Genomic DNA, 72,089 nt, shown 5'->3' on the forward strand with positions numbered 1-72,089 from the left:
ATTTCCATCCAGTTGTTTCCTTGTCCTCTTCTATGGTTTTAGTTGTAATTTCACCTACAATCTTTGAAATCTCTTCTACGGTATCTGTTGTGTCTGCACTCTTTTCCATTTTTACAGAAGTCTCCAATGTGCTTACTTCTGTTTCTGGAGTGATTACTTGTATTGTCTCTTCATGGATTGTTACTGTTAATTCAGGTTCAGGAGAAAGTTCTTCAACTTCACCTTTTTCTACTTCAGTTTTTATTTCAGAGGTGGATAAATCATATTCTAGTGAAGGAGTAATTATATCTTTTCCAGGGCTTACTACAGTTGTAATTGTTTTCTCTACCATTGCTATCTTTTTCCTGTGCTTTTTAACTTTGCCCTTTGCTTTCACGCTTTCTTCTGTAGGTGACTCTTTATCAGCATCGATGAACTCTGTTATAATTTCCTTTGTTTCAACTTTTAGATCTTTGTCAACATCTTCAGCTTCTGCTGTTTCTTCATAAGCCACTGATTGTTCTGCCTCACTGTATACTTTCTCCACAACAACTCTTGCTGTCTCAGTTGTCATTATTTCTGTGAAGGAGGAGATAGTCTCTGTTGGTAGAAGAACAGTCTCTATGGGTTCTGATGACTCTACAGAAGAAGTCCCTGTTTCTAACTCACTTTTTTCAACTTCTTTGGTTACTGAAATTGTTTTTGTAAGAACACTATCATATAGATCAGATTTGTGTAAGAGTGGAACTTGGAAAGAAGTTAATTGTATTTTCCAACTTGGATCTTTTTCTTTTTGCACAGTTTCCTCCTTGCCATCTTCCATTATACTCTCCACTGTAGTCTCTGTTGTTTCAATACTTTCCCCTGTTTTTGTTTTCTCTTCAATCAAATCCTGTGCTTCGATTTTAGTGGTGACAACCTCTGAATACACTTTCGTCGTTTTTATCTCACTGTCCATTTCTGGAGATTTTCCTTTTGAATCCCCTTCTGAAATTACTTCAGATGTACTAAATAATGGTATTTTGGGAAGTTTGAATATGGGCAGGCTCGATCCAGATGATTCCAATTCTGCATCTGAAGATTTTACTTCACTCTCAGATACTGAAATCTCTACTCTTGTCACTGCTGTGTCTACACTATCTTCAGTCACTGCTGTAGAAGTGTCATGCTCTTTTATATCAGATTCAGAAGTGACAGTGTCTGTTATCAATTTTTCTGTTGATACAATTTCTGTTTGTGGAGTTGTATCGCTGGACTCATGTACAGTAGATTCTATTTGTACTTCCTTAGCACTAAATAGTGGAATTTTGAATGTGGGTAATTTCCATCCAGCTGTATCCTTGTCCTCTTCTATGGTTGTAGTTGTAATTTCACCTACAATCTTTGAACTCTCTTCTACGGTATCTGATGTGTCTGCACTCTTTTCCATTTTTACAGAAGTCTCCAATGTGCTTACTTCTGTTTCTGGAGTGATTACTTGTATTGTCTCTTCATGGATTGTTACTGTCATTTCAGGTTCAGGAGAAAGTTCTTCAACTTCACCTTTTTCTACTTCAGTTTTTATTAATATTTCAGTTGACACAATTTCGTTTTGTGGAGTTGTGTCTTTGGACTCATGTACAGCAGACTCTATCTCAACTTCCTTTGCACTAAATAGTGGATATTTGAATGTGGGTATTTTACATCCAGTTATTTCCTTGCCCTCTTGTTTTTCTTTAAATTTTTTAACATCAGTGAATTCTGTTATTATTTCATTTGTGTCAACTTCTGTAACTACTGCTTTTTCTTTATGATCATTTTCTTTTTTATTTCTTTCATCATTTACGCTCTGTAATGTAAGTCCCGTAGTTGTTTTTTCTGTCATGGATGATAACGTTACCATTGGCATTTTTAATATACATTTAGTTTCTTCCATTGATGGAAGCTGCACTGCTGGTAATTTTTTATTCAAACTTAAATCCTTTTTTTCTTCTACATTCCCTTCACTTTCCATTTTGAAACTCTTAATCTTTGAAATTTTTCCATCTTCCCTTTCATGTAATTTTGTTGTATCACTTTTATGTATAGCTGTTTTATCTACCAACAGTTCTGGCACTACATCCATTGTTTCTGAAACAGTTACTACACTACTCATTTCTGTAGTTAATTTATTTTCTGGCTTATTAAGATCAGGCATATCTGCTCGTGAATGTTTGGTGAAAGAGTGAGAAAACTCCACCTTAGGAAGCTTTACTTTTGGAAGATTCATTTTTATTACACCTACCTTAAAATCACTTGTTTTATTATCTTTAGTTTTGGAACATTCAATCTGTGTTTCTATTGGTATTTGCACTTCTTTATTAGGCTGCATACTGCTTGTTTCTTTTCTTGCATAGTCTTCTAGCATTGTTTTTTCATTACTTTCTTTTTTTACAACTCCATCTGAGCCTTCTCTACCATCTACCATATTTGATACATCTATTTTTTTATCTGAATGTTGCATATCGTATTTTGCTTGGCTTGCATCAAATAGAGCTGGTCTTTCTTCATACTGTTCTACAAATGAAGTTTTTATGTCACTGGTACTTTTTATATCATTATCCCCTGTCTCCTGAATCTCTGTGTAGTTTGTTCTAGTGTAAAATGCAATATTAGTAGGTTGTATACTCATTTTAGACTTCTCTTTTCTACTAAAATTAGGCATTTTGATAGGGGGAATTTTAAATTTCCAACCAGAGGAAATATTTTCATCTTTCTTAGCTGAATTGCATGTGGAGTTCATGTCTAAGGTTGCCTCATCAAGAATAGTATATCCACTTACGTCTAAAGGTAAGGTGGGCGATTTCTGATTTTTCTGGTCAAAATTTGTATCACTACTATCATTTTGTTCAATGGGTTTAAACCCAAGTTTTTGAAATTGATAGCAGGGGAATTCAATTGTCTGCTCTATCCCAGAAACACTTGTTGAAAATATTTTGGTATCAGAATATTCTTTTGTATAGATTTCATCAGTAATTGTTTTCATTGATGCATCTTCAATATTCTTAGACTCAAGTATTTCATCTTCTGCAGGCTTCAAAATTTGACTACTCAGGTCCACATTTTCTTTTTTCTTGCTGGGGGTTCCTATGAATTCAATTTTGGGCATTTTGATTTTGGCAACGTAGGCCCTACCTTCTATTACTTCAGACTGTATTTTGTAAGTCTTAATGGTACTCTCTCCCTCATCCTGTGAATCACCAATAATAATGTCATCAGATTGTGTTGTTGCAGAGCTATCACTGTCTTCCTTTTTGGTATTTATGTCTTCATAACTTTCTGATTGGGAAACTTTTTTGGATTTCTTACGAGATTTTTTAGATTTCATTTTCTTTTGTCTTTCTTCCCTCTTAACAGTCTTTCCCTCTAGGTCTTGGTCCTCATGTTTTAATTCAGCAACTACTTCGGATAGTTTGGGTTCCTTGTCTTCAGTTTTGGAAACCTTTTGTGTTTTTTTGCCATCAACCACCTCTCGGTCTAATGTTTGAAATGCTACATGTGGCAATTTGAAGGAACTTTTTTGCTGATCTACTATTGGGTCTCCTTGACCATTTGCATCTTTAACTTTTTTCTTTTTTTTGCTTTTTACCACTTTTAAATCATTGTCAATATTAGGCTGTTGGATTACTGCTTGCAGGTTTTCCTTGTCTGTTTCATCACGACTTAACTTACTCCTAACATTAAATAAAGGAAGTTTAAAAGATGGCAGTTTGAATGGACTACCATGCTTTTCTATGTCACTCTCCTCTGAAGTTAACTCTGTTTTTCTCTCAGCCAACTTTTCATCTACCTCTAAAATGTTCTGTTTTGGAGACATTGCTATTTCAATGCATGAAGTATCAACTTCAGTCATAGGCTTAAGGTTTAGGTCCTCCTCTGGAATATTACTTGGCTGTTTCTGTTCATTGAGCTCATGATCTGATTTTATTCTTGGCCCAGTCAACCCGAAAGAAGGTAATTTAAAAGTGGGCAATTGCAAATGAACATCCAACTTTTCTGTGTTTTCTCTCATCTCAGTATTTGATTTCGATACTGGATCTTCTGCATTTCCAATAGGTTCATCTGAACTGTGATCACTTGTTGAAATATCTTTTAACTTTTTGTCAGATATGCCCAATGCTGGAATTTTAATTGATGGCATCTGAATTTTCCATCTTTTTATATCTCTGTCTCCTTTATTTTCATATCTTAAAGTATCCATAGATGAAATCTGCAAAATGTCTTCCTCATCTACACTTTCAGTTGTTTTTGAAAACAATATGGTTTCAGTTTCTTCAACTTTTTCATCATCTAGCTTTGCCAAACCTAGTTTTGGTATATGTAAATGAGGAAATACGATCTTATTTGTATCCTCTTGGACACTTGTTATTTCAGGTACAATTGCATCTGACACATCACGCTGGTCTGAATTTAAATCATCTAGTGTTTTGACTCCTTGATATTTTTGATCATTTTTATTAAAATCATGATATTGTGAATATTGCACATTTGTGGACACCGTATAGTGTCCCTTGTGTCCCTTAAATTTTGGAAGTGATATGCCAACTTTTGGTAACTTGTGTTTTGTTTTACTGTCTATAGTTTGTTTGTCCTCAACATTTAATTCAGCAATGTCTGTATCTTTGATACCTACATTTTTTATCTCAAAACCTTCCTCTCTCATGTGCAGACGGTTTTCTTTTACGTCTGTACTTTCAATTACTTTTTTGGTAAGTGAACCAAAGGATGGCATTTTAAATTTGGGCATTCTTGGCAAATTTTCTCTGTTTTCACTCTCAGCATTCACAGTTTTTGTCTTATATTCCATTGACCGATGCATTTTTTCTTTGTCAGGCCCTTCTGTCTCAGTCATCTCCTCCACATATAAAATCTGCTCTGAGGGTATAAAGTCTGTGGTGGATTGACCTACTTCTGGTTTTGGAAAGGCACTTACTGAACCACTCGGCAGTTTAATTTCAACATCAAATGACTTGAAACGATTCTGTTTTATGTCTAACGTTGCTGTTTCATCTGACGGAATTAATTTTCCATCTACATTAATTTTTCCCTCCACCTTGGGAGCTGACACTTCTGTTCTAGTTTTGCCAATATCAACTTCCTGAGATTCTATACCCATTGATGTATCTATATTTGCATAGTTTTCTGAAGATATTGGAGCACCAAATTCTACTAAAGAATCAATAATTTTTATGCTTGTTACATCAGTCCCGCTAGCATCAGTAATTACATTAAACTGATCAACACTTTCAGATCTGACTGATTTTCTGTGTAGTCTTGGTAGTTTAGGCATTTTTATAATAGGCATTTGCAATTTCCATCCAGACACCTCCGGCTGTTGCTCTGGAAGCTTTTCTTCAACTGAAGACTCTATGACCTTGATACCAAATTCATCCTGTTGTGAGACACCAAATGACTGCCCTTGAAAAATGGGAAATTGTAATTTAAACTCCGAGTTCCCGGGCAAAGCACCCAAATCATAACTGTCATAAATGTCTTTTGAGCTTGTGTGATCTGATGACTTAATATGTGTCTTACTTGAAACATCAGCATTTTCAGATCTTTCCAAAACAGTAAAATCAACACTTACTTTTTCTGATTCAGACACCCTGACCTCTGTAGTATTGACATCCGTGTAATGTTCAGTGCCAACCGGCATGGTGGCATAAGAATCCTCAACGGTCGCTGCTTGTTTTTCAGGAGGCAGGTTTTCCAATCTTGTCTTCTTTATTTTTTTCTTTCTCTGTTTATACCCTGGTGTTTTCTCCTTGGTGGGACTTGAAGCATCATCTGAAATATTAAGCCGACCTTGACTTGTGTTTTCTGAGTGTTCTGGAAATTGTTCAATCTTTATTTCTTTTGTGGTCAATTCAGTTGTTGATATTTCAGTTGTAACGGACGTCATGAGGTTTTGCACTGATGTTCTCTTATCTCTCATTGGGATTGGTGATACCTTGCATGGTGATGGTAGATTTTTACCTTTTACAATTATAACTTCAACTTCGGGAAACATGCCTTTCCCTTCATACCCCACAGTCTTCCCTGCCTCTCTACTTGAAGCCGAGATTGTGGACTGCAGTGATAAGTCTTTCTTCATCTGTGCTTTTTGAATGTCATGATAGTCTACTTTGACATTCATACTGCTGTCTAAGCTTCTCTTCTCTTTTGCTCTTCGGTGTGGTTCTTTAATGTTTGTCACATCTGTATTCTGTTTTCCAATTATCTTCTTAGGACTGTGAATATCCATACCTGCAAACTCCTGTTGATATTGCCTTTTCTTCTCCTGGGCTATAAAGATTTCGTCATCTTCCAAGGCAGCGTCTGTCACTTTTGAATACACATCTGGAGTTTCGTCCTCATTAGTTTCTGACGTGCTACGAGACCGTCTGTGACCTAGAAACCTGGTGTTTGTAAGCGACTGAAATTTTGGCCAGGAGAGTCTGTCTTTCTTTGAACGTTTCTTCTTATGCTCTCTCTTTTTTACTGTTTGATCTCCTTCTGTTTTCACAGATACTGCCATAGTGTCATCTTCATCCTGTAAGGGGGAAAACAATGTATTCATATCTGCCATCATGTTATCAAATATTTTTGATGACACAAGAGAAGTAGATAAACATTTTAGTTTATGTATTGCAGTACCTTATTAATGCCTGTAGTTGTCACTGTAGCTTCTTAGGTTTAGAACACAGAAGACAACTGAATCATAGGGTACCAATGGCAAAGCCAATATTAAATTAAATATACTGAAAAACAGTATGCAGTCATCTAGTTGACGGTCACTATGACGACATCCATAATGATGTTGACACAGTTAAAATGTCAACATCATAAATGTCAACACCCAGACAATGTTGACATGGACAGAATGTCGACATATGATATGTTGACATGGTGAAAATGTCGTCCTCAGCATTAGGGTTAGGTTTAACGTTAGGGTTAGTGTTAGACTTATCACAAGAAGACATTGTCTACATTAGGACCATGTTGACATTGCATCAATGTTGACATGATCAATGCCGACATGATGGCATGATCTCCCTTTTATGACATTATGACCATGTCGGTATTCTTGTGTCAACATTATGTATGTCAACAAGGTCAATGTCGACATCATAATATACCAAACCTTGAAAAACATATTATGACACAACTTTACTGTAGATTGTTTCACCCCAGTGTGATGCTACATACAACATTCAGCATCTAAAAATAATATTTTCTCAGCATATATTATTTTTCGGAAGATAAGTAAATTCATAACTGATCTTCATATGAGAGGTATGTGCACACACAAATATAGGATCTTTTATGCAGAAAAAAGCTTAATAAAAAAATTACTGTTATTTAGTAATGAAGCCACATATACCATTATAATCACAGTAGGCTTGATTCAGAGGTGGACGCTAATCCCGTCTTGAAGGTATCTTTGTACAAAGAAGTTATGCTAATGCCGCTGCCACTATAATGTGTACAGAGACGACCCACAGGCTGCATCTTCTGGGGTCTATTTACTAAGCAGTGTTAGGAGACAGAGTGAAAAGTGATAAGAAAGTGATAAGGTGCCAGCCAATCAGCTCCCAACTGTCACCTCACAGGCTGTGTTTGAGAAATGACAGTTGGGAGCTCATTGGCTGGCACCTTATCATTTTTCATTCTGTCTCCTAACACTGCTTAGTAAATAGACCCCTTAATCTGTTACTTGCATACAAAGAGGCACCAGCTGGCTCGCATCAGATGCACATTGAATTTCTGGGTAACGTAATGTCTGCACAGTATGTCCGTCAGAAATAAATCTGCATGGAATGGACGCCGTCGCTGGCTGTGGCATGTTCACACAACGCTCGCTAAAGAAAAATACAGTACACTACTCCTCTAGGAGCTTCAGTCGGGCAGCGCGCCTCACGCCATATGGCGAATAGACGCTAGATGTATGAGGACACATCCGTATGTGCTGAAAACCCATAACCAGGCTGTAATGGGGTGTTCTCATGTAGGCAAAGGTCATAGAGCGTGTGCTGACACACCTGTAGGCTATTATGCATAATTCCACCTGTTTCAAAAGCATATGATTGGCACCTAGTAAAGGCTGCTGTATGTGAGGCATGATAACAATGAATAGCAGCAAACCCAATACACAAACTAGGGGCAAGTATACCGCAAAGGTGCGTAATACTCTGCATACAGGCGAAAATACGTATTTATTTTTTTATACACGCAATGATAAATGGAAGATATATGCTCAACTCTGCACCAGGCCCAGTATGGCAATATACGTAATTATGCACGTCATGTGATCAAATTAAAAGTAAATAAAATAACATAAAACCATTAATCCTCTCCCAACTGAACACTACCCTCCAGTGCCATAGGATAAATTCATCTCTGCTTTTATATAGAAAACATATTTTACCTGTAACTGTTTTTCTTTCTTGACTTGCACAATGGATTGCATTTTCTCTCTGTCCTCTTTTCCAAGTTTACGTTTCAATAGGAACTGTACTTTGTATGGCTCAGAGTGCTCCAAAATCTTTAATGCATCTTCATAGGTGATGTTGTCAAAATATATTGTAGCACTTAGTATTTGATCACCTGCAAGTCAATAATTTTCAGTGCATTAGTTTGACATAATAAATAAATAATTATACACCTCCCTCCCCCACCTTGTTCATCCTTCATACAGTATACAGCTCTTAGACAATGGATTTTCCACACTACTCTATAGCTCTACATGGCTGCATGTTATCTTCATACATTTGAAGGGGCTGACTTTTTTGCATTTGGCATTGATACCATGCCTTTATAAGGTAGGACTTACTAGTTAATATCCATTTGATCTCTCCTTAAGCATTTGGTTCTCTTCAAAGGGACAGCTGCTTGGTTGGAAGGTATGCTGCTTGGTTGGAAGGGACAGCTGCTTGGTTGGAAGAGATAGCTGCTTGGTTGGAAGGGATAGCTGCTTGGTTAGATGGAACAGCTGTTTGGTTGGAAGGGACAGCTGCTTGGTTGGAAGTGACAGCTGCTTGGTTGGAAGGGACAGCTGTTTGGTTGGAAGAGATAGCTGTTTGGTTGGAAGGGATAACTGCTTGGTTGAAAATGATAGCTGCTTGGTTGGATGGGACAGCTGCATGGTTGGAAGGGATAGCTGCTTGATTAGAAGGGAAAGCTGCTGCTTGGGTGGGACAGCTGCTTGGTTGGAAGGGACAGCTGCTTGGTTGGAAGGAATAGCTGCTTAGTTTGAAGGGACAGCTACTTGGATGGAATAGACAGCTGCTTGGTTGGAAGGGATAGCTGCTGGTTGGATGCGACATCTGCTTGGTTGGAAGGGACAGCTGCTTGATTGGTAGGGACAGCTGCTTGGTTGGAAGGGTCAGCTGCTTGGTTGGAAGGAATATATGCTTGGTTTGAAGGGTCAGCCACTTGGTTTGTAGGGATAGCTGCTTTGGCTCTTTAATTTAGAGTGTTGCAGCTTCGTCAATTTACGCCTACAACTCTACTATACAGATATTTGATACTCCAAGTCTTGGCTGCCCCGTACTTTTAGTAGACTACACTGACTCTATTCTTTCCCCCCACCCTTCCCACATCTTCATCTGCATAATTCTTGCAGGTTTACTTTCCATTTGTCCCCTACTAGATGTTGACTTTCCACACCCATGTAGTGGAACTAAGTACTCTCCCCTTTGCTAGTGGTATTACCTCTATCAGTAATAGTCCGTTTACTAGTGTACTTGTTCATGCCACGCATTTTACTGAGACTTCTATTTTAAAACCAATAAAGACTTTTTGTAATTAATCTTAAGAAGTGAAACACAGTTACCTTCTTTAATGCAGAATATATTTGAATATGGAGATTCTTTTAAAACCTGCGAAACGGATATTCCTTTTTCCCCTCCACCAGCTATAGCGAACCCTTTATCACAGGCGTCCACCTCGGTGCTTAACGTCACCTCCATAGGTTCCTAAAAAATAAATACATTGAATGTACTGAAGTGTGCACTAATGTGTATAATTTGTATATGTTATGCATAACACTGAGGGCCTGATTCAGAGCCGGACGCTCTGAACGAGCGCCCGCTCTGAATCAGGGCGTTTTTTTTTTTCAATAGTGCGGCCTCTTGGACGCTCGCATAGCTGTGGGTTACCACCCACAGCTTAAGCGAGCGTCCATGATGATGGTCGCGATGGTCAAGACCATCGCGAAAATCGGGCTTGCGACGAGAAACTGCAGTAGGGTCTCGCTGCCGCAAGCCCTGGAGTGCTTTTGGCTATCAGAGCCAAAAGCACTCCCACTGACATCACTAGTGATGGCAGTGGGGCCGGCTCCAGACGGTAGGCGTTCCCATGGGAACGCCTCCGTCTGGGCAGCCACGCCCCAGCACACCCACCAAAGGGGGCGTGCTGTCAATCACCATAGACAGCACGCCCCCTTTGGTGCGAGACCCATAACGACGGCTTGGCCGTCGTAATTTGGGTCTCGCGCATGTGCACGACGGAGCCACCTCCGTCGTGCGCATGCGCACTTTGGCACCATCGACCCGCTTGCGAGCGCTCAGCGCTCGCAAGCAGATCTGAATCAGGCCCTGTGTCCCAACCCACAATGGGACCCCAAATTATGGGTTGTCAGCCTCGGTGCAGTTTTAAAGAGGACCCCTGATCACTCTAAGAGCTTCTATTAATCGAGCTTGCATAGAAGAAGCCCTAATTATTCTACACTATCTATCTCCTGGTGTCCTTAGAAGGGGCATGACCCCTGGTTTCAAAAAAAGTTCCTCACATTTTGCTTTTTGAGAAAGTCTTAGAAATACAAGACCTGCATAGAGAATCACACAGGGGGAGATGTAGAGAAGTTGCCCAAACCAAAAAAATCAGCTTCTGTCATTTATCAACACACAGTTAGAAGCTGATTGGTTAATTTGGGCAACTTCTACACTTTATCTCTCTCCAAAGCTTGAGACGTCTCCCATCTACACATTATAAACTATACCAATAAATATCTGAAGAAAAAAATATTACTTTGTCTTGTGCTGTTTGCTTAAGAAAACCTAGTATAGAAAACCTGAAATACAATAATTCAAGTCTTAAATATAGGACTTTTTTTCCCTAATCTTTTTTTTGTAAACTGCATATGTACATGTTTAGCACAATAAAGAAAAATTTAGAAGGTACAATATGTGTTGCTATCACAAGCAGAAAGGTAAGGAAGTGGGGAAATTTCAGCACTGGGCTGGAAGGGACCATTCAGGTTCCCATGGCAGTACCTTCCCATATCCAACAAATGACAGAATTATACTTACATCCGAGTCTGCCATTTTTGTAAAAGGATGAGAGGTCCGTATAAAGGAAGTTTTTCTTATGCTGCTTGAATACTCAGAGTCTGCATATAGGGAACTGTCCTGTACAAATACAGTACATGCCACTTAGGAAATGTTAATTAAAATAGTATTGCTTTCTTCCTTTATAATAATCAAACACCCCTTCCTTATTTCACTGTTTGCTGTGTAATAAATGATACAGTGCATCTACATTTCCATCCTCCGTGATTTCTACATCATCAGAAAAAGAACTCTCATTAAATAACCCCAATAGATTAAATGTCAAGGATTTCCTTACAGTGGGAAAGTCACAGCAATGACTTGAGTACTGGAGATAAGAAACTTAGCTTTATCTATTTTGTAATAATCATAGCACGGTATTTAAAAAAAATCAACAAACTGATACAATTCCCCTACAGTGCTACCGTTATTTACTTATTTCTTTCTTGTATTTTGACATTTTTATTTGTATGTTCTTACCTCTGGATCAATGTAGTATTCATTCACAGCATATTCATAAACTGGTGATGATCCCTGAGGTCGTGGTCTAACATTTTCTATCTCTATGTCCATAATCTGTAAGAAAGCAAAATACCAAAATTCAGCTACTGTATATAGTTGTTAAATGAGATGACAAAATCTGTAGCTTAGTTTCCCGAGGTGGAAGCATTTAGGAAGATGTGGGCAGCATGGTTACATAGTGATTATGAAAACTTTTTAGATAGACCTTCTGCAAATAATGTAAATAGAATCTAACTTTCTTATGTTTGCTGTTATCTTGCATTTCAAAAGCCTCAGCAAGTCTGATCTTCCTGTCACTGCTCCACATACCATCACCCATTCATACATCTGAAATATATTCTCACAATATATTCATCTCTCACTTCCTTAGACCTATGTCTCACCTACACCTCACCACTTTTCTAGAATCCACATATCACTACTCATCTACAAGACTTTTACCCTTGCAGCTACCCACCTATGGCACTCCCTGAGGGTTTGCCTTGGCCATCGGGGATATTGCTTGCGGGCAGTGCTTAAAGTGGTCCTAGAGAAGTGGTGGAACTCATCCCCCCTTTGCGTTTTTTTAAAGAAAAGGGACAGCACACGCCATAGGCGCACGCCGAAAAAAGGGTGTGGTCTTAAAAGGTGTAGTCTCTTCCTCACCATTGCTGCACCGGTGGTTGGATTTACCATTTATTTACCAGTATTGTGCCTTTTGGGGACCCAGGTATTATCCACCATAGGCTGCAGCTTGTCGCGCTGTTTTTATCACAAGCTTTATATATTTGTTCTTAAAAGGGGGCGTGGTCACACAATAGCATTCCCAATTCAAATTACGCCACACAGTAGCACAATCTTGATGCACCCCTGATTCACATTACACCACATAGTAGTGTTCCTTATTCATGTATGACACACAGCAGTGCCCCTTTTACACAATGCCCATATTTGTGTCCCTTATACACAGTAGTAGTGCCCCTTATACAATGCCCTTAATTAGTAGTGCCCCTTACATATAATGTCCAGAGCAGTAGTGCCCCTTATGCAATGCCCATTGTAGCGGTGCCCCTTATGCAGTGCCCACAGTGGTAGTGTCCCTTATTCAGTGCCCACAGTAGGGGTAGTGCCCCTTATGCAGTGCCCCCCATACTGGTATCCCTTATGCAGTTCCCCCAGTAGTGGTAGGGCCCCTTATGCAGTGCCCACAGTGGTAATGCTACTTATGCAGTGCCCACAGTGGTAATACCCCTTATGCAGTGCCCCCAATAGTGGCAGTGCCCTTTATGCAGTGCCCACAGTAGGAAGTAGTGCCCCTTATGCAGTGCGCCCGGTAGTGGTGCTCCTTATGCAGTTCCCCCAGTAGTGGTAGTGCCCCTTATGCAGTGCCCACAGTGGTAATGCCCCTTATGCAGTGCCCGCAGTAGTGGTAGTGTCCCTTATTCAGTGCCCTTAGTAGTGGTGCCCCCTTTTTCAGTGCCCCCATTAGTGGTTCCCCTTATTCAGTGCCTCCAGTAGTGGTGCCCCCTGTAGTAGTAATGCCCCCTATAGAATTAATGCCCCCTGTAGTAGTGCCAATAGTAATGCTCCTAGAAGTAGTGCCCCAATAGTAATGCCTCCGAGTAAATGCCCCCAGTAGTATTGCCCACAATAGTAATGCCTTCGAGTAAATGCCCCCAGTAGTAGTGGCCCCAGAAGTTATGCCCTTCATATGAAGCCGCTTACACAAAAAAATACAACAATACTTACCTTAAGCCCCGCTACCGCTTCTGCATCTGTCTGGCTGGACCGCTCCTCGGAACTATGGTAGAGACGTCATGACATCTCTCCCATAGTGCACTGCAGGAGCTGGAAGCCGGAGCTCAGGTGTGAGCTCCAGCCTCCAGCTGGCGCTGCGGGTAGGGAGTCGGGCGCCCGCTGGCAACAAAATCTCAGCGGGTGCCTGGCAAATGGAGTCTCCCTGCGGCAGCGGGCTAGGGTGGGTCAGAGGAGGCGGAACTGGTTCCGTCTCCAAATAGAAGTGACAGAACTCAGTTCCATCCCATTCGGGCCAACTTTAACCCCTGCCTGTGGGCTTCACTGATTTGTAGCCATGTCCTTTATCGCTGGAGGGTGGGCCCTATGGTAATGGCACCATTCAATATAGGAGGGTGCAGGGTGCAGCACAGCTGCATGCATGGCAGTCATCAACTGTTTTGACTGTCCCGGCGGTGGCTGCAGGCTACTGGGCCACCGCACTACTTATTTTTTTCTGTGGGGTCAAATGTGTTTATTTTTTTCTGTTGGTGCCAGTGTGTTTTATATTTTCCCTGTGGGGACCAGTGTGTGTGTTTTTTTTAGCTGTGGGGGCCAGAGTGTTTTATTTATTTCTTTACTGTGGAGGCCAGTGTGTTTTATTTATTTTTTTACTGTGGGGGCCAGTGTGTTTTATTTATTTTTTTACTGTGGGGGCCAGTGTGTTTTATTTATTAAATTTATTTTTTGACTGTGGGGGCCAGTGTGTTTTATTTATTTTTTTACTGTGGGGGCTAGTATGTTTTATTTATTTTTTTACTGTGGGGGTCAGTGTGTTTTATTTACTTTTATGGTGTAGGCCAATGTGTTTTTTTTTTCCTGTGGGGGCCAGTGTGTTTTATCTTTTCCCAATGGGGGCCAGCATATTTTTTTTTTTTACTGTGGGGCCAATGAATTTTTTTTCACTGGGAGCCAAAATCTTTATTATTTGTCTGTGGGGTCCAATGTGTTTTATATTTTTCCTGTGGGGACTAATATTGTTTTTTTCCTGTGGGGGCCAAAGTGTGTGTTTTTATGGCTGGCCACTCCTCTATGATCAGATAATCACACCCCTCCCCACAACTGGCCCTACCCCTTAGTTAGGCCTCTGTGATTGCATTCCCATGATGGGACCTTCATGCCCCAGTCTGACACTGCACTCCCTCCCACTCCCGATCAGGTAGCCTTCACCGACACTAATCCCCCTCACACTTATCCTACTACCATCTATACTACCCACTCTGGTACATCCTCGCAGTCACACCTAATCTAATCCCACCTTTACAACCAACACTAATGCACCCTCACACCTCCCCTACTCTCACCTATACTATCCACACTAATACACCCTCACACCTCCCCTACTCTCACCTATACTATCTACACTAATACACCCATACACCTGCCCTACTCTCACCTATACTATCCACACTAATAGACCCATACACCTCCCCTACTCTCACCTATACTATCTACACTAATGCACACTTACACCTGCCCTACTCTCACCTATACTATCCACACTAATGCACCCTCACACCTCCCCTACTCTCACCTATACTATCCACACTAATGCACCCTCACACCTCCCCTACTCTCACCTATACTATCCACATTAATGCACCCTCACACCTCCCCTACTCTCACCTATACTACCCACACTAATGCACCCTCACACCTCCCCTACTCTCACCTATACTACCCACACTAATGCAGCGTCACACCTACCCTACTCCCACCTATACTACCCACACTAATACACCCTCACACCTACCCTACTCCCACCTCTACTACCCACACTAATACACCCTCACACCTCCCCAACTCTCACCTAAACTACCCACACTAATGCACCCTCACACCTTCCCTACTCTCACCTATACTACCCACACTAATGCACACTCACACCTCCCCTACTCTGACCTATACTACCCACACTAATGCAACCTCCCCTACTCTCACCTATACTACCCACACTAATGCACCCTCACACCTCCCCTACTCTCACCTACACTAATGCACCCTCACACCTCCCCTACTCTCACCTATACTATCCACACTAATGCACCCTCACACCTCCCCTACTCTCACCTTTACTATCCACACTAATGCACCCTCACACCTCCCCTACTCTCACCTATACTATCCACATTAATGCACCCTAACACCTCCCCTACTCTCACCTATAATACCTACACTAATGCACCCTCACACCGCCCCTACTCTCACCTATACTACCCACACTAATGCACCCTCACACCTCCCCTACTCTCACCTATACTACCAACACTAATGCCCCCTCACACCTCCCCTACTCTCACCTATACTGCCCACACTAATGCACCCTCACACCTCCCCTACTCTCACCTATACTACCCACACTAATGCCCCCTCACACCTCCCCTACTCTCACCTATACTATCCACACTAATGCACCCTCACACCTCCCCTACTCTCACCTATACTACCCACACTAATGCACCCTCACACCTCCCCTACTCTCACCTATACTATCCACACTAATGCACCCTCACACCTCCCCTACTCTCACCTATACTACCCACAATAATACACCCTCACACCTCCCCTACTCTCAACTATACTACCTACACTAATGCACCCTCACACCTCCCCTACTCTCACCTATACTACCAATACTAATGCACCCTCACACCTCCCCTACTCTCACCTATACTACTCACACTAATGCCCCCTCACACCTCCCCTACTCTCACCTATACTATCCACACAAATGCACCCTCACACCTCCCCTACTCTCACCTATACTACCCACACTATTGCTCCCTCACACCTCCCCTACTCTCACCTATACTATCCACACTAATGCACCCTCACACCTCCCCTACTCTCACCTATACTACCCACACTAATACACCCTCACACCTCCCCTACTCTCACCTATACTACCTACACTAATGCACCCTCACACCTCCCCTACTCTCACATATACTACCTACACTAATGCACCCTCACACCTCCCCTACTCTCACCTACACTAATGCACCCTCAAACCTCCCCTACTCTCACCTATACTATCCACACTAATGCACCCTCACACCTCCCCTACTCTCACCTATACTATCCACACTAATGCACCCTCACACCTCCCCTACTCTCACCTTTACTATCCACATTAATGCACCTAACACCTCCCCTACTCTCACCTATACTACCCACACTAATGCACCCTCACACCTCCCCTACTCTCACCTATACTACCCACACTAATGCACCCTCACACCTCCCCACTCTCACCTATACTACCCACACTAATGCATCCTCACACCTCCCCTACTCTCACCTATACTACCAACACTAATGCACCCTCACCCCTCCCCTTCTCTCACCTATACTACCCACACTAATGCACCCTCACACCTCCACTACTCTCACCTATACTGTCCACATTAATGCACCCTCACACCTTCCTTAGTCTCACCTATACTATCCACATTAATGCACCCTCACACCTCCCCTACTCTCACCTATACTACCCACACTAATGCACCCTCACACCTCCCCTACTCTCACCTATACTATCCACACTAATGCACCCTCACACCTCCCCTACTCTCACCTATACTATCCACACTAATGCACCCTCACACCTCCCCTACTCTCACCTATACTACCCACACTAATGCACCCTCACACCTCCCCTACTCTCACCTATACTACCCACACTAATGCACCCTCACACCTCCCCTACTCTCACCTATACTACCCACACTAATGCCCCCTCACACCTCCCCTACTCTCACCTATACTATCCACACTAATGCACCCTCACACCTCCCCTACTCTCACCTATACTACCCACACTAATGCTCCCTCACACCTCCCCTACTCTCACCTATACTATCCACACTAATGCACCCTCACACCTCCCCTACTCTCACCTATACTACCCACACTAATACACCCTCACACCTCCCCTACTCTCACCTCTACTATCCACACTAATGCACCCTCACACCTCCCCTACTCTCACCTATACTACCCACACTAATACACCCTCACACCTCCCCTACTCTCACCTATACTACCCACACTAATGCCCCCTCACACCTCCCCTCCTCTCACCTATACTATCCACACTAATGCACCCTCACACCTCCCCTACTCTCACCTATACTACCCACACTATTGCTCCCTCACACCTCCCCTACTCTCACCTATACTATCCACATTAATACACCCTTATACCTCCCCTACTCTCACCTACACTATCCACATTAATGCACCCTCACACCTCCCTTAGTCTCACCTATACTATCCACATTAATGCACCCTCACACCTCCCCTACTCTCACCTATACTACCCACACTAATGCACTCTCACACCTCCCCACTCTCACCTATACTACCCACACTAATGCACCCTCACACCTCCCCACTCTCACCTATACTACCCACACTAATGCACCCTCACACCTCCACAACTCTCACCTATACTATCCACACTAATGCACCCTCACACCTCCCCTACTCTAACCTATACTACCCACACTAATGCCCCCTCACACCTCCCCTACTCTCACCTATACTACCCACACTAATGCACCATCACACCTCCCCTACTCTCACCTATACTACCCACACTAATGCCCCCTCACACCTCCCCTCCTCTCACCTATACTATCCACACTAATGCACCCTCACACCTCCCCTACTCTCACCTATACTACCCACACTATTGCTCCCTCACACCTCCCCTACTCTCACCTATACTATCCACACTAATGCACCCTCACACCTCCCCTACTCTCACCTATACTACCCACACTAATACACCCTCACACCTCCCCTACTCTCACCTATTCTACCTACACTAATGCACCCTCACACCTCCCCTACTCTCACCTATACTATCCACATTAATGCACCCTTACACCTCCCCTACTCTCACCTACACTATCCACATTAATGCACCCTCACACCTCCCTTAGTCTCACCTATACTACCCACACTAATACACCCTCACACCTCCCCTACTCTCACCTATACTATCCACACTAATGCACCCTCACACCTCCCCTACTCTAACCTATACTACCCACACTAATGCACCCTCACACCTCCCCTACTCTCACCTATACTATCCACACTAATGCACCCTCACACCTCCCTTATTCTCACCTATACTACCCACACTAATGCACCCTCACACCTCCCCTAGTCTCACCTATACTATCCACACTTATGCACCCTCACATCTCCCCTACTCTCACCTATACTACCCACACTAATGCACCCTCACACCTCCCCTACTCTCACCTATACTATCCACACTAATGCACCCTCACACCTCCCTTACTCTCACCTATACTACCTACACTAATGCACCCTCACACCTCCCCTACTCTCACCTATACTACCCACACTAATGCTCCCTCACACCTCCCCTACTCTCACCAATACTATCCACACTAATGCACCCTCACACCTCCCCTACTCTCACCTATACTATCCACACTAATACACCCTCACACCTCCCCTACTCTCACCTATACTACCTACACTATTGCACCCTCACACCTCCCCTACTCTCACCTATACTATCCACATTAATGCACCCTTACACCTCCCCTACTCTCACCTACACTATCCACATTAATGCACCCTCACACCTCCCTTAGTCTCACCTATACTACCCACACTAATACACCCTCACACCTCCCCTTCTCTCACCTATACTACCTACACTAATGCACCCTCACACCTCCCCTACTCTCACCTATACTACCCACACTAATGCTCCCTCACACCTCCCCTACTCTCACCTATACTATCCACACTAATGCACCCTCACACCTCCCCTACTCTCACCTATACTATCCACATTAATGCACCCTCACACCTCCCCTACTCTCACCTATACTACCCACACTAATGCACCCTCACACCTCCCCTACTCTCACCTATACTACCCACACTAATGCCCCCTCACACCTCCCCTACTCTCACCTATACTATCCACACTAATGCACCCTCACACCTCCCCTACTCTCACCTATACTACCCACACTAATGCTCCCTCACACCTCCCCTACTCTCACCTATACTATCCACACTAATGCACCCTCACACCTCCCTTACTCTCACCTATACTACCCACACTAATGCACCCTCACACCTCCCCTAGTCTCACCTATACTATCCACACTAATGCACCCTCACATCTCCCCTACTCTCACCTATACTATCCACACTAATGCACCCTCACACCTCCCCTACTCTCACCTATACTATCCACACTAATGCACCCTCACACCACCCCACTCTCACCTATAGTACCCACACTAATGCACCCTCACACCTCCCCTACTCTCACCTATTCTACCCACACTAATGCACCCTCACACCTCCCCTACTCTCACCTATACTATCCACACTAATGCACCCTCACACCTCCCCTACTCTCACCTATACTACCCACATTAATACACCCTCACACCTCCCCTACTCTCACCTATACTACCCACACTAATGCACCCTCACACCTCCCCTACTCTCACCTATACTACCCACACTAATGCACCCTCACACCTCCCCTACTCTCACCTATACTACCCACACTAATACACCCTCACACCTCCCCTACTCTCACCTATACTACCTACACTAATGCACCCTCACACCTCCCCTACTCTCACCTATACTACCCACACTAATGCACCCTCACACCTCCCCTACTCTCACCTATACTACCAACACTAATGCACCCTCACCTCTCCCCTACTCTCACCTATACTACCCACACTAATGCACCCTCACACCTCCACTACTCTCACCTATACTATCCACATTAATGCACCCTCACACCTCCCTTAGTCACCTATACTATCCACATTAATGCACCCTCACACCTCCCCTACTCTCACCTATACTACCCACACTAATGCATCCTCACACCTCCCCTAGTCTTACCTATACTATCCACACTAATGCACCCTCACACCTCCCCACTCTCACCTATACTATCCACACTAATGCGCCCTCACAGCACCCCACTCTCACCTATACTACCCACACTAATACACCCTCACACCTCCCTTACTCTCACCTATACTACCCACACTAATGCACCCTCACACCTCCCCTACTCTCACCTATACTACCCACACTAATGCTCCCTCACACCTCCCCACTCTCACCTATACTACCCACACTAATGCACCCTCTCACCTCCCCTACTCTCACCTATACTACCCACACTAATGCCCCCTCACACCTCCCCTACTCTCACCTATACTATCCACACTAATGCAGCCTCACAACTCTGTCAATCTCCACTCTGACCCGCACTCATTTCAAAATGTAACTGTGCGGTGGGTTGGTTATCTTATAACAGAAGATATTCAATCACAATTTTGCGTATTAGTATTTCATGAAATTATCATGTTTATACTAAACGTTTGAGGTTATGTCACAGAATTACTTGTTTTTTTTTAAATACTTTATTTATGAGGCGGTATAAGCTCCAATAAAATACAATAAAGAAAGAACAGGACAGTAAGATATATGAATAAACAACTGAAAACAGAAACTGATGTGGTTTGAATGATGTGGAAAAAAAACAGAGGGTTCCAGTTGTAGATCAAACAAAGCAATACAATGATGTACCCAGGTACTAAAATGAGTATACTAAAGGGAAGAGTGGGAGTCCTCATGGGAAGAAGGGAGCAAAGAGGGGGGAGAGGATTAAGGGATATAGATGTAGACAGAGTTTAAACAAAGGGGGTTGGACACAAAAAAATTAGGCCCAGGGGTCCCATGTTTTGGAAAAAGATAGGGATGTATTGTGGAGAATGCTCTACATAAGTTCCATTTTGTAAACATGCCAGATCCTGGGAAGGGTGCCAGGTAATGAGGGGCAGAAGGTTGTTTCCAGTCCGCAGTGATCTGACATGTGGCTGCTGAGAAAATGTGATGGATACGCTTGGTTTGGTGATGAGAGGCCCCAGGGATCTCAGTTGGCAAGAGATAAAACTTAGGGAAGAATGGGATAGTAATACCTATAAGAGAGGTAATCAAGTTCCCAATATCCAACCAAAATGGACGGTGCCTGGGACATTGCCACCATAAATGAAGAAATGTGCCTTCCAACATACAGTTCCTCCAAACGCAGGTGGGTATATTAGTATCCAATCTGTGAAGACGGATGGGGAACATAATAACACCTATAAAGTAGTTTATATGAGTTTTCTTTGATATGCACAGAAATAGCGCTAGAGGCTGCCAGACTAGGGGTCTCCTCCCAGATATCAGCATCTAGGTTATCCCCCAAATCCAACTCCCAGGCACAATTATGAGGGTTCCTATGATTTAAGGAAGGCATCTGCACCTGGAAATAGAGAATGGAAATGAGGCTCTTGGTGGAAGCGTGTTGGAGACGCAGCGATTCACAGGTGGTAAGAGGTCTGCCCATTAACCGTTGCTTGACAACAATATGAAAAGTGTCGTAATTGGAGGAATTGAAAAAAAAAAACGAGAAATATTGAACTTGTCATGTAATTCAGAGAAAAACTAAAAGGAAAATCCTTTAGAATCTAATTGCCTTCATCATCCAGGGTTTATACGACAAAAAGGAGAGTCCTGGGGGAACATCCGGATTATTGTATAAAGGTATGAGGGGACTAAGGCCCTCATTCAGAGCCGTACGCTCTGAGCAGAGCGCACACTCTGAATGAGGGCCGTCCTCCATAACTATGGAGCGTCCCCCTGGACGCTCGTATAGCTGTGGGTCACCACCCACAGCCTATACGAGCGTGCAGTTTGATGGCCGCGATGGTCTTGACCATCGCGACCATCGAAACTGCGAGCCGGAGCCTGCGGTTGAGGTTTTCAACCGCAAGGCCCGGAGTGATTTTGGCTCTATCAGAGCCAAAATCACTCCCACTGACATCACTAGTGATGTCAGTGGGCCGGTTTCTGACGGTAGGCGTTCCCTTGGGAACGCCCCCGTCAGGGAGGCCCGCCCCCAGCACGCCCACCAAAGGGGGCGTGCTGTCAATCAACATCGACAGCACCCCCCCTTTGATCAGACACAACGAGCGAAGGACTTTCCTTCGCTCGTCGCGTCTGGCGCATGCGCACGACAGAGCTCCCTCCGACCCACTTGCGAGCGGACAGCCGCTTGCGAGTGGGTCTGAATCAGGGCCTAAGAGAGAGAGTTATACTATAACTGCAATTGTCGAAGTCCCAAATTGCAAGAGAGTAGTGATTGCCTGGGTTTTGGAGAATTGATTTTGGTCTGTGTCATCAAGAGACCCCACAGGAGAGAGGAGGCGGAGCAATGTCCAAACATGTCAGCTTTAACCTCAGTCCATACCCTGTCTGAGGTAGGACAGTTCCCCAAGACACACTATGGAAGTCAGGCCGCTAAATAATAGCGCTTGAAGTCGGGAATGTCTAGGACCCCAATCTGATATGGTCTTTGGAGAACTCATAACCTAACTCTAGGAAGGTCTTTGGACCAAATGATCTGCTAGGTATGATGTTTCAAAAATTTAGATACCTCGTACATGGGGAAGGTTACAAACTAGGGTCTGGAATAGATATAATATTCTGCGGAGGACTAATAGGACTCAAAGTACTTTACATCTGCAATTAAAACACAAAATAGAAAATAGAATCTTGACAGCAGTGACCCAGCCAATCCAGTATATATATGGTAATCAAGGATAATTCAATGGATAGCAAATGGCTATTTCCCCTTACTTTGGATATTCGTATCTCCTCTGTTATAGACTGCCACTCACCACCGTCGTGGAATCCAGAGCAGGTCAGGGATCGGCAAATGGGGATGCAAGTGGGCAATCAACCCAGCCAGGGATATGTATCGCCGGAGCACAGCCGGCCACGGGTGACAGCCTTTCCGTTCACAGAATCTCTGATTACAAGCTGATTCCAAAATGGGATGCAGCAAAGCTGCGTATGGCAGTAGACCCCGTCACCTGAGATCAAATTAGGATCAGTCAGCGGCAGAGTGGTCAGCAGAGCAGCAGGATCCACTATGGTCTGGGATCACATGGAATCAGTCAGCGGCAAAGTATTAGGTGAAGCAGCAGGATCCACTAAGGTTTAGAATGAGTGATACACACTCCGGTGTGTTGTTCCTCCTATCAGCGGCAATCGACTGCTTGGCTCACCATCAACAGCAGTTCAAAATAGAAGGATCTGTTCCTTGACGCGTTTCTCCTCACTTAGTGAGGTTTTTTCAAAAGGCAGAATATATTGCCGCTCATAGGAGGAACAACACACCGGAGTGTGTATCACTCATTCTAAACCTTAGCGGATCCTGCTGCTTCACCTAATACTTTGCCGCTGACTGATTCCATTTGATCCCAGACCATAGTGAATCCTGCTGCTCTGCTGACCACTTTGCCGCTGACTGATCCTAATTTGATCTCAGGTGACGGGGTCTACTGCCATACGCAGCTTTGCTGCATCCCATTGTGGAATCAGCTTGTAATCAGAGATTCTGTGAATGGAAAGGCTGTCACCCGTGGCCGGCTGTGCTCCGGCGATACATATCCCTGGCTGGGTTGATTGCCCACTTGCATCCCCATTTGCCGATCCCTGACCTGCTCTGGATTCCACGACGGTGGTGAGTGGCAGTCTATAACAGAGGAGATACGAATATCCAAAGTAAGGGGAAATAGCCATTTGCTATCCATTGAATTATCCTTGATTACCAGCTTTTTTATGGAGCTATACCATTGATAAAGGAACTTATATATTTTCATCAGTGACTGTATTGTGTAGGTCATTTGGACTTTATATGGCCTCATGCCCTTACTAATGTGCGGTTACATTCTGTTTTATTGTTCTTATTGTATGGGTTAATCATTGTATGTGAACTGCAGTTCTATAGGCACATTGTTGTTATTTTAATAAATATATTATGTGAATCAATTTTTTGGTTTGTTTTGATAGAGCAGTGATCCTCGGCGCAGACACATTTTTTTTGTTTGTATAGGTTGATCTGGGGATTTTCAGGCAGTTATCTCCTTGTGTCAGCTGCCGACAATTCACTGATAATCTCTGTTGCAATAACAGCGCTACACTATTTTTCTACAGTATATATATGGGCCTGACCAACTGTCAAGGTCAATTTTAATTAGAGAGAAGGTGGGGAAAATTGGACTGAAATAAATGGAGGTATTGTTTGTTTGTGAATACCAAGGTATTTAATCTGAGAGCGGTGCCAATTAAAAGAAGAGTTGTGTGTCAGTGCAGCCCATGTATTGATGGGGAGAAAAAAATCTAGAACTTCTGTTTTCTGAGGATTTATTTTATAGCCAGAGTGTGAGCCATATTCATGAATAGTCTCAAGGAGGGAGAGAATTGGCCGGCTCCGTGATAGTCAAAAGAACATCATCAGCGTAAAGGCCTGTCTTGTTGGCATGAGCACCAATTGAGACCCGATGGATATCCAGGTTGGCAAGGATATGGCAGCCAAGGGTTCTATTATCAGTGCAACAGATACTGACTTACACAATTATGTATAGTCAGATGATTGTATCACATGAAATGATGTACTTGTTATATCTGCCATGATTGCTTTATAGCTGCTGCCTGGCATTGTGTGCCACTTGGCAGCTTTTTGATACCAGTATTCCTTGTCCTACTCAGATTACAAGCTTCTGACTTTCATCTTAATTTTTTTTTGCTATATTTTTCTTGTATTTCCATAATGCCAATTAGTCTTTTTTTAGTTTAATAATTGCTATTTTCTTTCCCTTAGCACCTCCAAAACTTTCCAATGTAACCACTTTAATTGTCAGAATTCATAAATGGATAGTGAATCACTGATAAGGCGGCTTCGATTTTCTTTTGCTGCCCTTTTAAGTTTGTAGCAATACTTGAACATCAGTGCAAACATTTAGACTGGGTGGCAGTTATACTCCAAGCAGACTTTACAATGTAATAATAATAATAGCAGCAATAATAATAACAACAATGATCATAACAACAATAATAATAATAATAGCAACAATAATAATAATAGCAACAATAATAATAATAATAATAATAATAGCAACAATAATAATAATAATTATTAACTAATAAAGGGACCCATCATATGCCTTGCATTTCCAGGCCCGGTGACAGAGGGGGTCCAGGGGTACAACTGTACCGGGCAACAAGGTCTTAGGGGGCTCTGGAGTTTACAGCTGCCTGCACTGCTGCTGCAGTGATCAGCAGGGTGCAGGCATGTACAGAGCCCCTGCTGATCACTGCAGCAGCAAGTCCAGTGGTGGGAAGGGTGGGGGGGGAGGGCTTAGGGGGTCATTCAGACCCACTCGCGAGCGGCACTACGCTCGCAAGTGGGTCGATGTTCCCCACTGCGCATGCGCACGACGGAGGGAGACCCGGGGAGCGACGGGCTTTCCATCACTCCGGGTCTCGCACCAAAGGGGGCGTGCTGTCTATGTTGATTGACAGCACGCCCCCTTTGGTGGGCGTGCCGGCCAGACGGAGGCGTTCCCATGGGAACGCCTACCGTCTGAAGCCGGCCCCACTGACATCACTAGTGATGTCAGTGGGAGTGATTTTGGCTCTGATAGAGCCAAAATCACTCTAGGGCTTGTGGCAGGGAGACCCTACCGCAGGGTCTCCGTCGCAAGTCCGATGGTCGCGATGGTCAAGACCATCGCGACCATCTTTTTGGCCGCTCGCATATGCTGTGGGTGGTCACCCACAGCTATGCGAGCGGCCAGGAGGACGCTCCATTTTCATGGAGGAGGGCCCTGATTCAGAGCGAGCGCTCTGGTCAGAGCGTCCGGCTCTGAATCAGGCCCTTAGAGAGCAGGGTGCATCTGCCACCCGGCCATCAGACATTAAATGCAGCCGCATGCTGAATATATATTATATAATATTACTTATACTTGCAGACCACTTACTTAAGTTACTACTGGCTGCTGCCGGGGCTTGGTGAAGCTCAGCACTGTGGTAGGGGCGGAGCTGTTGCCTGATGCCTCCTTGATCTCTCAGCGATCTGAGGAGTCTGATGTAAGTGGAACTGTCTCCTCAGATCACTGGCTGAGAGATAGAAGCAGTCATTAGGCAGTCCCGCCCCCACCCCAGTGCTCTGTCTCTCTCCAGTCCCGCACAGCAGCAGTCAGGACTGAGAATTTAGGAGGAATTATCAGAAGCTGCCCAGGAAGCTCGAGCAGGCAAGTGCAACCTGGGAGGGGATACAAAATGTGGGATAGGATTGGGAAGCACAGTGGGGTTGGGAGAGCACAGTGTGAGAGGGGAATGGGAGGACACAGTGGAGAGTAGTGTGAAAGGGGGATGCACTGGCGCACGCAGGGGGGGTTTCTGAGTACCCAGAAACCCCCCCTGACCAACTAATTTTTTTTATTTTCAGAGACAGAGACAGCCTTGTCTCCGTCTCTACACAATCATCCGGCCACCCTTGGAACAGCCCAGCTGCTGCCTGTTCAGCTGTCAGCGCTTCTGCGTCAGATGGCTTTCATACCACCTGATGCGGAAGCGCTGATGGCTGAATCAACAGTGGCCGAGCGGCGCGCAGCGATCACTAGGGCCGCCATCAGACTCGAGGCCCGGACGGAGAGGGAGGCCCGCTCGGCCAGCACTGCAGCCGCCGACCCCTGCGCCCGCTATGCTGCAGTGGAGAGAGAGTGAGACCCGGCGGCTGGCGTGCATGACGTCACGCTGCCCCACTGAGAGCAGAGGAGGACTCAGAACCGCCCCTTAAAAATCCTGCGTTTGCCCCTGGGATGGGATAGCATAATGTGAGAAGGGGGATGGGAGAGCACAGTGTGGGATGGGGGGGGTGAGAGCACAGTGTGGAATGGGGGATGGTAGAGCACAGTGTGAGAGGGGAGATGGAATAGCACAGTGGGGGATGGGAGAGCACACAGTGGGGGATGGGGGGGCACAGTGTGGGATGGGGATGGGAGGGCACAGAGTGGGATGGGAGATGGGAGAGCACAGTGTGAGAGGGGATGGGAGGGCACACAGTGGGGGATGGGGGCACAATGGGCCTGATTCAGAGCCGGGCGCTATTTGCGGACGCTTGTTCCAAAAAAGGGGCCGGCTATTTAAATTGAGCTCTCGCTCTTTGTGGTTTGTAGACGCCTCTATGTCTGAGCGAGCGAACAAAAAATGCGCTCGCTATTTTGTAAAGACGCCCCTTTGCCATTCGCATCACACGTCATCTCCGTGTGATTAATCGGGAACATCGAAAGGCATCTGAACTGCTCGCAGTGCTTGTGGTAGGATTTTCTTACCGCTATCACTGCGAGCAGTTCAGGCTAAAAGACAAAAAAGTGACGTGGTCGATGACGCTCCTTTACTAATTATGCACTCCCATTAAACGCCATTTTGACCTTTAGGCACGCCTGCGTTCAGATCTCCACTCCCCCGTTACCACCCACAACCGGTACATTCTGTCACTCAAATTAGCAGCCCCTCGCTGTTTTACGAGCGCACGATGTCCGACCGCAATGACTGGTTTGCGCATGCGCATTGCGTCCCATACGCATGCGCAGTTGTGTGAACATCGCTCAGAGCGAATGAGCGGCCGCTTACGAGCGGCTCTGAATCAGGCCCAGTGTGGGATGGGGGATGGGGGGGCACACAGTGTGGGATTGGGGATGGGGGGCAGCTGAGGAAAAGACACACAAGCAGAGACACTGCAGCAGGCATACATAGAACAAGGTAAGTGTGAGGCATGGAGGGAAACTGTGGGGGCTCAGAGGTTCCCCAGAAAAACCACATACCTCCCAACTGTCCCGCTTCTGGCTGGACAGTCCCGCTATTCAGGTACTGTCCTGCCTTCCCACCCGCGGGCCGCAGTGTCCCGCGGTGGGGGGAGTAGGGAGAAATCAATTTCAACGCTGCTCTGCATAACAGAGCAGCGGGTGAATAGATGCCATGCGCATGCGCACTCCATCTCTTCACTGTGCAGGGAGGGCAGGCTCAAGCAACTGGCCTGTTTCTGCCAGGGATCCTGGAATGGGGGGCCCTAAAAGAATAAACCTGAAATTTGGGAGTCACTCTAAACCTGAAATTTGGGAGTCTCATAAATGTCACGTTCTAATTCTTAATATTGTTTATCTGTATATTGTCCCAATTTGAAAGAATATATGTAATTCATATAAGTGCCTGTCCCATTGGAGTTTACAGTTTAAATTATCTAACATACAAATACACACACAGATAGATAGATAGATAGATAGATAGATAGATAGATAGATAGATAGATAGATAGATACATACATACATACATACATGCATACACACTTGTGTTCTTTTTCTTTTAGAATCCAATTAACCTACCAGTATGTTTTTGGAGTGTGGGAGGAAACCGGTGCTCCCAGAGGAAACCACGCAAAGATGAGGAGAACATACAAACTCCACACTGAAGGGCCATGTTCAGGAATTTAACATATGACCTTGATAATGCTAAACACTACACCACACCGTGAAGCCAACTTCCTGTGCTGCAAATAGTCTAGTACATTTGGTAAATATTTGGCAAATGTACATACCGTGTCATCTTCCAGATCACCATCAGGCTCTTCTGCCTTCAGGGGTCTGTGGGAATCTAGGAATTAAAGTGAATATATAGAAATTAGGTTCTATAAAAATAATATCCTAATGATAACTCTGATTAAAAACATTACATAGAGCAGAAAATAAATATGCCTGCACTCGGTTTTACCCATATTATACATGGTACCAGCTGCGTGGCAGTATTAACGTCGTATATGTATACAAAACAGAAAGACATGCGCTATCAGCATTAACATTTAAGCTTGCAGACCATCATCAAGGGACCCCAATTCCCTGCAAGATTAAATGTTTTGCTCAAAATATTAACAAAACCCCCCATGCTGTTATTTGCTAGATACACATGGATTTGCAGTACAGTATACTATTGTTAGCGCCGAGCACAAAAGTCTTTCCTGACAAAGAGCAGGATAGATCTGAAAGTGTGCAGGGTCTCATAGTCCCCTAACAGTGGTTCCGCCACAGGTTGCCTATCTCAGGTTTAGGATAAATGCCCAAATAAAAATGCTAATTTGAAGTTATAAAGAAAAATTTCCAAGAGTTATTATTTAAGGAAAAACACAGAAAATGATAACCAGTGTTGAGTAAATTTACTGACTGTCAGTAAAAGTTAAGAGTAAAAATGTGATATTACGTAAGACTAAACTATAACAACATAGCATGCTCAGCAACGTTGTCAATACCTGAACCCTTTTGTCCAAAAGATTATTCTACATTTTTTTCCATAATAATTGGCTTTGGGTCTGATTCTGCGTCATACGCAATCCACACCCAACACCAGTGTTCATGTAGTTGGGCGATTATTTGCACTTACGCCTGCGCAGTTGAAAACCAAATTTGTCTGCTGTCAATGTCCAAATGTGCCACTAGATGGCAGCAGACAATTTTACAAGGAAGAACACACCTCTACTTTTCATAAAGCTAATACACTCCTATTATTACTGTACCTGACTCACCATAAATCCAGAGGTATAATTGTTCTAGAACTGCAGCATATAGACAATTATAAACAAATGCTTTATATTTTCTTTTTTAAAAAGAGTAAAAACTAAACTAAATCAACTGAGCACCAGTAATGTATTTTGGTACTACCATAGCCATGAACTTTCTACCACCTCTTTACAGGTACACATTATATATTTACCTATGGTATTTACCTAACAAAACTATTAAGAGAAGTTTAACAGAACTTTAGTGTCTAGAGAGGTGATACTGGCGGGGCGTACCTCTCACTAGACCTCAGTTGTGTGTGCCTCCATAATCCATTGCTTAGCTCCACTCAGAGCAATTGTTTTAGTCCTATTCACAGGTGATAATCCCCTTACAATAAAATATCTCGTGGGCATGGACTTTTGGCAAGAGATGGTTCTGAAATCATCAGCCGTGAAGTGTGACATCTCTAGGCCCGTGGCCAGCTCCATGGAGGTCCATAAACATTTCACATCCAGCCAAAGGGATAAGCTCAAGTCTGCTCGTAAAGAGCCTGTAAAAAGCTACAGCCCAAAACTATGTCTATTTTATGCATTCCCATGTATTAGGGATAGGTAAGCAAAGACAATTTTGAGATTATAGTGCATTTAATACATTTACTGTAAATACAAGTGACTGTAACCATAGATCTTGTTTAGATTATATGGTGTATATTTACTAAAGTGCAGGTTTATAGAAGTGGAGTTGTTGCCCATAGCAGCCAATCAGATTCTAGCTATTATTATCTTCTAGAAGGTACTAGATAAATGATAAGTAGAATCAGATTGCTTGCTATGGGTAACATCTCCACTCCTATAAACCCACACTTTAGTAAATATACCCCTATATCCCAAGGGATGTTGCGGGGGTGTTAGTAGAAAATGGAGCTACAATGAACAGTGCATTGGACAAGATAGTGTGTGATTTCCCCAAAGCACAAAGTGTCAGCTCTTAGGACCAACATAATAGAGCAGAACAGAGCAATTGCCAGGCCCCATAGCAAAATTGGGGTAAGTCATACCCCTCTAGGCTCATTTTGAGCATGAGCGGGTAAATGTCTTTCCTGGGTGATGATAGAGGGGGCTGTTTTCATTTAATAATGCGGTTATGGTGGTGCCTGTTATAGTTAGGTGGTGTGATGGGACTATTAATTTAATGATAGAGATTGATGGTTGAAATGGGGCATTTACTAAATGTGAATACTATTAATTTATGATTGAGGCTGGTTGTGAGGCCTAAGTATTTAAAGTGGGTGCTTTTGATTTATTCATGTACTAGGGGCTTCTTAAAGATATTGAGGTCTAAAGCGTTCATGCAAGTCTTTCCATTTTTCATGTACATGCAGGGCCTCAACAACTCAAGATCCAGACAAGCATCTAGCCAGCTTATGACATGAGCCTCAACAGTAAAAAATGCAAGCACAGGTAGTAGAGAGCAGGTCTGCCAGCTGTCCTTAACCTGCATGAGCAGTCCCCACTGCAGAGACAATCAGGAGGTATGTCCCTTTTCACACTGCATTGCTTGTAAATGAGGAAGCTATGTTCATTACTGTGGGTTTATAATTTATATACCTTCATTGTACAGTACACATTACCAGTATATATCTTCGGTATCCAGCCCAAATGACCAGTATACACATTCATTGTACAGTACACATTACCAGTATACACCTTCATTGTACAGTACACATTACCAGTATACACCTTCATTGTACAGTACACATTACCAGTATACACCTTCATTGTACAGTATGCATTACCAGTATACACCTTCATTGTACAGTATGCATTACCAGTATACACCTTCATTGTACAGTACGCATTACCAGTATACACCTTCATTGTACAGTACACATTACCAGTATACACCTTCATTGTACAGTACGCATTACCAGTATACACCTTCATTGTACAGTACGCATTACCAGTATACACATTCATTGTACAGTACACATTACCAGTATACACCTTCATTGTACAGTATGCATTACCAGTATACACCTTCATTGTACAGTACGCATTACCAGTATACACATTCATTGTACAGTACACATTACCAGTATACACCTTCATTGTACAGTATGCATTACCAGTATACACCTTCATTGTACAGTACGCATTACCAGTATACACATCCATTGTACAGTACACATTACCAGTATACACATCCATTGTACAGTACACATTACCAGTATACACCTTCATTGTACAGTACGCATTACCAGTATACACATTCATTGTACAGTACGAATCACCAGTATACACATTCATTGTACAGTACGCATTACCAGTATACACCTTCATTGTACAGTACGCATTACCAGTATACACCTTTAGCATCATACTTGCCTACTTTTGAAAAACCATTTCAGGGAGATTGTGAAAGCAGCACCTATGAGCATGGCGGTAAAGTGGGCGTGTACTGCTACATCTGAGAGGCGTATATGGAAAAGGACCCTAGACTGCACACCCTGAATATATATAATGGGAGGTGCTACTTGTTAAGACTATTATTGCAGACAAAAAAAGAAAAATTATAAGTGCACAACTCCAAATTACTAATTATATACAATACATTTTGCAATAAAAAGAGGTTTTAGCACAATCATGGTCAAGGTTATGGGCCTACACACCACGTCTAGGTAACCTCTTAGGATTTGCGCTCTGGATTTTAACCTCAGTATGTTAGGACATTAAGCCTACCCTAAGAGGTTACCGTGAAGTGGTGGGTAGGCCCATAACCTTGGCCATGATTATGCTAAAACCTCTATTTATGCAAAATTTTATTGCAAAATGTATTGTATATAATTAGTAATTTGGACATCTGAGAGGCGTGTCATAAAAGTGACTTACATCCAAATGTAAATGAGCCCCAAAGCAGTTAGTAAGATCTGTTTGTTGATGAAAATACACTGATAATTTTTAGAAAATACATGTAACCATAGGGATCATTGTGCCTTATAACCAATGCAGGAAATTATACTATTGATCCCATTTGAATGTATATATCTCTAGTTTTTCTTTTTTACTGTAACAGCTTCATAATGGGGGTAAGGTGCCTATCAGGGAGATTACTACTATTTCAGGGAGTCTCCCTGACAATGAGGCAGTGGTTCCCAAACTTTTTTGAATCATGGCGCCCTTGAGTATCAGCACTGTTTTCATGGCACCCGTAAACCAAAAGTTGTTATTGAAAAATTCTGAAAAAAATGTAGTGAATTAGTAAAGTGAAGTAAATTGTGCTTCCTGTCATCCTTAGGGTCAGTTATGTGGTGGGGGACAGGTTGGCGCTTCTGTTTGTCCACATATTTACATTACATTGACCATAAAGAATTTGATTTTATGCTGGACCACCAACCTGGGGCACCCCCGCAAGTGTCCCCAGGCACCCCAGGATGCTGTGGCGCACAGTTTGGGAACTAATGCAATGAGGGATAGTTGGCAAGCATGCTTTAGCATCCAGCCCAAATGACCAGTATATAAATTCAGTATACAGCCCAAATGTGCAGTATATGCAGTCATCATATAGGTCAATGGCCATGAGATAGCCCCTCATTACAATTATATAGCCCCGGAGACCACCACGTCTCTGTGCTTTGTCCAGCACCAGTGTACATTACTCCATTCTCTTCAGAGTCTATCTAAAGTTCCAAGTAATAAGGACGCAGCTACTGTTATAGTAACAACAAACAAGCATCCTGCACTGTCTGATTAATAATGCAGATTGTGTTCTTATAGTTATTATGTAAACAGCCATGACCCAATCAGAAGGGACTAAACAGGCAGCCAAAGAGCCTCCGTAGTACCTATCATCTCAGGCCTCATTCAGATAAATGTGGGTCACCAGCACGGTACTGTACATAGCATTATTTAATTCAGCAAATAAGTGCTTTCATATCTGTTTATTACTAGTAAACAAAATACCATGTAATCTATTTACAAAACAAATACTTATCTTGGCAATAATGGTCATTTGTATTGCAGTGATAACCCTATATTTCCTTATTTTACCATTATATTTAAATATTAAAATATACTAAAAATATATTTGTAATTTCTGTGACTGCGCTAGTATGTCTGCCTACAGTGCTCCCCATTTACAACAGTTTCAGTATTTGCTTTCTCTGCCATATAATCACTGTCACTGTAATTAAGGTCCACCACTTACAGTACAAGATCTTGGAGCTGTGACCTAATTGCAGGAGATGTCATCACCGATCTATAGGGGGAATTCCGTATTTGAGGGGGCTGCCATGACAGTCAGCATGCTTGTACCAAATGCCAGGAAGTTGGGTGGTATGCCCCATTCACCATGGAATTGCCTGCTTGAGGTTGATTTCAGCAGAGGAGATGGGGTATTCCTGATGCACTAAGAATGCCTCCACTGGATGTGGCATGTGTTCACTTGGCATGGCCAAGCTCCTAAAAACACTGCCACCATGCCCAATTTGTGAGTGTGTGCCCGCTACTCGTTCTGATCAGATGGAAACTAATTTTGGGAGGTATGGAGGGGTATGATGTTACAGGGTATACTTCTACAGTACTAATAGCAGAAACATTTGCTGTGATTTCATGGCTGATTAATATTATGTTTTATGCCAGATAACACTGCACAACAATGAAAATGTTTCCGATGTGAAAATAGTTACTAATTGATTTCAGAATGCAAAGAATGAATGTGACATTTAAAACTCTCAGTTGGCTCTGAGTTCCGAGATATAGCCCATTTATGACTATATAGGGGTATTCCTAGTGAAGTGGGCAGAATGGAGAGAATCTTACCAGCAATCTGCGTTCCGCGCAGAGGGGACGGGGCCTAATGACCCAATTAAATGAATCAGTTATTTGTCCCCTCCCCTATTCAAATATATGCGATTCACGGGATTACCCACACAAGGTAACTGTGGTGCACTGAGTGACAAGCATAGTGAGCGATTCCACCAAGACATTTCAGCAATGGAACAAAGATATCAGGGTAGGTGAATCACTACTGTTGGACAGTGACAAGAGATGCCCCAGAAGAGGAGTACAAGCGACAAGCAAAGGAAAGCACCCCCATGAATAGGCCACTATATTACATAGTACTTTCGTATGCTGTATGTTTGTTTCGTATGCTGTATGTTTGTTTCGTATGCTGTATGTTTGTTTCCTATGCTGTATGTTTGTTTAGTTTTGTGTTCTTATTTGTGATTGATTGAATTAAAACAACTATTTATTTTCTATCAAGAAAATATCAGATTAATTTAAAATAGCTTTTCACTATGACTATATTACTAATGTACATACAGTATAGTGCAAGTAGTGTAGCTCAAAATATAAAGCTAGTAAAAACATTCTGACATCATTTTAGTTTTTCTTGACCTCAAATTAGTAATGAATGACTATTTTTAGAGAGGTAACAAATTAAAAGTATTAATTTGTCATACAGTGTTATTACCTACTCCCTGAGACTCCTGCATTTCGGGTGGAATCTGCCAGACTCCTGAGAGAGTCGGCCAATCACCGTCATGCTCCACACTTCCTGAGTGAAGTGGCAATCCTGGGGGATGACGTGAATTGATACTTTCTATAATGGGAGGTGACACCTGGCTGCCTAAGTTTCGGCACGTGTGGGCAACTGTAAACTTGTCCAATGTTGCAGGAACCAGGAAGATAGCATTAGGCTTGGGGCTATCGAGTGCTATGATCATATATATATACAGCCTCAAACATAAGTCACTGTAGCAGAATTTGACTTCTTTTATAAACAAACAGAAAGCTTGCTAAACCTGTCTAGTACCATTCCTTTGCATGTATTGCCAGTTAACCTACCTAGCAGCATGTGTGTATGCATTGCTGGATGCAATAGGGAGAATTTGGTAACATGGATAAAGAACGAGTTAGGAAAAAAATCTATCCAATGTAAACATTGCTGGATGAAATGGTTACCATGATATTAAGGCAGTGTTTTATGTACCATTTAATGAGGAAATGTTAGTAAATATTAATGATTAATGAAGAAAAATCATTCTTTAAACTGGCATTACTGTTTTAAAAAGTGTCTTCAAAAAAAGTAGCATATTGACATACGTTTAAATTCACAGTCCAAAGATTTAGCTAAAGTCAATCAATACTAAGTGCATCGGACCATTATCTCACCAAGGCCATCCTTGACATGTAAATCACTTTACATGTCGGAGAAATTCAGCTGTTTCCTTAAACTCATAAACAATTCAATAACGATGGCCTTGCAAAGTCCTGCCAGAAAACCTCATCAGCACTTTCACATCTGTTTGTTATCAGTACCAACTAAATTCCAGGGGGTATATTTACGAATAAGACACTTATATTTGGAATAATTATCATATTTTATTGCAGCGATTTAACATTAATTTTATTGGTAAGGCGGTTGAGTGATAGTTAGCTGCCATGGGGGAAGATTAATCAAAGCTTGGAGAGAGATACAGTACCAACCAATCAGCTTCTAACTATCATTTTACATGCTGTGTTTGAAAAATGGCATTTAGAATCTGATTGGTTAGTACTTTATCTCTCTCCAATATGTAATAAGACTTCCCCCATGGTAAGAGGTTTGCATAAGTATAAGCATTACTGATCACTGTGGAACCACAGTTCTGTTCTACTGAGTCTGTCTGGGACATACTTGCCAGGGGGGTGGCCTCAGGTGGAGAGAAGTGAGTAATCTGGAGACTCTTTGATGGATCCTTGAGGCTGGTTTACTCTCTCGGGAATCTGGGAGAGCTCCTCAAAATTTGAAAGTCTCCTGTACATTCTGTAGGCAAGGATGATGTGGGGGTTTGGCTCATACGTGGAACTGAAAGCTGGATTTGAGTTTCTAGCAATACCACTGTTACACCTAAATTCCGAGTCTGACCCGGAGTTGGAACATAGTTCCTATCCGGATCAGACCCGGAATTTAGCCGGCGCCGACCCAGGATAATTCCTAGTCGGCGCCGTTCACACCGAAGCCGGGTCTCCATAGACCCAGCTTTTCCGGTGTTGAAGTGGACGCTTGGAGATGATGTCACGGGTTACTCCCGTGTTAAACCCTGCAAGTTACCTGGGTTGGATTGCCGGGTCACTCGATCCGGCGATCCAACCTTCTCCCCTTTTACACCAAGGAGCTACGCGGGTTAACCCTGCAATAACCCGGGTTTTAGCTCCGGTGTAAAAGGGGTATTACTCTTGCTGAACAAAAAAAAAGTTGTTTTTTTTCTTTTAAAAAAATTTTTTTATAAAAATAAAAAGCAGTAATATTATATAAGTAAGTCCATAGCAATAGCTCTATTCATTAAAAAACAAAATCCCAAATGAATGAAATAATTTGTTTCATCAATAGATATTGCCTACAGTGTTTATTTGAATATGATCAGCTGAGGTAAAACACCCAAAATTGGCAGAACCGAAAATAAATAGATATTGAATAAATTGTAGAACATGAGAGATGGAATGGCAATTTATTTATTATGAGTGGGGGCGATCTTAACTTGTAAACAATATCAATCTTTAATAAACCTCAACCCAAGGATGATTTTAGGATCGCACAGAAGTGTTTTAGTTTTTTGGGCAATACTAATTAGATCAAGATGGTGCAGTTGGGAAGATCAGGAGCATTAATTGCTAAGTGCAAATTAGACAAATTACTGTTAAACCCACTTTCAAAGATGAGTTTTAGTTTTTCAGGATGATTAATCAAATGAGGCACTGGAGTAGAGAGTTAAGGTGGGTACATTTTAGACGATATGTCGCCCAATCCGGCGGATCAGGCCAACATATATCGTCCACATCGGCAAATGTGTACCCACTATACCGGAACCTGCACGATCCCACTAGGTTGGTCATCGCATCGATATATCTGCAGTACATGCTTGTCAATCTGTCAATGTGATGAATGACCCCTTACTTGTGAGTGGAGCCGGTGCCCGACATATCGGATGGTCGGGCATCAGATCGTGTAATGTGGCTGCCCAATAGCTGGCCTGACGACCATTGCATCGCTGGGTACACACATCGGTAAGTGTCTACACAGCTTAAGAGGTGCAGACCCTGCTTGGTGGGTGGGGGGGCATAGCTTCTTTCATCCCACATAAGGACTTGACTTTTCCACAGCCTCTGAGGTTGTAGAGATTAGACAGCATCCTATACTGTAGGGCATATTGCTACCTACTAGTTGCAGGTTTGGGGGGGGGCACTCTGTCACCATAAATGGATGTCATACATGGGAGATATTGTAATTTTACCAACAAAGATCAATTGCTAATGTAAACAATTATGATAATCTCCAGTCCTCATCAGGATAATAAATCCCCATAGTCCACTCTACTAGAGTTACAGTGTTTTCCCCAGGGCTTTTTTCACAGGTGCACCAAAAGGCATTTTTCGAAAAAAACAAAACACCCAACTGTCACTCCATTTCAATGTACGTGATTGACAGCCAAAGAGTTGCCGCTTCTTATGCCTCATTTAAACCCTCCCACTCACTGTCCATCCCACCCCTCATAAGATCCCTCCCACTCACTGTCCATCCCACCTCTCATTAGATCCCTCCCACTCACTGTCCATCCCACCTCTCATTAGATCCCTCCCACTCACTGTCCATCCCACCTCTCATTAGATCCCTCCCACTCACTATTATAATTAATTAGTTAATATAAGTGTTCAGTCCGTCCCCGGCCGGCTAGTTCAGGAAGCCACACGGCTGGAAAAATATACTGTGAAGAACACTGATCGAGTTGCTATCTCAGAAGTCCAATGCTAATAATTCCTTAGAGGAACATCTGCTTTGTTAAGAACACTGTTGCTTTAGCAGTTTCATTTCTACAAAGCCTTTTCGCATTGTGCCATATGATAGTTACATAACCCTTCACTCTCACATAATCTTGAAACAATCCCAATGTATTGTTTATTTTACAATTAATCCAAGCAAAGTCACTGCCAGAATGACATATGTCCCTTATCCTGGCCTATTAATGCACCACAATATATAACATCATGTAAGTAGTCCACATGTAATGTTAAATCTTAAAAAACTGCAATGCAGCATGTCTAATACCTGCAGTTGTGGTTGTTTTGTTAACGCAGGATTTGTAAGAAGGCTTCAAATGCCGTGACAATAGCAGCAGGAGCTAGTGAATGTTCTATACCCTGTACAATTGCACCCCAATGGATGGTCGCCCAGCAGTGGATAACTTTACAGACGGTTATTGAGGGCCTGATTCTCTAGGGATCACAATACTGTGTACACAAGCCAAACCGCTGCAAACTCAGCACCACATAAGGACGCCCACTTTATCATATGCACATCCGTAATACTTAGCAGAATAGAAAAAACCATTGGTACAATCGAGTATCATCGGACCCATACACACACTTGCACAAGCCCTGACCTTACTCAGGAATTGCTAACAGCCATGCACGCTATGAGACCTCACACTGCGTATGGCTTCGCAGTGACTAATTTATGTACGCCCCTGAAACGGCGTGCAAACCCGCTAGCACGCCTGCGTTCGGCCAACCCCCCCCCCCCTCATCACCCACAAACGGCACTTCCTGGCAATCACTCTGCAATGAATCTGCATCACCGCTGCAAAAGCAGTCCCCATCACAGCGGCCGGGTCGCGCATGCGCAGTGTGACAAAATCGGCAGATTGCGTGTGTATTCGCAATTGCGTATGGTACTGAATGAGTCCACAATTTTGTCTACTAGCTTTTCTTTTTATATTTTAAATTGCATTTACTGCATATTACAAATATTTATTTTTTTCCCCCATAGCATTTTAGTAGCTTCTTGGAAAAAAAATATTCAATCCATTTTACTGTAAATGGATGTGGGCACAAATCAAGGGGTCCAATAATTATGAATCCTGCCCTGTCCCCTAACTTCGGGTTATTTCCAAAGTGCATGGCATCCGCTGTGCATCTACATATGCATAATAATTAGTACGTAATACATAAATGAGGTCGATGGTCACTTTGGCAATGGTGCCGGCAGCACTATCCTGATACCGTAATAATGCTACTTAGAGTAAGTTATAATGTTCTACATAGCATTATTACTGCGTCGGTGTAGTGCTGTCGATGTAGTCACTGTCAACAAAGTGACCAACGGCTTAACTGCATCCCATTCGTACAGGCAGGGGCGGATTGGGATGGAAAACCAGCCCGGGATATTTCTGGAAGCAGTCCGATTTATGCGGCTAATTCCGAGCACTTTGGGCAAGGGGCACGATCAGTGCGAAAAGCAGTAAAAATTGAATTGCGCAACGCGATCTCCTGTCAGTTTAGACTGGAGATCAGGACCGCAATAACAATTGAATACTGCCCTTAGAGTGTCCTGGAAAATTGATGATGCCGCTGCTATTAGGTCAACTCCAGATACATTACACTAAGGTTAATGCTTAGAATATATATATATATATATATATAGATATATATATATATATATATAGAGTAAGCAACAGCGGCAGCACTCATAGGTCTTGGAAATAGATGAAACAACAGGTCAAATGAACTCCTATTTTTTCATCATGCAAAGGGCAGAGGGGACCGGCCCAGCAGGAAATGGCCCGGTGGCCCAATCCGCCCCTGCGTACAGGCCACTCCCATACCAGGCAAGTCCATGGTACGTCTGCAGCAGAGCCGTAACTAGACTTTTTTAGCATTGATGCTCTTTACCCCCCTCCCTAACAATGTTTCAATATGGACATAAGAAAAAGGGCCATAGCTTCATGGGGAAGGGCCAGGGAAGAGATAGGGGAGGCCAGGAGATGCTGGGGATAACAGAAGAGGAAGCTACAAGTGAGAATGATAATAAACAGGTAAATTGACAGGCCCAAACAGCACCCCCTGCCCTGGTCTGCAGGTATGATGAGTATTAGTATTGCATTTTGAAAGCACAACTCAAACATTGTCCTGATTGAAAGCAGACTGGGATAGAAACAGTGGCAGAGTAAGGTGTTTCTACTGGTTACACTGGGCCTGGCTCAGGGGTGGACGCTAATTATGCTAATGCTGCAGACGATGGGCTGGTGAGACGCCCACTGGGTGTGTCACTAATCCGCCACTGTGTGTATTGAGACACACCACCAGTCTTAACGGTTACATAATCAGATGCACAACCAGAGATTGCAACTACAACCAGAGATTGCAACTACCCTACAGCAGGTGCAATATCTCCATCTGAACATGGTCGTCGTGGTCAGTGACTGATTATGACCCTCCTATGTAATTTACCTCCCAGAAACCCCCAACAAAATTGCACGGTTCTGCGTACAATTTCGGCCTGTGTCTTTGGGCCTGATTCAGAGATGGGCGCACTGCCGATCTTCACCTAGTTGAGCGATTATCGTTGGTATGCACAGGCATCGCATTGTGCACGCGTCAAGTTTCATTTCCGATGTTGCTCGCTGTCAGGATTTGTTCACAAAGTGATTGACAAGCAGAGACCGTATGTGGGCGGCAATGGGGAGGTGGTGACCCAAACGCAGGTGTGTCGCAAACCGCTCTTGGGGTGTATCTCTACCTGCGACTGCTATCCCATACGCTGTCAAAATAGCTCCGACGTCTCGGTTCCCATGACCGTAGGGTTACTGAGAAGTCCGATGATCGAATGATCTGAGGGTAAGCGAGTCTTTGTACCCAGTCGCTTGTATTTGTGGAGCAGCTGGTGGGCATCTCAATGCAAATGCTGGCGGCTGCGCCCTTTGCATATTCTCGCACAGCCGCTGCGTACAGATTTGCAGCTGTGGCGGCCTTAGCGCCCATCATCGGGACAAGGGGCATTTCTAGAGAGGAGGGGGCCCGTGTGCAGTCTCCGACACGGGCCCCCTCTTCTCTGTCCGGCGGCCGGCAGCACTCTGAGCTGTGCGCGGCCAGAGCCGGAGTTATGGACTCTGGGCACTAGAGTGCGCCCAGAGTCTATAGAGTATGCAAAGGTCACCGGGAAAACGGCCACGGCGGCCATTTTCCCTGTACTGCGCAAATGACGGGAAAATGGCTGCGGAGGCCATTTTCCAATCGTTTTTACAGTGCCGGACCCCCGCGCCGACGTGGGACTCTGGAGAGGTAAGTAAAACTATGGGGGCAGGGTGTGCGGTGCGTGGCCCCCCTGGACCCAGGGGCCCGTGTGCCCCTCACGCCCTGCACCCATTATAGATACGCCCCTGATCGGGACGCATGTGCAGTCTGATTGATCTTCTGCCTACTCTCCCGGGAGTTGCGGGAGGCGCTTGATTTTTCGGGTAACCCCCCCCCGCACCTCAAAAAGAGTAGGCAGATCTCCCACATCCCGCCCTAGGGCAGGATAGGGAGATTTTCCTAGAAATGTGCGGGTCTGCAGGGAGGGGGCGGAGCTAAATGCAGCAAATCGCGCCATTGAGTCCCACCCCCTCTTCACGGACCCGCAAATCGCGGTATTTCCTTGTAAAGGGGACGGGGCCTATAGACGTATGTAGTCTGGCCCCGCCCCCAGACGCTAAGAGCAGGAGCTCCTTTCCGGCTGCTCCCGGAAAGGCTACAAGAAAAGTCGGTAAGTATGTTTAAAAGTCTCTCTGCCCATTCACTCATTAGGTGCATATTTATTTCACAGATTTTGCGGGAAATCCCCTGAAAATGGATATAATTATCTTCAGGATGTATGATCGGGGTTCCACAGCCAGTGTCGGAGATATCTACTGTGGTTCCCCCGCTTCTGATTGCAGTAGCAGCCCCCAGAGGTTTCTATGGGTGCTGCTACATAGTGAAATTTACCTTGGCCCTATTGGCTAGCCATTGTAGCCTATAGCCTATGGCCACACATGTGCAGTCGGCCACTGAGGGTCCCGCAACGCAAAATAAAGCATCAACGATCACTTCCTTCTACATCCTGGTGGTGCATCATTTTTTATGCCGCAAATAGCGGTGATTAAAAATGATAATTATTGCATCTAAAACTTGATAATTAATAAATGTATCAGTGTGAAGTCTGCTCGTTATTTACTGTAACTCTGCTTGTTTTGAATATTCTTGCCTGCTGCTTGTCCTGGCCTATGCTTTTTCTGAGTATTCCTTCTATGCTATCTGTACTGTTGTCTGTTTGTTCTGATTATCCATGTCTGCCACCTGCCTGGACCATGGTTTGTGACAGAGACAATTCTGGTAGGCACCTGCCCTGATTTTTGTTTGGCTGTCCTTTCCATTTGTATTGTAAAACCCCATTGGTAAGGATACAGAGGGTGTGGTGCAGGTGTAAGCTGGTGGCCATGCCTACCTCAGTCGACGACAAGCAGAGAGGCAAGGGTTCCCCTACCAGACAAAGGGCCTGATTCTTACCCGGTCGCAAGCGCTGTGTGCTCGCAGCCGGGTCGATGGTGGGCCAGTGCACATGCGCATGTTGGAGCCGGCTCTGTCGTGCGCATGCGCGAGACCCGGATAGCGACGGGCACTCCGTCGCTCCGGGTCTCGTACCAAAGGGGGCGTGCTGTCGATGTTGAGTGACAGCACGCCCCCTTTGGTGGGCGGGCCAGGGGGTGTGGCTGCCCAAACGGAGGCGTTCCCGTTTGGGGGCGGCCCCACTGACATCACGAGTGATGTCAGTGGGAGAGATTTCGGCTCTGCTAGAGCCAAAATCTCTCTGGGGCTTGCGGCAACAAGACCCTACCATAAGGGTCTCGTCGCAAGCCCGACCATCTTCCTGGCCGCTTGCTATAGCTGTGGGTGGTCACCCACAGCTATTCGAGCGGCCAGGAGGCCGTTCTAAAAAAAAATAGCCGGCCCTGATTCAGAGCGTCCGGCTCTGAATCAGGGCCAAAGACTGCAATCATAATTTAGGTGGGAAGTATAGGAGCAGAGCATTTGTACCTGGTGAAACGGGTCATGTTGGAGGGTAGGATACCTTCAGCTACTAATCACTGTGCAGTGTCGTTCCCTCAGCTCTCCACGGCTCCAAATGTCACTCCTCTTTTTTTTTTTCAATCAACTTTATTTTAAATTTACACTGGCTTCAACCCCTTTCCAAAATGGCAGCTGTGTGGTATCACAGTATTACTTGCTTCTCTGATGCTATAGCTGTTATAGGGTCTGATTCAGAGATTTACGGAATAACACAGCCGCTGCATCTTTGTACGCAGTGGCTGGGCTAAAATATGCAAAAGTCGAAGGAGACATCTTTAGTAAAAAGACGCCAGCTGACGGCTTCTATTGTGCGCTGCCATCGGATCATCTGTGCGACCATCGGACATCTGACAAACCCTCAGGCATACTCGTTTAGTCCGGCAAAATCACACTGCTGGGGCCAATGAGGCTGCGTCCAAGGACTTAGCCATTGGCTTCGGCACGCCCAGAAAACAGGGCAGGCACACCCTGTTTTCTGCAATGCTGTCAGGCGCCGCCCCCAAACACCAGCAGCATGCCAGTCATGCTGCGGCTTTTGGGGCACGGTGTAGTGCGGCACCTGCGCATGCGCAGATCAAAAAAACATTGGAGATTTACGTAAAAATATAATTTACATAAATCTCTGAATCAGGCCCATAGTGCACTGCACAGGAGTCTAGTTTATACAATTCTGTTTGTATTTAACAGCCTTTATTAAAAACCTATAATAAAACCATACATTCCAACCGTCCTGATTTTGGCGGTACAGTCAGGTGTTGAGGAGACTGTTTCTCGATTGCCACAAGCCGCACAATGGCTCTGATCTGCAAAGGGGCCAGGAGGCCCTCGCTTGGGCTTGCCCTGTGCAGTGAAGGCTACAGGCTTCCAATGTGTGTATAGCAACAGAATGGTAGTTTTGGCTTCGTTGATGGGGAAGAAAGTGTCGCCGCACCATAACGCCCGACAGCAGCTGAGCAAAGCTCCATCAACTCTGAGAAGGTGACTGGGTAACTGAGGCTATTCAGTTTCTGCTGCTGATTGGGGACTCCACCAGACCCTCATCCTGACTCTCAATCCGTTATAGTAAGAAGGCATGCTGTAGCACCCAAGACATTTGGATAACCGAGTACCAGTGAGCACATAGCATTGGATAGAGGCTGCTATACGTGACGACCGAACGTACTTCTATAGGTTTCTCTGGGAAGCTGGTGGCATACATTACTAACATGCATAAGATTCACATAAACATTACCTCACAGAGCACAGTCTACTATCATATTACGCTGAATCCAGCATTGATTTAAATGTTTTGTTTCTCCCAATATATATTTTTCAATCGTTATTTATGTTTTATATCCTGGAAGTAAAGGAAGATTTTTACTGCATTTTTTGCATGTGACAATCATTTTATTTTCCTTTTTTTGGTACATTTCACTAGGTTCGGGCACCCTTTCCTTTTTTTTTTTTACATTTGCCTGTTCATCAGACAGGAGTCTAGTTTATACAATTCTGTTTGTATTTAACAGCCTTTATTAAAAACCATACATCCCGACCGTCCTGATTTTGGTGGTACAGTCAGGTGTTGAGGAGACTGTTTCTCGATTGGCACAAGCCGCACAATGGCTCTGATCTGCAAAGGGGCCAGGATGCCCTCGCTTGGGCTTGCCCTGTGCAGTGAAGGCTACAGCAGCCAATCAGATCATTGTAATGATCACAGGGGCACTGATAATTTTATTTCGGGAGACATTGGCATTGTTTTTTGAAGTAGGCAGGGACCTGCCACTTGTGTGACTGTGTAAGGACAGCGGGTTACCTGTGACTGGGGCAGTGTCACGGTTGGACAGAGAAATGGAGCCACAGACTGAGAGATTATAGGAGCTGCATAGTGATTTGAGCCTCTGGTCAAAATTGTGCCGGATGTTTGTTTTTAAAGACATCCCTCTATATGCAGGACACTAAGAGTGAAGGGGCTTGTGGCGATAATGGTGGCGGCAGATGGGGCACTTTTCCATAATCTCGCACTGCAAGAGATTATTTAATTCCCACACTGCTTACACCTACTCCGTAAATTAGATGGGTTGTCCTCACTTTTCCCATTCCTAAGTCTGAGGGGCCTATTCATCATCGGAGGCCGTATGGTTACTTGGTAATGATTACGTATTGAACTCTCAGCGATGGATAAATTACACCAGAGCAATTCACGATTGCTCCAGTGAGGGCACAACTGCTCCGAAAAGCAGCTGCCCCATGGTTAGTATTGCAGCTACAGAAGTATTTGCGTTACTTACCTCCTCCCCGTCGGCCTGGCTATGCATGCGTTACCCGAGGTCACGCATGCGCACAGCCGCCGTGGAGTCTGTGAGAAGATGGTGGAGGGATCCGCTCGGATCCCTCTTCGTATCCCCGGAACTTCTTCCCATAGGAAGGAGCGGGGCTACGAGAGCAAGCGCCATATGAAGATGGAGCTTGTTCTCGTGAGCAAGTTCCGCAAACTTTCAGTTTTCGTACTTTGCTGAATATCAGGGGGTCCTGTCGGACCCCTGATGATGAATGGCCCGGGAACTAAAACATGCAGAAACTAGTGTTTCCGAATGGTTACTGGACCATTTATCGTTTGATGCATAGGCCACTGACAGTGCTAACCTCTGCTCCTCCACAAACTCCGTAGTCCTGCTTCATATACCAGTGCACCTTAGAAAAAATTTAGGAGGCTCTTGCACAAATCAAGATACAGGGCGAGTGCAACGCAACCTTTGGAAGTACCCCAATATTCTGCGATTCACATCATTGTACTGTGATGCTCGGGGCAATTATGACACAATTTAATGCAAATCACATCATGAAGCCAGTGGATCAAGGGCATAGCTATAGTAGGTGCAGAGAGAGTTTTGCCTTCTATAGGGCTCCTCCTTCTCCCTGCACCAAGTACACAGCCATCTTCTGAGCCCTGACTTTTCTCTGCTCACCAGGGTGCTGCTGCAGGGGATCTGGGCCCAGAGCTGATCTAAGCTACAGCCACCTCTAGCTGCTGCCTGAATGCATTGTGATGTCACAATGCTGGTCACAGCCCTATATAAAGGATGCCCAGCTACTGGCAGCCATTTTGTGGTGACAGTTTGTCCTACATTGATACTCTCTGAGTAGTTCCTGCTTTATATAAGTGACTTTGGATAACAGCTACTGATATAGACTTTGGATTACATATTCCAATAGGGTCCTGAACAGCAACATCTTCAGAAAAAGAATCTGAATAACATCTTCAGGTAAGGACTATATAACAGTCTTACCCTTACCCCTTGAGACACCTACTGTTCCTCCATTTCATCTGCAGATTTTAATTTAGAAACAATGGATTAAGCAAATTATTAATCTGTTATGAAGCTGCATGATTTAAGTACACACTTGTCCAATCCTCTGGGGATCCAACTCCAGACCAGACTGTGGACACAATCCTACTGGAGACCTGGACGCAGATTCAACACCCAGTGTATGCCTCCACACCTGTCCAATTGTGCAGCAGATCTCAGATCTGCATCTGCTGAACCAATCTACTGAAAGATTTGTGTCACCGTACATACTATTCCAATCTTTGGCAGACCAGCTGCCACTCACAGGCAAGGGTGTAGCTACAGTAGGTGCAGAGAATGAGGGGGCGGTCACGGGGGGCCCCGAACGCGGGGCTTAGCGCCAGGGGGGGTAGCAGCGAAGGGAATTCGCAGGGACAGAGGGCCTGATTCAGAGCCGCTCGCTCTGAATCTGGGCCGGGCTTTTTTTTTGTTGGAGCGGCCTCTTGGCCGCTCGCATAGCTGTGGGTGACCACCCACAGCTATAACGAGCGGCCATGATGATGGTCGCGATGGTCCATCGGGGCTTGCGACGAGACGCTTGTGGTAGGGTCTCGTGGCCGCAAGCCTCAGAGAGATTTCGGCTCTAACAGAGCTGGAATCTTTCCACTGACATCACTTGTGATGTCAGTGGGACTGCCCCCAAACGGCAGGCGTTCTTATGGGAACGCCTCCGTTTCGGCGGCCACCCCCCTGGCCCGCCCACCAAAGGAGGTGAGCTGTCACTCAACATCGACAGCTCGCCCTCTTTGGTGCGAGACCCGGAGCAACGGATTGCCCGTCGCTAGCAGCGTCTCGCGCATGCGTACGACGGAGCCGGCTCCGTCGTGCGCATGCGCTGTGGGCCACCATCGACCCGGTTGTGAGCACTCAGCGCTTGCGACCGGGTCTGAATCAGGCCCAGAGCTTTATCGCAAGCTCTGTCCCTGCAAGGGATTTGTAGTAAATCCCTGTGATATTGCCTGAATTCGCAATGCAATATGCAGATTGTAGTAAATAGAGCCCTATATAATTTTTTTATATATATATAATATATATATATATATATATATATAGTTTTTGTTCATAATGCTTACTATATGCTAAATAATCATCTATTTATTCCTGCATGTCAGTTAAGTAGGCAGATTGTACATGATCTAATATTTGCACTATCAAAATGGATAAACTGCAAAATAATTTGCACTGGGGGGGGCCCTGTGGACATTTTGCTATGGGGCCACCATAGGTCTTGCTACACCCCTGCCCTGGACCACTTTACTTGGGAGGGCTGGCCTACCCTCTTAGGCGCCTGGGAGAGTTATCGGAAATGCAAAAGCCTCCTGGACATTCTAGGAGAGTAGGTAAGTACGAGCCATCAACAGATGCAACAATTGCTCATTTTGCAATGATCTCCATTTTCCCATACATATTCATACAATTAGCCACGGGTTTAACACCCGGTGCTTTTCAATTACTGGTCAATTTACACATGCAGTAAACCTGCGGCTAATGTGCTTTAACCCATGGTTCTTGGGATAAGTGCCCAGAGCTATCAAGTTACCTTGTAAGGTAAGCCCCAGAGGGTACACTTAACCCAGAGTTTCCTCGCAGCTCCTGTGCACCCTCTGCGGCTAATTCAGTGTGCGTGCCCCAATGTCCCCTAAAACAAGAGGCATGAACTGCAATTACAATATTGGGGCACTGCATTATACAGAATGAATAGACCTGCTGTAACACACACTGTCACCAGGCTCACTCATCCTATATAAGGCACATTTCCATTTTTGGAATGAATCAACAGTGTTGTTTTAATTACAAAAACATCACAAATAAACTCTTTAACAAAGAACAGATGATGCTTAATAAAAGTATTTGCACAACATTCTGGCAATGAACGCGAATCATTAGCTAAGAGCGCCACAAATGCAGATACCACAAATCGTCACAAATGCTGGGTACAGATTCCAACACATGTGGGGAGCATTTTCTAGCAGCTGCCTGTATTTAGTTGTTCTCCATTCTGTGTAAATGGATAAGTGTAGCATGAAACTGGGGATAGGAAGGGATGTAGTCAGGATGCCGGTGGCCGGAATGATGCCGACCGCCAGAATCCCGACACTGAAAGCCCGGCATGGGACTAAATACCGATGCCTATCATTAGCCCCACGCCGAAATCCCGATGCCGGGCATACCGAACGTAAGGTAAGTCGGGTGTCAAGAGCTGTTAGCCGTGGGGGGAGGGTTAGGTTTAAGCACCCCCGGGGGGGTACTTAGGGTGAGGCACACCCCGGGAGGGTTAGACTAGGGGAAGGGGGGTTTGAGTTAGGCACCACCTCGGGAGGGTTAGGTTTAGGGTGTGGGGAGGTGGGGTTAGGCACCACGGGGGGGACTTAGTGTTAGGCACCACCCCCGGAGTCTTAGGGTTAGGCACCCCAAGGGTGAGTTAGGGTCGGGGGTGACAGGGGAGGGTTAACTACACTTACCAGCCGATGACAGGATTTTATGCTGTCGGGCTTCCAGTGTCGGGATTTGAACTATATTTGTGAAGTTTTAATACATCAGGTGATTTGCAAGAAAAATTTACAAAAACTACAATTTTCCCCCATAGTTTCTGAGCATTAGCAATATTACAGGGCTATATAGTGACATCATGGGCTATATGGTGGCCTGATGGGAGCTGTATATTTTGGGCACCACTCTATTACTGACCATACTGTTCCTGCGACTCAGAAGTTCTATCTCCCAGAGAGTGACCCACAGAGAAGTAGACAGGAGAGAGGCACAAGAGTGCTTACTAGTGTGAAGGACTCTGCCCCTGTGCCCTGTAAGTGAGAAGAGGAGGCCTCTAGGTGAGTCCTGTGAATGGTTGGCCCAGTGGGCAAGCCCACGACTAGAGAAGGAGACTCCTGGTCTTCATGAATATGTGTGAGCTGAAAGGACTAGACCTGACAAACGTGGCAGCCTCACATGACATATAAGTATACTAATACTTGACGTGCGACCAAGTGTAATTATCAAGAGACTGTGGACCTCATTCAGAGTCGGTCGTAAGCGGCCGTTCGGTCGTACGTCTAACGACCGAGAAACTGAAAAAGGAAGCAATCGCACAGCAGGTCGGTCGCAACCAAAGTGACGCCCATACGTGAACAATGCACTTCCTCTAGCTAGCGAGTGATAGCAGCTAGCGATCGAGTCAATCGTCAGTCGCTGTATGTTAATTTTCTTCTGATGGTTGCGGCTGCTTGTGTTGTGTTGATGCCCACAAAAATAAAAAAAAAAAACATAGAAAAAGCCATCCCATGAAATGTATTTATTCTTATTATTCGCTAATGCAAACGCAGCTGAATCAATTACATGCCAATTAGCAGTGTTATTAGCTTCAACAATCGATTATTAGCTGCTTGCATTGTGTGGCTCAAAATAGAAACATCACTCCTAACATCAGTTACATTTGATAATATCGATTGTACTGTGTGGCTTGCGGGAGCTCCTACCCTACCTCAAGCTGTACGATCAGCCAGGCCTCTAACCTGCTCGCAGAGTGACGTTTTACTACTTCCGGCCTTCTATGTCGGTCGTAGCAGGTAATTTATGTACGCCCCTAAAACGCCCTCAAAACGCTGAGGCAAGCCTGCGTTTTTAGACCACCACCCCCGTCAACACCCACAAACGGCCTTTCATGTCAATCAACTCTCGGAAGTCACTTGCTGCTCGTAAGCCGTACGATCTACAGCATTTTGGATCGCAAAGCCTCGTACGCACATGCGCACAACGAACCGTGCGCATGCGTGGTTTGGAAACATCGGATGCGTACGACCGAGCGTCCGCTTACGACCGACTCTGAATGAGGTCCTGTATTGTATTGTTGTATTCTACTCCCATTGAGTTGGTACTCCAACCCTCAACGGGATTGGATGTGACTGAACTTGAAGACCACTGTCCTACTCTATTCAAGAGTATTAAGTTTCACTGTATTTGTTTATTACATTAGCGGCACCTTATGCAGCGTTTGTCATTGGGGAGTATTGTCCCAGAACCCTACAGCAGCTAGGAGCATAATAGAGCCTGTGTACGTTGGGAGTGTTATATAAAGTTCATCTTTTAGTAAAATAATTATATGTAGCCTGGGTTACCAATGTCCTACATGCACCATCAGTACTCAACGTTAATATTTGTGTTATACTATTTAGCATTGGCTAGCCAATGTGAGAGGGCGTGTCCTGGCGTGACTGGTAGAGTGTTGTGGTGTAGGCCAAAAGATTAAATTTTTCATGAATGATTGTAATATATTGTGGTCATACACCTCTTACTATCCCTAACTTGCCTTTCCAGTGGTGTTACTAGGGACTGGGGGGAGTGTTCACCACACCGGGTTACACCATCTGAGGGGGTGACACCAAAAAGACAGAAGCCGGGAGTGGCACAATAACATTACATTGCAGCGCCGGCTCCCGAACACTGAGGAGGAGCCCACAGAGCGCTTGAAGTAATAAAAATAGAGAAATTACAGTAATTAAATAATACACAACCTTCATTTTGAGATGGATCCTTTTTCTTCCATATATAGAATATGCATGGTAAAAGAAAACGAATATATACATAGTGATGTACAATTTAACAATACTACACCCTTTTTGTGCACAAAAAGGTGATGAATAGTGGGCCTGTTTCAGACCCGGACGCTAAGCTGCGATTGCTCGCTATGGGTGATGGTCGCCCGTCTGCGTATGCATCACAGTGTGCGAGCCAGTCACTGCGATCGGAAATCGTGCGCTCATAGCACAAAGACTGAGCACTACCTTGAGTGACAGAATGAGGCGTTTGTGGGTGGTAACAGGGGAAGGTGCTTGCGAATGGGGGAGTGATGATGTGAACGCAGGCGTGTCTGGGCGTCAAAACAGAGTTTTATGGGTGTACATAATTAGCATGGAAGCGTCATTGTACACGTCACTTGGTTGTATGTCAGCCTGCAGTGACCGCAGTGCTTGTGGTGGGGTAGGGTCTACCTCAAGTGCTGCGTGCAGCTCCGATGGGTCTCGATGTTCCCGATTAATCACACACTTCTTGGAGATGACGTTTTTTAAGAGAGGAATGTGGGCGTCTTTATACACCAGCGTATGCTCACTGCCGTCGCTCTATAAGGCATAGAGGGCGTCCTTACGCCACACAGTGCGATCGCGGAATTTGCATACCCGGACCCTTTTTGCAGCGAGCGATCGCGGCTTAGCGTCCAGGTTTGAATCAGGCCCAGTGTCCCTAATATTGACTGTCGAAACATTTACAAACAGCAATGGCCACTTGTTTAGCAAAACCCCTACCAAGTAACAGTTATGTTGATGGTGTCCAAGTCGACATTCATAATGTCAACATGATAGTGTCGACTGATAACATGTCGACAATCACCATGTCGACAATGATAAAATGTTGTCATGGTCATAATAAACTTAGGAGCTGATTGCTTGGTACTTTATCTCTCTCCAAGACTTAGTACCACTACCCCTAAATGTTTTTGGAATGACCTTCACAGTCCCTAGACTAGAATCCATAACATGAGGTCTGTGCAAGAACACTTAGGACTATTTCTAAACTAGATCAGTTGTGGGAAACAAAGGAGGGTGCTAATAGCAGCTGATTGACCCAGTTCCAAATCTATTGTGCATGTCACGTCACGTTCACTGTTTTCTTTTTTTTATTAGCTAAATTCAACTAACAACTAAATATTACATTTACCTCTTTATCATTACTGCAATCATATCGTATTTAAAGAATAAAAAATTTTTTTTGAGAATTAAATCTTATTCTCAGAGCAGGTTGCGGAGTTCACAGAGGTTAGTCTGCAGGCCTGCACATCCTCCTGGGCACAGTGTTCTTGTGGGATTGGGGTTGCGGCTCTACTCAGGGTGCAGAGCAGGGGGTACTGAGGCATCGATCTTTGCTAAGAATTTATGCAGCCGTCTTTAGGATATGTGATACAGTGGTGTGTGTAAGAGAGATTAATCTGGGGGTGATCTATCTCTTTGGAGTGCAGTTGGAGTCTGTTGAGTATCCTGTGCGTGTACTGTAAATACATGTTAATGCAAAATAATATGTTCATAGAAAAAGACTACCTCCTCCTTTTCCTCTACAGGTGCAAACTCCCCAAACTTTGTAAATATCAGCTATCATTCTATTATGGGGCATACACACTAGACGATAAAAGTGAACGATAACAATATATAGTTCATATCATCCAGTATGCACCAAACGACCAACGATGCGCGCTCCCGCAGGTCGTTAACGATGTTTGATGTGGTGCAAGCATGCAGGCCAATCTGACGATATCATCAGAAAGTGCCTGTTGAGGGACGTGGCAGGATGACGTCACTGAACGATATCGTGACTTTCAGCACATTGTCTAGTGTATATGCCCCTATAGAGCACGATGTTTGCTGTAGGTGATCCACTTCCACTCCATCCTCCTCTGAGATCTTGTGTTCTCATTAAGAATGGAAACTCAGTTTATTAACACTATGAATGAATAACAATTTTATGATGTGTCCAGAGAATAATGTATATTCCTCGTGTATGGACTGGCTCACAATGTGTCTGCAGGACTCCTAAAAGAGGGAGGTTAGGTAGAACATTTTTGTTTGGACTTATTGGGATTAGTTACATAGGGTTGCCTGGGTATAAGGGGTTATATTTATTAAAACCACAGAGAAATCACAGACTGTAGCTAAATGTGTGTCTGTAATTCCAGACACTGAGTAGTCACTGATTAATGTCATATTGTTAGTAGCTATCCTCACTGTTACAAGAAGTTCTGTTCACTCTCTGAACAGGTCAAGGTGTTTCCTACTATATTTTAGTCCATTGTTTATTTTCACAATACCTCGAGAACTTATTAGTAACTAATAATACAAGTGGTTTGGTCAATGTTTCAAGTTTCTCTGTAGTGACAAACGGCAACAAATGTGGCAGACCTTTAGGAAACAGAGAAGAAGGTTTTTCCCGTTTTCAGTAATTACTGACCATCATATCATAGAAGAGCACTTTACACAATTTTCTGCCTGCCAAAGTCTGCATAAGTGTTATATACACACGCCCAGAGACTAGAGCCCACTAAATAAGAAAAAATATATATATCATATGATAGATGTTATAGAACTTGGAACCTTAGACACAATGGTGGTGCACATCTGGTCTGTGGTCCTCTATTTGATTAGCTCTAATCTTGATGAGCTGTTGGATGTAAGACCGTCCCTTCCTATATGTATAAGTATACCATTATCATAAACACCATTATATATGACTAGTATTTTAAACTTACCATTCACCGGTCTAGTGTTGCAGAGGTTCCATGCGGGATACGGTAAGGATTAGGGTTACCATTAAGGTTAGAGTTAGCGTAAGGGTTACCATTAAGGATAGGGTTAGTGTTATTATTAGGGTTAGGGACAGAGGACCTCATTCAGAGGCGGTCGGAGGATGCAAGCGGTCGCTCAGAAACTGGGCGGCCACTTGCATCCTGACCACCCGCCTCTGTTGCGGTCGTTAGGCTGTGGGTTTACACCCACAGCTCTAATGACCGCTCGGGTGATGGTCGCGATGGTCAGAGACTATCGCGACCATCGGGGCTTACGACGAGACCCTAGGGTAGGGTCTCACTTGTCGTAAGCCCCGGAGAGCTTCTGGCTCTGTCAGAGCCGGAAGCTCTCCACTGACATCACTAGTGATGTCAGTGGGGCCTCCCCCAAACGGTAGGCATTCCCATGGGAACGCCTCCGTTTGGGCTTCCACCCCCCTGGCCCGCCTACCAAACGTGGCGAGCTGTCAATCAACATCGACAGCTCGCCCCCTTTGGAAAGAGACCCGCTACGACCAGCGCTGTCGGTCGTAGCGGGTCTCACGCATGCGCACGAGGGAGCCGGCTCCCTCGTGCACATGCGCACTGGCTAAACATTGAGGTGGCCATGCGGTCGTAGACCATACGGCCACCTCTGAATAAGGTCCAGAATGACTAAAATAAGAGTATGTGGATAATGTCAGCATAACATCAGTGTGCTGAACATCCACATGGTCACTGCTGACATTATAAACATGACGACATGTTCAATGTTGACATTCTCATGTTGACATAATAATTGCCAACATTGTGAATGTCATACTGTATCTCTAAATATATCATCCCACAGAATGTGCTTTGTTTGTTCTAGTCACTAATTAGTGTTTGGCTCTAACAGGAGAGAGACTGATGTCACTAATTTGTGAATGAAATGATTTCACAGTCTTGTTCCCAGCAACATCAAACTGGGGTTCTTTAAACGGTGCGAGACAGAACCTACTGTATGTATAACATAATGCTGCCTATTTAGATTTGTGAATTCCCTGTGAATTCCCATGTCACATAATCGTGGTTTAAAAAAATAAACAGATAAATCATAAGTCACTATATGTAACAACTTGCGTTTTTAGCTTCCAGTGTCAATCTTGTAGAGATCAGCCTGAGGCTCGGTATCTAGCTGCACGCCATCTGTAGCTCAGCGACCGACCACCCTGATCATCCTCAATCAGTTCTAACTACCTACTATAAATTCTTATCCTTAATTATTATAACACAGTCTTTGCAGCATGGGATGCATCTGATGTATGCTGTTTGTGGCTCACAATGATTATGCAGACAAAGCAGATTACATAAAATGTTTAAAAAGAAAATATTTATGATTTATTTACTTTAGCTGAAGTCTAAATTTGATTTTATGTTTGTTTTTCCTGAAAGCACTTATTGTACCTGTTTACATGAAATCTGATTTTTATGTTGTTGTATCTCTAGGTTTTCCTCCTCCAGTCTTCCCATGGCTCCCAACCAGGGGCGTATCTAAAATGGATGCAGGGAGTGCGGGGCACACAGGTCCCTGTGTCCAGGGGGGCCCCGCACACCCTACACCCATAATATACATACCTCTCCGGAGTCCCACGTCGGTGAGGGGGTCCGGCGCTGTAAAAACATCTGGAGAATGTCCGCATCGGGCATTTTCCCGTCATTTTGCGCATGTGCAGTACAGGGAAAATGGCCACCGCTGCCATTTTCCCGGTGACCTGTGCATGCGCTATAGACTCTAGGCACACTCTAGTGCCCAGAGTCTAGAACTCCAGCGCTGGCCGCGCACAGCTCAGAGCGCTGCCGGCTGCCGAACGGAGAAGAGGGGGCCCGTGACGGAGACTGCACATGGGCCCCCTCCTCACTAGAAATGTCCCTGCTTCCAACTATCCTTATTTAGTTGGGGCAATCCCAAAATTTATGTGTGTGGCATAATATTAACAACACACAGTGGATCCTATTTATCAATATTACTTTCACTAAAACATGTGTTTTCACATCCTTTTCACATTATTTTAGTATTACATAAATGTATTAAAGGGCTTTTGGAGCAGTTTTCATGAAAAACTACTCCAAGCCCTTCAGTTCGCATATTTTTTAGTAAGCAGATCACATTTCTCATACTTGTAATGGGAAATGTAATTCGCTCATATTTACTAAAAATAAATTGTGAAAAAATAATGGGGAAAGCCCTGTGGTAATAACGCCACCTTCAGATGGCTTTATTCAGGCTTTCCCCAGGTTCCCCGACTCCTACTCTGCTCTGACAGCAAAGCCAGGAGCCAGCCCCTGTGATCAACTTTGTGGTGTAAATAGACCATAAGCTGATCACTTAAAAAAAAAAACAACAAACACCTATCTGCATCCAAAAACTGGTGACCAGTGCTCTGGTGAGGACCTCTGTGGCTCCAGCCAGCTGGTCTCCGGGTACCTGCACTGTGACCTCAGTCAGCTGCTCTATGTCGATATCTGACTTTGCAGTATAGAGCAGCTGACCAGGGTCACAGTGCAGGAGCCAGGAGACCAGTTGACCGTAGTCTCAGGGGAACGTCACCGGAGCACCGATCACTGGGGGCAGGTAAGTGTAAGCTGAACGGGGGGGGGGGGGGGCGATCGCGGTCACTGTGAGAAGTGTGTGGAATGGATTCGCAGGGACAGAGTTTTATCGCTAGCTCTGTCCCTGCATTCCATATTTGATACATCCTTGTGATGTATTCAAATATCGCAGTGCAAATTTGGGCATTATTATCACAACCCATCTGCATCTTACATGCGGATTGTAATAAATAGAGCCCATTGTGACATGTCTGGGCCGCTAAGATGGCGTGTCATGTCTCTTTTTTGAGACGGAGTGTCCTTATGTACATATCTCTCTGTGGGGTAAGCTTATATGGCTGCACAGTCTCAAAGCTAAACAGCATTTAAGCACTCAAGCTTGTTCCTGAGGAGAGACTCAACTGATCACAAAGTCAGAGACCTCCTTCCATGTACATGATGGCGCAGGAAGGCAGTCAGCGTATGAACATGCTAATTGCTAACATATAATAAAGTTTCAAAGCCTCTCTGCTCACTGCATCATGAGATAAGTAAGTTGCAGTACTGATTCAGATGCCCGGTATCTGAACTGTACAGTATTAGAAATGTACATTGGAGGCCATACTCACACAGAGATTCCGTACACAGCATGGGACTGGTACACGTTTGGCTGCTGCAACCAATGGTTGCCTGTAAAGACGCACCAAGCGGTATTACAGATGCTCAAAGTGGTTGTCTCAGTACTTGCACATTTGTACGCAGGGCTGTACACCAGGGGAGGGCTGTGGCCGACTCAGGATGAGACCCACAATGTCCTGACATGCAAAGCTGGGAAGTATGTAGAGAGGAGAATGGGGGCTAACATGCATTGACTGATAATCCTCGTCAGTACCCATCTCCTAACTTACTTTTGGGTTTATAAAAAAATTAAACAAAAAGACACATAGGGCCGTATTCAATTAGTCGCGAAAGGCCCATCCTTTTCGCCTGCCGGACTTTCCGCCTTCATCGCGTGTATTTTGGAGAAAACACTTTCCGTGCGCGCGGCCTCTTTTCGCCCTATTCAATTCCAAAGGACGCGAAAACGCGTCCCAGCGAAACTCAAACAGGCGAAAAGTGCTGTCAGATTTGGGGAAATCAGCCTGACACCCCCCAAAAGATGCACTGACATTAGGGATCACTATAGATACCCCAAAATAGCCCTGCTGAATGTATTTGGGGTACTTAAATGCTCTCAATAGCTACTAATTAGCGTCTTTGCACAAGTGGTGAAGAATAGCATTTAGCAGTTTTTTTGCCAAAAATAAGTAGTCCCAGTAAATTTGGGGTACATGAAAATGGGAGCAAGCATGGTTAAAATTCGCTAAAGTGAGCTTTTAAAAAAACGTAAAAAACGCACCTTCGGCGAGCACCTGCAGTCAAAAAAATACCTGGGGCATACTTGGGGGACCCCCTTGAGGCTATTTCGCTAGTTTTTAAGTTTGTCCCGCAACTTTGGATTTTTTCGCCCCCAAAACTAAACTTACTTTTTTTGGGTGATCTAAAGTACTTTTTAAACTTTTTTTTGACGCAGGTAACCTTTGGGGGGCTTTCCTAAGGCTGCAGGGGTGTTCCCCCGACTTTGCACCCCAAACCCCCAATTCTGCACTTTTTTCCGCCTGCATTCAGAGACAAATCTTTTCTGCTGGTTACAAGGCGCAGACTTTTCGCACCGGCGAAAAGTTTATGGAATTGAATATGGAGATAAGTTTTCGCCTGGCGAAATGACGTCACAGGCGAGAACTTTTTTGATGAAAACGGCTGCTCGCGGCTAACTGAATACGGCCCTTAGGGTAAATTTACTAAAATTCGGGTTGGTCCCGATTTGTCCCGTTTGTAAACTCAGATAGGATCGATAAAAAACGTCCGTTTTTTTTCCACTTAAAAATCCGGAATTTACCAAGCTCCCGGTTTTGACAGGATCGAGTTGTTTGATGTATTTGATCGATCCTGTCCGTGTTGAAGCCCCGAGTTCTCTGCCCAACTTTCTCTTCCGAACAAGCATATCAGAGAAATATTTGCAGGCTGCTTTTTTTTTTTTAATGTTAAGGGTTAACTCAAAAAAAAAAATTTACATGGGGACCCCCCCCCAAAAGCATAACCAGCCCAGGACTGGTCAGCCAGTCCTGGTTCCTAAAATTACGAGGAACAAAACGAGTAGGGTTCCCCTGTAATTTAGGAAACAACAACTGGCTGCAGGGCCAGTCCTGGTTTTAAATATAGGGGGAAAAAAATGCATAGGGGTCCCCCTATATTTAAAGCCAGCAACGGACCCAAACCGACCAGGGTGTAATCCCACAACCAGGAGACCCTATCACCGGGTCTGCAGGGCCAAAACAGTAACACCCCGAGCCGGTCAGCCAAAGCGAGGGATCTCAGGGGAGGTGGGTACCCCCCTCAACCGAAACCCCAGGCTTAGTGCCTTCGCTTCACCCATTGGGCATTCCCCTGGATCGTCTGCACTTCATCTTTAGTATATGACCAGTTTTATTTCTCCATATGACCCAACTTGGGACAATTCTCCAATTATTTGTTCAGCTAAAATGCTGGAGAAAAACATGGATTACGTTTCATAAATAGACCCCTTAAATATACTGAAAATGATTTAGCGTTGAACACTTGGTTTACGCAGCCGGACAATGTTTTGTCTACTGCACATGCATCAGAGCCGCACTGCACACGTGCCGCGATGGTCTTGCGACAATACAATAATAAAAATGTTATTGTCATCAACAAAACAGAGCAAATTGTCAGATGAAATTGCAATTTAAAATCATACCAACACAGTAAACAACAGATACAGAAAAAACACATGGAATAACCTAGCCACAGCGTCGTCATGAGTGGGGTCTGGGCCGCACCCAGTTGTCACCCTTGGAGGGGGTAACACCAAAATGCCGGCTCCTCTGCAGTGACAGGAGCCGGGTGCTGCAGTGTGACATTCTCCTGCAGCACCCGGCTCCTGTCATAGAAGAGGAGCCGACAGTGCAGACTGCCCAGTCTCCGGGGGCAGCCAATCATCTCTGGTGATGCCGGGCTGCCACCGGAATGAGGTTATCAGAATCCACTGCAAGGCCACGCCCCTTTTATTTAGGACATGCACCTTTTCGGCCGGGCGCACCTCTGGGGGATATGCAGGGTGCGCACCGGGTGTGAGCAGACCCTTGCGTAAAAAGAAAGTGGCCTCACAGGAATGTTGTGTCTCCTTTAATTTGGGGATGTGGTTTCGCTGGAAGCCCCCCATTTACATCACTCTGGGGGCGTACCCAGCATTCCCGGCGATACGGGGCTGCCCCCGGAGACTGTGTCTGTATTGCCGACTTCTCCCCAGTGACAGGAGCCAGGTGCTGCCCAATAATGTCACAGTGCAACACCTGGCTCCCTATCACTGCGAAGGAGCTGGCATTATTTTGGTGTCACCCCCTTGTGACGCCTCTGCTCACTATGGCTCTGGCCACAACCCTTCCATGAAGCGGCCTCGGCCCTTGTCCTGATCTTCACACCACCAGTGTTGGGAGGTATTTTCATTTTATTAATGCGTTAAGTAACAATAGTTCCAATCTTATATTTAATCATAGAGGGACTGTTTGAAGATATGAGGCTCTGCTTCATGTGCTCCCTACAGCCATGATTAATATATCTTTTTATACAGTATGTCACTTGTCTTAAATGTCTTCCTCCTACTGAGAGCCCACACTGTCCAGAAGCCGTATTGCTCAGCTATGCCCTGAATCAATATTTTCTTTATATACATTTCAATTAATCAGAATCCTGTAATTAGATAACAATTTAATTCAAGTGGCAGATTGCATAGTTAGTGTTTCTTAATTTACTCACGGTCTCCTAGCATGCTAAGTGAAAACAATAAATTTAAATGAGTGTAATTAATTGAGTGGATAATATCTCCACTTGAGCAGAGCACAAACCTAGATTGTTAAAGCCACTTAAGGGCCTATTTATTAATCAATTCTGCCCTTAAAATATGCAGAATCTGCTGTTTCTGCATGTTTAAGGGCAGAATTAAGTCTTGTCATACAGAAAGCAGGAGATCCAAAATATATCTAATGCTTTCAGTCCGTCAGCCCACGCATCAGTTTTCTATGGGGACGGTATTTACAAGATCTTAGCCCTTTACTGTACCTTCAATAGAACAGTTCTGCTGGAGAGAGATCTCGCGATTCCTCTTTGGTGGGCTGCAGAAGATTATGGTGTGTATTTCTCTACATTGTGCATGTGCAATCACTTTCTATTAATCAACATAGGCATCACTTACAGTCCGAATAAAGATGGGGGTTTGGACCTGGTAAACCCTGTTGTCTATTTTGGAACAGTCTTTTTAAAACTGAATGTTGGGAGTTTGTTTTCAGATGCTCCCCCTCGGTGGGTAGAGAGATTCAGATTTTGGGTGTCCCCCTTCCTCAGGTTGTGGTTAGAGGGAGGCCAAGTGAGAAGCTTTCGAATTCGGTACAGTTACCTCCCGATCTACATTATCCAGAGCTTGAAGATGATAAAGCGATTTGGTGTGGAGGTGAATGTCAAAAACTTCTCCAGAAGGGAGTTGGGCAGAAGAATTTTGCAGACCCACCTCCATTTCACACTGTCACTGAGGAACTGCCCGGGCTATGTCACTTTGGCAGGATTAGCTCTGTTAAATTCACAGAGGATACCAGAATTTTAAAGACATCGCTTAGCTCTCTTTTCATGTAAAGCTTTATGTTGGAGGGAACCTCAGGTGGAGGAGTGCCAGTGCCAGTGAACGTGGTTGTCCATGGGAGGAGTGTGCAGGGGGGGAGGAGACGATGGACCACTTCCTGCTTTAGTATCCCTTTAATGTAAAAATTTATGAGGAGATGACAGAAGCCATTGGTATTCCATGCCGTTTGGGTCTCAGTTGGACTGGACTCCAGGCTGGTAGCAGAGAGAGTCGAACTGGACTCCGTGCTAGTACCGGATAGATTCATACTGGACTCTGGGCTGTTACTGGAGAGCCACGGACTGGACTCCAGGCTGGTACCGGAGAGATTCAAACTGGATTCCAGGCTGGTACCGGAGAGGCTCGGACTGGACTCCGGGCTGGCACCAGAGAGACTCGGCCTGGACTCTGGGCTGGTACCAGAGAGAGACTTGGACTGGACTCCGGGCTGGTACCAGAGAGAGACTTGGACTGGACTCCGGGCTGGTACCGGAGAGAGACTTAGACTGGACTCCGAGCTGGTACCGGAGAGACTCGGACTGGACTCCGGGCTGGTACCAGAGAGAGACTTGGACTGGACTCCGGGCTGGTACCGGAGAGAGACTTGGACTGGACTCCGGGCTGGTACTGGAGAGACTAGGACTGAACTCCGGGCTGGTACCGAAGAGATTTAGACTGGACTCCGGGCTGATACCAGAGAGGCTCGGACTGGACTCCGGGCTGGTACCGGAGAGACTTGGACTGGTCTCTGGGCTGGTACCGGAGAGACTCGGGCTGGACTCTGGGCTGGTCCCAGAGAGATTCAGACTGGACTCCAGGCTGGTACCAAAGAGGCTCGGACTGGACTCCAGGCTGGTACCGGAGAGACTCGGGGTGGACTCAGCGCTGGTCCAGAAGAGATTCAGACTGGACTCCAGGCTGGTACCGGAGAGAGTGTTCAAAGGACCAAATTCAGAGAGTTCACTGGTAACACTCTGGGGAGCACAGATACAGAACTCAGGCTGCACTGGCAATCTGATTGAGCTAAGGATTCCTCCTTTATAGGAGTTGTGTGTTGCTGATTGGTTAGGGACTTCAGGGAAGCAGCTCCATTGGACGGTTTGAGGTCAACTGATGTGACCCAAGATGGCCACGACCATATCACCGAGGATGCAGCTGGCAGCGCACATGGGACGTCGGGCCCGCTGCCTTGGAGACACTGCTGATGCCGGCGGGGAGAGAGGAGTCTAATTATTTTGGGGTGAGCGTTTGGGCGTGGGGCCCCCGGAGTTACTCTGTCTGGGCCTTTTTCAGGGCATCACCACTTAATTCACATAGATACTTTTTCATCAGCTTTTTATTTGTTTGTTTACTATTTACGTCATTTTAATTCTTTCTTATTATATTAACACTTATTGATTATCTTTACAGATCTATACTTTACACTTCACTATCCCCTTTTTATGTGATGCCCTGGGGATGGTCCTTTGCTGGATTCTTTTGGGGTGCCCTGCGCCTCAGACATGAACCCCTGAATGTTAGGGACGCCGGTATAAAGGAGCCTTGACGCTGGCCCGGCGCTTAATCATATATTTGCAAATGTATGCAACTAATACCTCTGAATTTCTATTATCATGTAGGATTCAAGAATTCTTGCTGATATCATTGCAGTGTGCTGGAAGGAATATCCTTTATTTCTGTGTAACACTCTGGGGAGCACATATACAGAACTCAGGCTGCAGGCTATGAGTCTTGTTGCACTGGCAACCTGACTGAGTTAAGGATTCCTCCTTTATAGGAGTTGTATGTTGCTGAATGGTTGGGGACTTCAGGGAAGCCGCTCTATTGGACGGTTTGAGGTCAACTGATGTGACCCAAGATGACCACGGCCATATCACCGAGGACGCAGCTGAAAGCGCACATGGGACGCCAGGCCCGCTGCCTTGGAGACACTGCTGATGCCAGCGGGGAGAGAGGAGTCTGACCGCCAGCACTGGAGCACCTGTGGACAGAGCAGCGGCAGCCGTGGACAGCCGGTGAGAAGAGGCACGGTGACAGCACACCTGGACAGGTAAGTGTCGGGGTCTGTGATGGACATCTCGAGTCTGGACTGTGACAAATCCTTGCTTAGTTTTCCTTTGTAGGGTGAGGATTGTATATAAGTGGTAGGATATGTTAAGTTCATGTATTGGGTTAGTATGAGGAATAATATGCAGTAATATTATGTCCACCTTGTATTTTGAGTTTATTTGATTTTATGTATTTATTTCAAATTTTATGTATTTATTTATTATATATGTGTTGCAAGTTTAAATAAAATGAAGCATATTCTTAATGATCCCTGGGACTGGATTTTATCAGAACGACTGAAATTGGTCAATTTGAATGAAAAAAATAATCTTTATAATAAGGATTCTTAATTTTAGGGAGCACACTGCATATTATAATAAATAGCTCCATAGGAAGGAGATTACTAAGCAATGTTATCCCTTAAATCATCACTAGAAATAAAAGATTTGTTAAATAAGAACATTTACAGACATATGTTAAAGTTACCACATCATTGCACTTAAATCATCGAAAACCTTGCAGTACAATAATGCTTAAATATTAGTATTTTTGACCCGTCAGGTTGCTAGCCATTGTGGCCAGTGGCCACAATATAGTCTCATCCCTGTGTGTCTCACCAGCGCCATCCCCATGGGCGTAACTATCCAAGGTGCAAGGGGTGCAGCTGCTATGGAGCCCAGAGCTGAGGGGGCCAATCTTCCTTGTCATAGTTACATGTGTTATGTATATTTTTCACCATTGGGTGGTACATAGGGGCCCTAACAATCTTTTGCTAGGGGCCTTCAAATACCTACTTAAGCTCTTGGCCATCCCTTAATGTTTTCTACAGTCTCCAGCCCACTCCTGTGTCTCTCCAGGGGTGTTTCGGTTTGGGGAGCAGTGAAGGGCACCAACTCAAAGTGCCCCGCCTTCTCATTTCTTCAAGTATTGAAGGATCAGTTTTACAGAATTCCAATTCCCTCTTCCAGAAAGTTTGTAAATTGACAAACGTGGCTGACAGCATGTGTGATATCTGGACTTGTGCCAACACTTGCATATATTAAAGTTCCAATGGCACTTTGATAAGGAACTCTGCTCATTTCCTCTATTTCTGCCTCTGTCGTTGGAAACATAAAACTTTTGTTATTTTTGTACTCTTGTCAATTGATGTGTTGATGTGCCTGGCATCCACCATTCCAAATGTGATGAGTCAAGCCTCAATGTATCCTTGTTAGTCAATGGTAACAGTCTCTGCATTCTAATTATTCACAATCCTCAGACCCAGCCCTTTTAGTCTGAACTTGTGGCGGCCATTTTCCAGGTGTTATTTACTGCGCTGACACAGGCGTCGATGTGGGACTCCAAAGTGGTAAGTATAATATGGGTGTAGGGTGTGCACCCATTATAAATATGTCCCTGCATGTACTGTTCCTTGCTACAGACAAGAATATTTCCCCTAAATCAATGCCTGATTTCTGAGTGTAACCCTTGGTAACAATTTGTTTTGTAGCGAGCAAGACTTCTGTCTGTATTTTAGTTCTTGCAGAAGACCCAATTGTTGAATATTTTACAATCACTCAGCCTGTCCACTATGGTCCATGTGTCACTGTCATTCAAAGCTGTAAGCTCCTCGTCTGTGTCTGATTTCCACTTTTCCCTGTCGCTGCTTTATTTTGCTTCTTGCATGGTTTGAGGTTTACATCAGACAAGGTTAGGAAATTCCTTGCTGTATCTTTCAGGCGGTTTACCTATGTTGTGCCTCGTAGAGCTTCTGCTTTGTGGTTGATCACTTGTATCTGTGGTCTCAATTTCTGACACGCTTCCAGCTGCCATCATATCTAGCACCAGAAGTCTTTGTGGTATTGTAATATTAGTTGAAGCTGTCTCATGAAAAAACTATGCACCTCATTCAGAGGTGGTCATTAGTTGCAAGCGGTCGCACTGAATCAGGGCGGCCGCTTGCATCCTGAACGACCGCCTCCTTGTCGGTCGCTAAGCTGTGGGTTAACACCCACAGCTCTAGCGTCCGACATGGGTGATGGTCGCGATGGTCAAGACCATCGCGACCATCGGGGCTTACGACCAGACTCTAAGGTTGGGTCTGGGCACTCGTAAGCCCCAGGGAGCTTCCTGCTCTGATCGAGCAGGAAGCTGCCCACTGACATCAGCAATGATGTCAGTGGTGCAGCCCCCAAACGGCAAGCGTTCCGGCAGGAACGCCTCCGTTTGGGCAGGCATGCCCCCTGCCTGCCTCCCAAACGGGGTGAGCTGTCACTCACCATCGACAGCTCGCCCCGTCTGCTGCGAGACCCCTAGCGATGGAGCGTCCATCGCTAGCCGGGTCTCGCACATGCGCAAAACGGAGCCGGCTCCGTCGTGCACATACCCAGTGAGGCAACATCGAGTCGGTTGTGAGCGCTCAGCGCTTGCGACCGACTCTGAATGACCCTCCATGTCTCTTGACTTTATAATCTTTTGGTTGTTAATGTCCCACATGCTGTACGATTTGCTTTATTGACAATATCCAGACATAATACATGAGATGGACTAGGGATCCAACTTGTGCCTCTTTTCTTTAGGGATATGGACATAAGCTATACACTCAAAGACACAGGGATGACTAATGCCTTTTTACTGGACCACGCCTCCAATGGTGTTATACTTTTGACCGCCACTGTAGGTGCATGATTCTTGAGGTACACTGCAGTTTAGACTGCTTCTTTCACGACCAGAGTTTCTCGGCATAAGGGACGACGGGTTTACCTGTAAGGGCGCTGTAGCGTGGTCCTGGTGGAGGGGATGGTGTCTGGTGGTGGGCATCGGCTGTGCGAGGTGTTCCGCAGGCACTGTGTCATTCTGGCTGGGGTAGGCCTGGTGGTGTTTCCATTCCGCTGTGGTATGGGCACCGCCATCTTGCCTCTGGTCATGTGACTTAGTTGCTCCAGTCCTGACGTGTCACATGCTCTCTATGACATATCATGATTCTGAACTGGGTACTTAAGGGAGTTCAGAGCTTCCCATAGTTGCTAGTGCAACATGTTTCACAGCGTATCTGTGAGAGAGTTCCTGTGCTTCTGTAAACCTGCCTGTTTGAGTGCTCGCCTCTGCTTCTGCTGGATCCCAGCTTCCAAGTAGCCTGCAGCACTCTGCCTGCTCCCAGTGTCCTGCTGCAACCATCCTGCACCTTCTACTTACCCTTTCCCTGCCAAAGGACATGTGTGTACAGTTAACCATGAATCTACACTGCCTCCATTTACCTAGCTCTCTGTTTCTACACTGAGCCATCTCAGTACAACTGTCCACTTAATTCATCAGCTGCTGCTATTCTAATGACTCCATTACCTCTTCGGATTTCACCTCACCAGTTTCAATCAGTACTGTTATCCTGTCTGCAGCCTTGCAGTGACCATTTGGATTACAAAGACTTTTATTAGTTCTGCCACTACCTGGACATTACCTACATATACTTCACTACAATTTCTAGTCATCACTCTCCTCTTAATATTCTGGACTTTATTTTATCAGTGTACATGTCTGCAAGTTCATCCATTAAAAAAAACACTTTCTAATTTAAATCTGTTCAGGTGTCTGCTCCTATTTCCACCCCGGGTCCACAACAAACTCAGGGCCTGATTCTGACCCACTCGCGAGCGCTGAGCGCTCGCAAGCGGGTCGATGGTGCCCAAGTGTGCATGCGCACGACGGAGGCGGCTCTGTCGTGCGCATGCGCGAGACCCGAATTGACAGCATGCCCCCTTTGGTGGGCATGCCGGGGGTGATTGACAGCATGCCCCCTTTGGTGGGCGTGCCGGGGGTGTGGCTGCCCAGACGGAGGCGTTCCCATGGGAACGCCTACCGTCTGGAGCTGGCCCCACTGACATCACTAGTGATGTCAGTGGGAGTGCTTTTGGCTCTGATAGAGCCAAAAGTACTCCTGGGCTTGCGGCAGCGAGACCCTACCGCAGGGTCTCGTCGCAAGCCCGATGGTCGCGATGGTCTTGACCATCGCGACCATCATTTTGACCGCTCGCTATAGCTGTGGGTGGTCACCCACAGCTATGCGAGCGGCCAGGAGGCCGCTCCAAAAGGTAGGAGGGACGGCCCTGATTCAGAGTGAGCGCTCTGTCAGAGCGTCTGGCTCTGAATCAGGGCCTCAGATCCTAACAGCCTCAGCCAAGAATCTCTTATCCAGACCTGTATCACTTAGCATAGCCTGTGCTCTTTCAATGATTGTTCTGTTTGCCCTTTCATGCCATTCTGCTCTGGTATGTAGGCAATCATTAAATTTTGTTGGGTGCAACTTCTCTTTAGACTATAGCTAGATCTCTGTTTTCAAAATCGCCACCATTGTCAGACCTTAGCAATATTATTTTAGGCCTGTTTCAGTTTCCACTGAACTTTTATATTGTCCAATTCTACTGGTTACTTTACTTTTCCTTGTAGCGTCATCTATAAGTGTCATGAAGTAGGGGTTACCGCTCATTACTCCACCTCCATTGGTCCACACACATCTGCTTCCAATGGTGCTTTTGCTCAGTTCGCTAACTTTGGAAAGGGGCAAAGTTTCTGCTTACCCTACATGCAACTTTCACGTTTTGGTCTATCCGGGTTGTTCACAGAGATCCCTGTCACCATACTGTCTAGAAGCTTCTGTATGTTGTCATATCCTAGGTGATTGTCCTTTTGTGAAATGGACCATGGATCCTTTTTTTCTCCAGTACACTTATGGCAATCAGATTGGTTCATATATCTGGCACAAATAGTACACCTTCATTGTCTGTGACAATTTTGTTACCCTTGTTCCTCAAAGCGCACAGTAATTGTCCCAACTTTTGTGACACTTAAGACTATGGGGTCTATGTACTAAGCAGTGATAAGAGACAGAGTGAAAAGTGATAAGATAGCGAAAAGGTGCCAACCAATCAGCTCCCAACTGCCATCTCACAGGCTGTGTTTGAAAAATGACAGTTGGGAGCTGATTGGCTGGCACCTTATCACAGACTTATCACTTTTCACTCTGTCTCTTATCACTGCTTAGTACATAGACCCCTCTATCTCCTATTTCTCTGACATTTGCAGGATCACATGACTTTGCTCTAATTACTTCTCTTGGACTGAAAATGGACAACACTCAAAATTAAATCTACAGGCACAAACCCTGATCTAAGTGGTGTTTCATACAGGGGATATGTAGGAAATGTAAGAGCTACTGTAACATCTGAGGAATGTAAACACTGAATATAAATACATTGGTTCTGCAAAAGATGAGTCAACTGCATATAATGTTTAATAGTCTTTACAACAACCATGAAGAAGATAATAAATAATGAAGAATAATATTGAGTCCCTTCATAGTAAATATCATGAAGAATACAACTTTTACTTGAAGGATGACAACTTACAGTAAATATAATGGGACTTGCAGTACCAATAATAATATGAGCACGAAGACAATGGTGTGAGTAGTATTGCAGACATATATAATAATTGCTAAGATGACAATGATGAGTTTAGTGACCCCTTGAACAAGGATAAACGCAGATATGTTCAAAGGATGAGGAGATGACTAGTCCCGGGAGTTTAGGGTTCAAGGCCAGATCTCTAGCTCAAGTGGGCTGCATCACTGGTGATTAACCTTGTGTATGATGAGCTGCAGTATACGGCAGGTTACTCACACTTACTGTGGACACTGACCAGTTCTGGAAACCTGGAGGCCTCCAGCTCTTGAAACAATGATCAAGGCAAGCAGAGGTATGTAGTAATTCTCCTCTATAGGCTGTATTGGAGCAGTAATTGTAACAACAGGCATCTTGAACAATGAAAAGACAAAAGATGGAACAATTCCAGACTCCGTTTTGACCTCTAAACAAGACCAGTAATCCATGTGTACTGGACCTTGTTTCTCTCTGAACTTTAGCTGGACTCACTTTGGATCTCTGGCTGTCTGTAACTAATGGATCTCTGACAGCTTACTATTTGGCAATGACAGATTCTCCTCTGGGATTTACAGTTCCTTCTCTGATTCTGGTAGCCCTCTCTATTAACTTGGCAGTTTTCCCTATAAAATAGGTTGCTCTTTTCACAAACCTGGCAGCTTTCTCTTTACGGTTAGCAGCTCTCGCTGCCAAATATTCAGCTTTCTCTATAAAGGCTCATACACACTTGCCGATAAATTGGATGATAACGATATCGTTCATCGCGTTCAATATCGTCCAGTGTGTATGCAAGATATCGTTACCACCCACAGCTATTGCGAGCGGCCAGGATGATGGTCGCGATGGTCAAGACCATCGCGACAATCGGGCTTGTGACGAGACCCTTGTGGTAGGGTCTCGTGGCCGCAAGCCCCAGAGAGCTTCTGGCTCTAAAAGAGCCCAAAGCTCTCTCACTGACATCACTGGTGATGTCAGTGGGGCCGCCCACAAACGGCAGGTGTTCACATGGGAACACCCCCGTTTGTGAAGCCACCCCCCCGCCATGCCTACAATATGGGGCTAGCTGTTGATCAACATCGACAGCCGACCCTTTTGTAGTGAGCCACGGAGCGAGTGCTTTTTGTGCTCGCTCCAGGGCTTGCGCGTGCGCACTGGGCCACCATGGATCCGCTTGCGAGCGGGTCTGAATCAGGCCCACTGTTCCTTGGACATGCTGAGATAAGTAGTTTACAGTGTCCGAGGAAGCACTGGTGGTTAATCCTCTATGTGTATTCTTAACTTCTAGGGCCCAGCCTCCATATACTGGTAAGTACTGGGTCCAAGGACTACACTTGTTTACAGGTTCATTTCAATTTTGTGGTTTATTGATGATAGTGCTTTTGCTTGAAAATGTAGTGGAAAACGAAAATACATTTTCCCTTATTATTCCATTGATGACTGTCAAGTAATCAGTGTCGACCAGTGGTGGTCAGAATTATGTTTTTTAAAGGCATCACCAAAGATCCTTAAAATGGGTACACAACCTGAACGGTGGTGAGACCCAACTATACAATGTAACGATATACACTACACGATCTGTCATATGATGGCGCAATATATTGTTATATGTGTCAGGTAACAACACTATGTTGTCCGTGGAATTGCCCCATTGGACGTGTAGAACATCCAACAGGATGATGCAATGAGCGATGGGTGAAAACGACGGATTGGGGTACACACTACGGATTGGTCATGCAGATTGGTCGAAAGTATCACGCTTGCACAATATATTGTATAGTCACACAGTCTAAGCAGTTGTAAAACCTATAGCTAATGAGAAACCAGCACAGCAACAACTAATTTTGGGCTAACCTGATATTCTAATACCCCTTTTCCACTGCTGCATAAACCTGGGTTATTGCCGAGTCTACCTGGGTTGCAGCTCAGTGGAAAAGGGTCCGTGGAAAATAACCCGGGTCAAGTGACCTGGCAGGGCCAGCTCCAGGGGTTGGAGCACTCTGTGCTAGCCCTCTGTAGTGCAGCCCCTACATCGCGCGTGACTGAAAATAGAGGCATGGCCTAATTACCATAGGCCACGCCACCGAGGTGACGTTATTTGGAGGCATGCCCGCATGGCACGCCTCCAAACAACGTCAGGCTGGGGGGGGGAGCCTTACTAGCTGGGATTCCCCCAGCCCTCTCCTGTCACATGCTCGCAGCATCCATTCAGACTCCAGGGTCCGGCACCTGCACCTGACCACCTGCGGGCCACTTCGGCCCACGGGTGGAACAGCGGGACAGTACAGGGATGTTGGGGAGGGGTGTGCCCTCTATGGTGGCCCTAGAGCCGGCCCTGTGATCTGGGAATCCAACCCATGTAGCTATCAGAGTTGGACCCAGGTAATGGTGCAGTGTATACGGCGCGACCCGGGTTATCTGACCTGGGTCATGTCTAAAATGATCTGTTTGGTGGTTATGGAGCAGTCACCTCCCACTTTTTATGACCTCACAGGTTTAGCAGGGCAGACCTGGGTTCAGTGTGAACGGGGCTGACCTGGGAATAACCCAGATCGAAGGTGCAGTGTAAACGAGGTCTGACCTGGGTTGTAACCATGTCTGAAAACCCAGGTTAAACCTGTTTTTTTGGTGGAAAAGGGGTATAACTCTGTAACATACATGGTGCAAGAATAAATTACACAGAAGGGTTGCATGCTTTACCTTTACC

The sequence above is a fragment of the Taudactylus pleione genome, unplaced genomic scaffold (assembly GCF_031769625.1).
Source record: "Taudactylus pleione unplaced genomic scaffold, aTauple2 ptg000139l, whole genome shotgun sequence".
Classification (NCBI taxonomy): domain Eukaryota; kingdom Metazoa; phylum Chordata; class Amphibia; order Anura; family Myobatrachidae; genus Taudactylus; species Taudactylus pleione.